The 56,139-nt window shown below is 38.4% G+C and overlaps 5 protein-coding genes across 5 annotated transcripts; 4 read left to right on the forward strand and 1 right to left on the reverse strand.

Moving 5' to 3' along the window:
• The first annotated feature begins 18,014 nt into the window (after positions 1-18,014).
• On the forward strand, positions 18,015-18,494 carry LOC112184949. The gene has a single exon (XM_024323171.1). It carries the CDS (start codon positions 18,015-18,017, stop codon positions 18,492-18,494), a length of 480 nt encoding a protein of 159 aa, XP_024178939.1.
• A 17,848-nt stretch (positions 18,495-36,342) lies between these two features.
• Positions 36,343-39,966, forward strand: LOC112186068 (long chain acyl-CoA synthetase 8). Its single transcript, XM_024324426.2, has 11 exons — positions 36,343-36,923; positions 37,005-37,085; positions 37,215-37,484; positions 37,627-37,758; positions 37,840-38,013; positions 38,126-38,355; positions 38,600-38,717; positions 38,932-39,063; positions 39,137-39,271; positions 39,378-39,584; positions 39,670-39,966. Exons 1-11 carry the CDS (start codon positions 36,387-36,389, stop codon positions 39,832-39,834), a joined length of 2,181 nt encoding a protein of 726 aa, XP_024180194.1. The 5' UTR covers positions 36,343-36,386; the 3' UTR covers positions 39,835-39,966.
• Positions 39,967-40,032: 66 nt separating this feature from the next.
• On the reverse strand, positions 40,033-42,755 carry LOC112186071. Its single transcript, XM_024324429.2, has 6 exons — positions 42,327-42,755; positions 41,585-41,730; positions 41,201-41,369; positions 40,815-40,913; positions 40,594-40,676; positions 40,033-40,504 (listed from the first exon to the last, which is right to left on the reverse strand). The coding sequence occupies exons 1-6, from the start codon at positions 42,714-42,716 to the stop codon at positions 40,378-40,380; spliced, it is 1,014 nt and encodes a 337-aa protein (XP_024180197.1). The 5' UTR covers positions 42,717-42,755; the 3' UTR covers positions 40,033-40,377.
• Positions 42,756-43,324: 569 nt separating this feature from the next.
• On the forward strand, positions 43,325-47,398 carry LOC112186069 (ribulose-1,5 bisphosphate carboxylase/oxygenase large subunit N-methyltransferase, chloroplastic). Its single transcript, XM_024324427.2, has 12 exons — positions 43,325-43,730; positions 43,838-44,001; positions 44,101-44,184; positions 44,302-44,359; positions 44,679-44,732; positions 45,338-45,409; positions 45,511-45,591; positions 45,744-45,916; positions 46,178-46,280; positions 46,352-46,483; positions 46,607-46,729; positions 46,940-47,398. The coding sequence occupies exons 1-12, from the start codon at positions 43,368-43,370 to the stop codon at positions 47,024-47,026; spliced, it is 1,494 nt and encodes a 497-aa protein (XP_024180195.1). The 5' UTR covers positions 43,325-43,367; the 3' UTR covers positions 47,027-47,398.
• Positions 47,399-48,205: 807 nt separating this feature from the next.
• Positions 48,206-51,051, forward strand: LOC112186070 (indole-3-glycerol phosphate synthase, chloroplastic). The gene is made up of 8 exons (XM_024324428.2): positions 48,206-48,451; positions 48,543-48,782; positions 49,041-49,217; positions 49,351-49,425; positions 49,517-49,561; positions 49,653-49,817; positions 50,303-50,381; positions 50,650-51,051. Exons 1-8 carry the CDS (start codon positions 48,329-48,331, stop codon positions 50,883-50,885), a joined length of 1,140 nt encoding a protein of 379 aa, XP_024180196.1. The 5' UTR covers positions 48,206-48,328; the 3' UTR covers positions 50,886-51,051.
• The last annotated feature ends 5,088 nt before the right edge of the window (positions 51,052-56,139 follow it).

Here is a 56,139-nt window from a genome sequence, read left to right on the forward strand (position 1 = left end):
GAATTACTTGGTGAAGAATCTTCTGAAGAAGAAGAAGAAGAAACTAGTGAAGATGAAGAAGCTAGTTTCATCCACGAGCATAACCTCAAGCACTTTCAGAATAAGCTTGAGTCTCAGAAAATTCCCACTCTTGAAAAAATCAAGAAACTACTCGAGCAAAATATCGATGTAGACCCTCAGAAGTTTTGGGAAAAAGACCCAGTGGTTTGTGAATTAAGATTACATGACATTAATGCCATCTGTCATGTCAAAGCCATTCCTCATTATAAAGAGGAAGATCAGAAAGAATTCAGAAAAGATATTGAAGATCTCCTGAACAAGAGATTAATTCAACCTTCCACTAGCCCTCATCATGCTCCAGCATTCTACGTGAGAAATCATGCAGAAAACCTCAGAGGAAAAGCTAGAATGGTGATTGACTACAGAGATGTCAACAAGAAGACTGTCAAAGACGGTTATCAAATTGCTCAAGTAAGAGTACTAATTAACCAGCTCAAAGGAGCTAAAGTCTTTTCAAAATTTGATGCAAAGTCGGGTTTTTGGCAAGTCAAGATGCATCCTGAGAGTGTACCTCTCACTGCATTTGGAACACCACAAGGTCATTACGAATGGCTGGTAATGCCTTTTGGTCTCAAGCAAGCTCCCTCAATCTTCCAAACAAAGATGGACAACATCTTCAAGCACGTTGCGGAGTTCTGCGTCGTCTACATAGATGACATTCTAGTCTTCTCCAAAAACAGAGAAGAACACATGAAACACCTCCATGAGGTTGTAAAGCTGATAGTTCAGCATGGAATTATCCTAGGTGAAAAGAAAATCTTCTTTATCCTCGATGAAGTTGATTTCCTAGGAATAAACATCAAGAATGGAGTGATAAAACTCCAACCTCATATTCTTGAGAAGATCTGGAAATTCCCATATAGAATTCCTGATGCTAAGAGTCTAAAGAGATTCCTTGGTGTCATAAATTATGGGAGAGATTTCATTCCTAAAATATCAGGGTTAACAGCAATGTTATCTCTAAAGACAAGTTCCAAAAGAAAATGGAACTTCACAGAAGATTATGAAAGAATTGTGAAGCAGATAAAAAATCTCTGCAAAAACCTCCCTCCTCTTCAACAACCAGAAGAGAATGATGAAATTATCCTCCAAACAGATGCGAGTGATAATTATTGGTCCGGTGTAGTTCTGGCAAAAACGTCTGGAACTAACATTGAAAAAATCTGCAAATTTTGTAGTGGCAAGTTCAGCCCTACAGAACTAAATTATCCCACAGGGGAAAAAGAAATTTTGGCTGTCAAGAAAACAATTTTAAATTCTCCAGCTTTTCTTGGAAAACCATTTACTGTCCTCACCGATTGTGCTAGAGTAAAGAATTTCAAAAATATCAAACTTGACAAAGCTGCTGATAGAGGAAGATTAGCAAATTGGCAATTATTCCTTAACCAATATGATTATAATGTTGAATTAATTGCAGGAAACAAGAATTATCTTCCAGACGCATTGACGAGAGAAATGGCAATGTTCAGCCAAACAGATGATGACGAAGGTGGTAATCCCAGAAGCAGAAGAACTGAGAAAGAACATGAGCCTAAAAAAGATCTCAAAGAAACCAAAGAAACAATTCTCAAAAGGTTTCTGCTAAGTCCAAAAGGACTAGCCACAACTGATCAATTCCAGGGTAAAGGATTGGCTAGCCCGTCTCAAACGGCAGACGGTAAAGGCTCATCAAGACCGTTGACTGCTACTGCTTTGCCAAAAAGCATACCAACTCCAACTAGAGTTATAAATGTTTTTAATTATGAATTAAGAACCTTTGATGCTCCTGTGTTCATAACTGGTAGGAGACTAGCTTATCACTAGAAGGCAATCTTAGATAACATTTTATTTGCCTTTCAAGAAAGAAGCAGTGGTCTGATGTTCCCAGCTCTCTTTGCACTAGCTGAAGAACTCTATAAAATGCTAGGCCACAGTTTGAAGAACTTCATACACAGCAGAGTGCTATAAGAAAAGAAAAAATTCACTTCCTTGAAAGTCCAGAAAGTGCTAGGGTCCCGATCATGGCACTCAATGAATCAGACTGGCATGAATTCCATAGTCTGATAGGAAGTCATAATTCTGAAGACCGAGTTCCACCAACTCTTTTTATCATTGCAGGACCTTATGTTGGGAGATACTTAGACAATGTTCAGAGTGAACATCCTCAGGAACACAAGCTCTGGCTTGTTGAAAATGGTTTTGTCCATAATCTGTGGACCAAAACAAATGATGATCTGAAATGTTTGCCGCCTATCATTGTTAACACAGTCAAAAACATTAGAAAAAATGACTGTATGCTTCGTCTGAAGTTCAGATCCACTCCTCCAGAATGGATCCAGAAGGCAAACGGTGAGGTTGAGTATATTTCTCCATATCACTATGTGAGAATTATTCAAAGGAAATATCTGCAGCCCGCCTGTGTTGGGTATAATGGCCAGCCAAACTCAAGCATCCCCTGGATGAAGGCCATGACCCTGGAATACATCAAGAAGATCATCTCTGAAAACATCAACAATACCTTTCGGGCAGCAGGAGAAAAAACTATTATCACTGCTTACGATCATCCTGACGTAGTCAGCAGTGACCTATTCTTATCTCTTACCAGAAAAGAGATAGATTCGACATTGGCATGCTTACAGTGGGTGGAAAAACTTGAAACAGACAACCACTACAAGATGTATGTTGATACAGATGTCGAAGACAACGCAACAACTGCTAGAATGGCCCAGGCAGACAACGACTCGTTTGTCCTCGGTCACAATTCAGAAACAGACGAGAACATGTGAAGCAGCAGGTGTAGAAAGCACTGAAAGTGCTTTTGGATTTTTCCCAAAACTTGCTTTTGCTTTTCAAAAAGATAGGTGAAAAACATTTCATCTAAGGAATCTGCTTTTCCCCCGTCCGACCTCCACCAGCAGGAGCACTCAGGAAAGCAGGAAATCACGGAGTCATCCTGTACATTTTGTTGTTTTCAATTGTAATTTGAGTTCCGCTCCCTATATAAGGAGTTTTAGCTTCTCTTAGAAGGCATTCGAAGAGAAAGAGATCAGTTAGAAATATTCGATATTAAGAAAATTGAGCAGAAGAGTCTTCTCTCAAGTAGTAGTAGCAGTGTGCTTCCCTTCCTGTCTAAGTGTGAAGTAGTGTGCTTTCATTATAAGTAAGTATCTGTTCTCGTTCTTATGGAGAGTTAAACAGCCTTTTGCTGTTTACTTGAGAATGAGGCTCTGAATACCTCTTTAGTCTGTAATTATGTTTAAATAAATAAATCCAGATTGCTCATCCACCTTGTCTTTATATTTTTAATGTTTGATGTTTAAAATGTGTATATTTGTCTCTGCCTTGACTCCTATACTATTTTTAAGGTCAAAATTTTTGGTTTTTCCCAAAGAAAAATTGCCTCAGCTTAAGATAGAAACAAACAGCAGTGATTCCGCCTATTAAAGTAACTGCTAGGTAAAAAACTTGGGCATGTTGAAGGCTAGATTTGTTTTTGTTAAGAGCTTGAACAAGATTTCCTAAGAAAAAGCAAAGGTTGGACCTAAAAGTCAGCATAGGACATATTAGGCACTAGTTTAGAAAAGACTACCTTTATAGGTCTTTTCCCCAAAAGAGTTGTGTAATTGGGCACAATACAAATTTGTTGGTGCAGGTGGGCAAAAAACTTGTGAATTCTGGGTAAACAGGAATTAACCTTTTTTTTTTGATCGAAATAAGTCAGCCCTTTCATTAAGTTCAGCAAGCAGTATAAAAACGAACACCCCTATCACTCTATGGGGTCGACAGAAAGAATCATTCCTCAGAACCCCCACCTTTTAGAAAATCTACGCATCTTTATTCTAACAAAAACCATGAAACCTCGAAGCAGACATAAAATGGAACCAACTAAGGCTCTAGTTTTTGCGACCCAGACAAAAATTAAACAACACTATGGGCCTTAAGGACCCAAACCATCCAGCCCCATAACACAAGGGTAACTAGAGTAGTGAAACCAGAGATATGGCCCACAAGCCAATACAAGGCCCAAACGGCCCAACTACTCCAAGCTTCGACCTGAGTAGGGAAAAAAACTTCCTTGCCGCCGCCGCACTAGCCATGAACGCCGCCACCAAAGCCACTGCATTCACCCCAAATGCCCTTTATACTGCTGCATTTAGGACAACCAGCGTTCTAGCAGCCAGTACCATTCATTCCAAAGTAAGACAAGATCGGTTGCAATTCCGGCCATGATAGACGAACTCCACCACCATCGTCAAAGTCATCCCATTCCACCTTCAATAACTGCCGCCACCGAAGAAAAGAGCATCCAAAGATTGGGTACCCGATACCCATCGGTCCGAGCCTTCAACGGAAGAAATCCTAACACTGCCGCCTTATCTCCAACCCGCACAGCCTGGGAATCAGCAAGCACCGATCGACATCCGTCAGGCTCCCATGATCGAAAGCCATCAATCTCCCTATCCCAGATACAATCCGAGCCTCCTCTCACACCTGCAGAACGAACAAAATCCACCCCCATAACCTCTCCATCAACAAAGACCAAGAAGAAGGTGACAAGAAGCAAAGCCAGTCGGACTGACTTCAAAGCAGCCATCAGATGACGACCAGGTATAGTAGAAAGGTCAACCCGTCTACCAAACCCTAGCAGAGCACGCTAGGTCAATATACCAAAATTTTGAAGTTTTTGTTCTAAAGATGTTTGCGTCCACTTATATCATATTGGTATATTATTGCTTTTTTACTTATTTTTAAAACTCATATCACTGTTGTTTTTTATGCATGTATATTTTGGTCTAATTTTTGGTATAGTTTGTGGTGTTTTCAATTTTCACATATGGGCAAGAAAATAAAAATGGAAGAGAGAGAAGCCTAAGTTTGAGAGAGGGGACGGAGAATGGATAGGAAGGTGTCAATTTCTTGTCTTCCAAGGTTGACTGAAGCTTGAAGGGCATGTTACTAGTTTTTATGTTGATTTATGTTCTTAGGTTTAAAACTCATATGAGTTTGTGGGTTTAAATTTTCTTGTTCGTAGAATTTAGACTAATTTGTGGAAGAGAAGAATAAGAAGAAAGTTTCTAGTTTTAATTCATATTGTTTGTAACTAATTGATAATACTAATTAGTAAGAGTACAAATTATGCAAAAGAACTAGCAAACTAAATTAGATACTCTCTGACCTAGCAGAGCGCTCTGCTAGGGTTTGTGGTGCGGCGACTCTCTTGTTCGTCGTGTCCTATACCTACTCCATCCATGGAAAAAATTTCCGTCTTTGGCCTCTTCCTCGTCTTCGTTGTCTTTGAAGGCAGTGCCTTTTTGGAGGGGAGTTTGGGCGATGCTCAGGCTGTGTTGAGTTCGGGGTTTGCAGGCGATGTTGTTTCTGTATCTGTGTTTGATAGTGATGTGCCAGATGCTGCCTTGAGGCTGGGGTTGGCATCTCGATGGCAATGGAGCAGCGATTGGGTCTTGGTTTGGTCAAGATCAGATCGGAAAGGTCGTTTCCAATTGAGCCAACGGGACGTTAGTGTACCTGTTACAGGGACTACTGCCACTGCTGGTGGTGGTGCTCATGGCCGGTATATCAGCTGCAAGGATGGAAGCAAGAGCCGCTGTCAAATCAAATCGCGGCTTCAGGCGATGTGGGCGGATCTGTTGTTCTCCGACCCAGATAGCTCGTTGGCGGGGCTGTTGGCGTGGCTTTGCTCATCGAAGAAGATTACCTCTGGGGATACTGACTGGTGCAGCAATGGGATCTACCACGTCGGCGATGGTGGAGGCTTGCTGGTTGACGGCGAAGGTGTACGTGCTGGTCCTGTGGGGTGGATCTTGTGGGGTGCCCTTAGCATTTTCTGCTTGGGCCCTCTGGGTGTCAATCTGCTCTGTGGGCTTTACACACTGCTGGACTTGGGTGGGCTGGACCTTCAGCTTTAGGTTTTGGGCTGCCTTGGTAAAGGGAGTGGATGGTGATCTGTCACCTTCCGCTCTTATTATTGCTTAGTTTTGTTTGGGTCGCAAAAACTAGTGCCTTAGTTGTTTACTTTTATGTCTTATTTAGAGGTTTATTGGTTTTTGTTAGAATAAAGGCGCATGAATTTACCAAAAGGTGGGTGTACTCGGGATTTTGTGGGAGTTTATTCTTCTAGAATAGGGGTTCATGAGATTCTAAGAGACGATTCTTTCTGACGACCCCATAGGGGTGTTTCGTTCTTGTACTGCTTACTGAATTATAATGAAAGGGCTGACCTATTTCTGTCAAAAAAAAAAATGCGAAAGAACTAGCTACAAATGTTTTTTTTTTTTTTTTATAAAATGAGCCTTCATTAGTTTGGAAATGTCTATACATGTCTATACTGCAATTGAACGAAAAACAGTACCACAAAATTTTTTCCCATAAAATAAACAATTCTACAGAGAACAATAAAAAGTTGGCAAAAATGAAATCATTAAGAAGAAAAAGGGAAAAAGAACACGAGAATCTAAACCTGCATAGAAGGAAATCACACATCGATTCACAACCAACCCTCTCTCTCTCTCTCTCTCTCCAATAGGTTTTTGATTTCCAGTTTCTCAATCAATTTATTTATACTTAATTGTTGTTATAGTTCATAAAACATTCATTAAATTAATGTTAGATTGCGTGCGGCTGAAGGTATTATCAGGAGGAGCACGTACTATCTTCTAATTGTTATGAGCATGTATCAGCACGTACCGGAACAGTACCGGAAACTTTAAAAGGTGCCGGCGGATAGCCCAGTAGAGTAGCAACCTGGAGAAGTGGAGAATCATCCATCAGATAATTCCCTACTTGCCAGCTGCGACCTACTACCTAGTACGCAACTTCATAATTAGTCAAATGTTGCATGCGATATTTAATTACTTTGTGGGCTACTTAATTAAATTACATGGTCCTGTCCTTGGTGATCATAGTCCTAGAATTGATTGGCTTTGAACCAAGAGGTATCTCAGTATTTGTGAAACACGGTTTCTTTGTTTTGATATAAAAGTTGATGATCGATCAGTTTTTTTTTGTTGATTGATAGATTACTTCTCAATCTTTGATATATATATATATATATAGTTAATTTTGAGTGATGGCTGATTCTATAGAAGTAGTGACGACTATTGCAATTCACACACGTACTTGACTATTGAAGTTTCTTAGGCAATGGTGAAGGTTTTCAGAAGCACTTACTGGGGGCATTAATATTGCTTGAATGCTGGGTACTTTAAGAATCAAGAAAAGCCTAATGAGGTTTACAAGATGGTGAGTTCTATAACTAGCTAGCCTGTATATGTCATCAGCAAATATATCACACAAAATCAAAATAACATATACAGACTAGCTAGTTAGAAAACTCATCTTGTAAACCTCATTGATCAGTCTTTTCTTGATTCTTAAAGTACCCAGCAGTCCGCCAATTACAATCTCCCCGCGAGGAATCGACTCGTTAGATGTCAAGTATCTATCTTCTTTCCAAGGAAACAAACTGCATTTTCAAATAAAAATACAATAATATTCTTCAGACAGATCAAAATCTGTGAAATTCTACATGCATGGTACATCTCAGATATATAGCACCATGAGTCCCTCATACCTTGACATAAGGGTAAATAGAAAATCTCAGATGTATATCAGAACAACCAAGAGGAATGCTATATACCTTTTATTTTTTGTGAGTTTTACCATTGGATGATTCTAGTTGGATTTCTAAATTTGTCATTTGGACATTCTATACTTAGTACACTTCTAATTTACTTTTTAGAATACGTAGGAAAGCTAAGTAGACATTCTTATCTTTACCAAAACACCCTTTAACATGTGATATATACAATAATCTGTCACTCTACTTTTTATCTGTATCTTCAACTACGAGAAGAAGAATGAATCAAAATCACGTGATATTGCTCTCTTATGAGTAGGTCTCTCCTCCACCAAAATTAATCAAAGAGTTGGTTCTCGATCTTGATATGTTGTTGGAATCTCTTTGAATTTGCTAAAAGAAGGATTTGAAGGGGTTTTGAGTTGGAAGATCGAGTAGTAATAACCATATCATAATATTCAACGAATTTAGTTTAAGGAAATTCTAAATCAGATTGTTTTGAATTTACTTTTGTATTAAATGATGGGTCATCTATAAAAATTATTATTTTTACTTAATTATTTTAGGTAAATTATAAAACTATATAGGCAATAGGAAATTAATTTAATTGAATGTTGTTTAAGGAAAACTTAAATTGGGAGAGAATTGAGTCTTACTTTTATTGATAATGGGGCCTATTTATATAGATGATTACAAGACATAGAATCAGAGTTGTACAAGGAAATATAATCGTACAATTAATCGGATATCTATGAATATCTCCGAGAATATTTCTAATTCAAAATCCTATTACAATTAGGTCAAGTAACCTAGAGTTTGGGCCAGACACTTATTCTAGATTTACTTGAACACTCCCCCTTCTGTTGCCCAAACGTGGTGCTCCTCTTGTTGCCTCATTAAAAACCTTGCCGAGTAACAAAAATCCTGTGAGACAAAAATAACCTCTGTCGAAAGGGAAAAAGAGCACAACACACCCTTCACGTTTTGAGACCATACATGTAGACATCTCCCCCTGATGACTATGGTCATAGGAGTTCAGATAACTTTCGCAAACGATGCTACCAACATATTTCTCGAAAGTGGAATTTAGGTAATGACTTAGTGAGCAAGTCTGCCACACTATCCTCAGATCGAACCTAGTTCACTTTGATCATGAGGAGAGTCTGTTGTTGCTGATTATGCTTGTTGTCGTCGCTTTTGATGTAGCCTTACTTCATTCGTTCAAAACAAGCAGAATTATCCTAAATGGTCGTAGGCTCATTTGTGGTAGATTTCAAACCACAATTGTTCAAACATGCATAATTATGGATCCAATCCATACACATTTACAAATCGCTTCGTGAAGAGTAATAATCTATGCATGGTTCGAAGAAGTAGCGACTAGGGTCTGTCTTGTAGACCTCCAAGATATCACGGTCTTTACCCATGGTGAACACTTAACCATTTTGGGAATGACCTTTGTGTGGGTTAGAGAGATACCCAGTATCAGCATAACCTTCCAAAACACTAATGTTGTATTGGGATGGGGATAGAGGACGTAGGCCAGTGTTGGCGGCGTTCCTGGTGTATGATAGGTCCGAATCCATCGTCTATCTGTAGTGATAGAACAAACTCATATCAATCGTATATCTCAAGTACTGAAATATATCTTTTACACCAATCTAATGGAGTAGCATCTTTTACACCAATCTAATGGAGTAGCGTTGGCGCAAAGCTATATCTAGCTAACATGTTCACTGCAAATGAGATGTCCGATCTTCCGCATTGAGCTAAGTACAATAATGCGCATATTGTACTTAAGCATGAAACTTTTTCCTTTAGCATGTCGTCGTCATCATCCTTTGGACGAAGAGGATCAGTTTCAGGATCAAGACTACGAACGATCAAGGAGGTGCTTGAAGGCTTAACCTTGTCAAAATGCCTAAGTATCTATCAACACGATGCTCAAGTTCTAAACTGAGACATAATCGTGTTCTCCCAAAATCCTTCATCTCAAAATCGGATTTCAAGTGTTCAGCGGTTTCCCTTAACTCTTTAAGGGCTTCTAATGAAGATCATGTCCAACATGAACCGCGATAGAATCCGAAACTTGTTATGAAAACTCGTGGGCATATCCCTTCCCAATCAAGTAGTCACTTTAGTGAGCATTTCAACCTTATTATAAACGCGCTCCGTGGTCTAGAGCCACTTGACTTGGATAAATGAAGTTTACCATGAACCTTCATGTATATTCTGTATCTAAATCCCCATAGATACGTAGTGACCACATTTGTAAGCTGCATATTCAGTTATTTGGAAACTACCAAACTAATAAGGTAATGGAGTGCAATGACATCTATTCAAGAGAATATGTCTCATCATAGTCGATTCCAGGGCCTTTTGGGAGAAGCCTTGCCCCATAAGGTGAGATTACTATATCTTTTTCTCATCACGCTTTCTAACGAAGATTCATTAGTCAACAAGTTTTATGTCAGGAGGTGTTGGCATCATTGGCTCGAAAACTCGGCATGGGACACTTCAGATTGGGTACGGGGGGAGTCCGCTGACATTCATCCGTCGGACCATGATCACTCTCGCCACTACCAGAACACGTAGCTCCAGTCTGAACAGCGACAAACCCGCCCACTGACACAGGCTGCTGGCTCGACGTGTTGGCAGATCAGGACGCTTTGACCCAGTCAATGGCACCTTTCTGGTTAAACAGCTCTAGGTTAGCGACGGCACCAGCCTTCGCCGCCTCCATCAACTCTCGCTTATACTCCGCAGACTGCATGAATGCCTCTACGGCGTCAGTCTCAATGCAGCCCCCCTCAGCTTCCAGCCGGGCAACCTCGCCCTCCAGATTTGGCTGCAGAATCCCGCTGAAGGATCTCGACTTTCTTAGCCTTTGCCGCCAGTTGATCCTTCAGCAGGGCTATATCTTGCTTCAGCTGGGATACGTGGTCATTCCGCTCGAAGTCCGGCTCGATGGTGACATTCAACTTACAACGGGCGTCCATCGCGTAGCATTCCGCCTTGGTTAGACGCTGCTCAACATCCGCCAGCTTGTCCTTAGCCTCCCCCAGCTCCCTCTGGAAACCTTGGATCTCCTCCCTCAGTTGTCGCTCAACTTGAGGCTGGTGTGACGCGGCGAGTAATAGCTCGTGTAGCCCGACGGACAGATGTCCAAATGTCGAGCAAAATGGCGATTGTTGAACGGTAGTCGGACGAACTGTCCCATCCAAACCGCCAAACCCGAGCCTCTCACAGAGGTAGAATAGGAACTCCCGCTCGGGGTTGGTCAGGAATTCAGCATACACGCCAAAGGAATATAGACTGCTCACCAGCACCTCACCGACAACGACCACAGCCACCTTCGGCGGGGCCTGTTTTGGCCGCTTCTGCTGGCGGGCCGCAATGGTCTCAGCGTCGTCTCCCTCCTCTGATTATTCTGCATCATTCTGCCGCCGCTTCCTTTGGAGAACCGCCCGTGTAGCACCAGCGGCGGTAGGCCTTGCTCTGCCCTGCGGTTCCAACCCTGCAATGAAGGCAGGTTCCTTCGAGAGGCAGTAGTCGCCCACCAGGCCGCTGGGAAAAAGGTACAAGTCAGTCGAAGTTACTTACCAAGGGCACGAGTCAACTGAAGGTCGACCAACAGCTCCCTACCGGTGAGAAAGCCCGCTGCACAGAGAAGCAATAATTAGAAACAAGATAACAGGCATAAAATACAAACATTCTCTGCCAAACTTTGGTCGATGGAGACTAGCGACAACCTCGGATTAGTTGAAATTCCGACTTAATCCTAAACGTTGGCACCCCATCGTTCGCTCCGGCGTCATACTCCCACCCTGAGGTTGCGACACAAAAGGTCGACCGCCACTGGGACATCGAATCCTTCGTGTTCTCAATCAGCTTGGATGCCCCCTGGCGGTGCGTAAGGTTCACCTGACCGCTGCATCCTTGGCGCCTCACGTAGACCAGCTCATAAAAGTGAAGTACCTACACTATGGTTGGCCCTTCACAGCCAGACAAGCGCTATAACGAGTTGAGCGCCATCATCAACCACCACATATTAGGACAAATTTGCCCAAAGGCTAGGTCAAACTCGCACACCAAGATCTGAAGGTTGGGCAGTAGCGGAAGCGTTATCCCTTGGCCGAAGATGGCCTTATGCACGACAGCGTACCCTGCTGGCAGAATGGAGGCCTTTTCATTAGCACTTGGCGGACGCAGCTTCACCACACCAGGGAGGCGGAACACTCGCTTGAGATGAGTTACGGCGACCGCTGACATCAGTCATCCTGGTTCATCGACTGCAGTACCGTCACGAAGGACCCATGCCGATTCTACCTCTTCTCTGCCAGCCTCTCCCCGATCGGCGGAACCACTAGCGGCGCTATTGCTCGCTAGCCTCTCCTCACGCCTATTGCGAGCTGCCATGTCTTCCGTTGCTCTAGAACTCTTTGGACGCCCAACACAACCCATTGCTACTTCCCAAGGTATGGTCTGTAGTGACTCGATATCTAGCAAATCGGACAGTGAGGTTCCTGCAGGGGTAGACAGACGCAACGTGTCAATATATATCCTATCCGCCACGCTGAGCGACACGTCAAACCCGGAATCCTCACTGCTCGAAATCTCTATGACGCTAGCCATCACAAACCTTAAAATCCAAACCAGTCAGTTGACACAAGATCTAAACTATCCCTATGACAGATTTCAGCCAAGAACATCAAGAACAACCAAACCCAGAAAACTCAGAAAATGCCAAAACAAGAACACAACGTATACACACTCAACCCAGATTTGACCATCTAACAAATTCCTAAACCTCAACTCTATGACAAACGCCAAAACCCATCCCCAAAACCCACTTTAGACCCTCAGAACACACCAGGGAATGGCAGAAATTACTTTCAATACCAAAAGCAGAAATTGACAGAAACAATGAAACAATGACGAGGCTCAGATTACTAACCTGAAATAGCAGAACCTTCGAGGAGCCTGGAGGTGATTATCTTCCCGACGACAGTTCTCTTTCTGCAAACAAGAACACTCGATTTGCACAACACAATCATCGGTTCCCAGAAGGCGAAAGCTTGAAGACGAGTTGCGTTTGAATTGAAGAAGATGTCAAAACCACTGGTTTCCATCTCTTTTATGTCAACATCAAAGAAATCTAAACCATCAGCTGAAAACGACATCGCACGACAGCCGTACACGTGCCCCACGATCGCACTTACTCTTCGGATTAACCGCTCGCCTAGGTTACAAAATCCATAATTACTCGTATTAATGGCGAGGAGACGGGCGTGCTGAGGAGAAATTATCCCACACGCTAACCCAATGCTTGACGGGCACGTGTTGGACACCATTAGACAGAGCGTCTAGCCAAAGTAACTGTCAAGAGGCACCAAAAGGCGAGACAGTCTCCGCTACGCGCAACACCGCTAGCTGAACTTCTTCCTTTTCATCTTGCAAGCGAGATAGTCTCCGTTACGCCCAACACCGCTAGCAGAACTTCTCCCTCTTCATCTTTCAAGCGACAATCTCCACTACGCGCAACACTGCTAGCAGAACTTCTCCCTCTTCATCTTGCAAGCGAGACAATCTCCTCTATGAGCAACACCGATAGCGGAACTTCTCCCTCTTCATCTTACAAGCGAGACAGTCTCCGCTACGTGCAACATAGCTAGCAGAACTTCTCCATTTTCTTCTTGCAAGCTAGACAGTCTGCGCTATGTGCAACACCGCTAGCGGAACTTCTCCCTTTTCATCTTGCAAGCAAGATAGTCTCCACTAAGGGCAACACCGCTTGTGGAACTTCTCCCTTTTCATCTTACAAGCGAGGCAATCTCCGCTACGCTATGCGCAATCGCGCTAGCAGAACTCCCTTTTTGCGGGTATCATCTACCCCCGTGGCACTTCTTGCCACTTTACTTTCATCGAGACACTTCTGCCAAAGGCGATCCCCGAGGTAACGCCTCATTCTAACAATGACCGCCACGCGGCGTTGCAGTCAAGATATGCTTCTCTCGGACACGTAAGGGGACTCGTCAAAAGTCTTCGATGGCCCTGATCAGGCACGTTGACCCCTGACACTTGGGTACCAAAGATTGGGCTCCCAACCCAACACCCTCTGCTCCGTGCAGCTTCCCTCAACAAAAAATACACCGACCAAACGGAAGTCTATCTTAGCCGGGGAGTGGGGGCTCTCTGGGGCCTAGCAGGGACCCACCCAAAAGGGCATAAAGTGTTTGCTCAGTAAGTCCATGGTTGACAACGCACTAACGCTAATTATGCTTTTGCAAGTCTAGCGGAGGCAACGCTTCAAGCCGCTAGGCAACTCCCCAACCAAGATTGTCCTCCTTGAATAGGGACTTAGGGGACTTGTACTTACATGAGCATTGCCAAACATAATTAGCTATAATGAGCCACCCTCATGCTACTACCAGCGGTACCGAATACCACCAAAGGTGTGACCTACGGAAACACAGCCAAGCAGGCTACTGCCTGAGCCCTGACTCACCCCCAGATCACCTCTGATGCTCCACCACGCGCCTCGCCAAGATAACATCAGAAGCTCCAGAAGCTGGGAACTGAAGCATATCAGTCCCACATCAAAAGCATGGAAGAGGTCAGCCTCTTCCTCACCTATAAAAGGTTCTTTCATCTCTCTTAATTAATTACGCATTTACTACTTACCTACTGTTATTCTGTCAACACAAATACATTGAATAACTTAGGCATCGGAGAAGAGAAGACCGCCAACGCGGTCTCCCTCTGACGCTCTTTGTACCGATTAAATCACAAGTAGCGGTCCTCCCATCGGACCAGTGTTAACCAAGATTTAGCCACCGCTAGATCTTAGACATTAACACCTCCATTACCTCCACCACCAAATTCATCATTCCATCTACCCATTCCATTTCATATACATAAAGCTTCCCTACTCCACCATTTCACCACTAGATCATCTCTATATCTCATACTCGATCAACAAACTCTGAAGAAGAAGGAGAGGAGTCTAGCATCACTTGAGGAATCATTATCACCATTAGCATCATGTCAAGCTCTCATGAGTTCATCTATACCATCCTCAAGTTGATCATCACTAGTCACTACTTTTTAGTTTGATGTTCATACACATGTTGAAGCTTATGTATTTGATTATGAGTGAATAGTTAGTTTGTTGGGGCTAGGGTTGAAAGCCTTAGCCAATCTTGTATGACTTTGATGCAAATTTTATGTTTGATGCACTTTTCATTAACACCTTAATATGCTAGTTCAAGAGTTGAATGTTTATGCATAGACTTAATCAATTTGGGTATGAATATTTTCCATGACATGGGAAACAATTAGGGCTTGATTAACCTTGATTGTTTGAAGCACGATGACATATCATATGTGCATGTTAGGGTTGTGAACTATAATCACTCAGAGATAAGCATGGTTAGTTTGCATCCTCTCTTCATCTCCAAGCTTTATGCACTTAGATAAATGCATCAGATACTTTCCGGATTGAAATACATGACTTAAGTAGTTAAGTACTACACCCGAGAGGGGTTGCTTGATATCATCAAAGGAGCATGTCCCTTGTCATACCCGAGAGGGATGCAAGGAGATAAATTGGCTAATTAAAATGACATCATTCACTATAGAAACATCATTGTTTGCAAGAGTGGTTAGAGGTGAAAACCTTAAGTCCTAACCCCATCCATTTCATTACATTTATTTAGCTTAGCCTAGTTTATATTTCAAGTATTCATTTAGTTATTTCCGAATTAAATCATCTCTAAAACCAAAATCAAACCCCTACTCCACCTTGCATATAATCACCATGAACTTTGGTTCACTTGTGAGCTTTTGTTTGTGATTTGTACATTTACATATTCATCTAGCATCCTCTAGGTTTTCCCTAACTAGAGAGGGTTTTCCAATCTCTTGGGTACGATATCCCCTACTCACAATTCCTACACTATAACTTGGACCTTATACTTAAGGTTGGCTATTTGGCTAACAAGTTTTTGACTCCGTTGCCAGGGATTGAAGTAAAATCTGATTTCTAGCTCGGTTTACCTTCGGGGAAGCTAGAAACTTTACTTTTTCTTTGAAATTTTGTTGTTGTTGAAATTTCCCAGAAAACGATCGATCTCAGCTTTGAAACGATTGATCGCTTCTAGGGTTAGAAAGGAAAGGTACCAAAAACACGATATCGTCTGTATGTTTCAATTTTTTTGAAAAATGATCGATCTCAAGGGTTTCAACGATCGATCGTTTGCCCTGTTTCAGAATTTTTTGTCTTCTTTTGTGTTTCAACTTGTGTCTTACCTTTGCTTTGAATGCTTATATGTGTGTATGAATCTTGTTGCTCAATCAAGTGAAGATTATCCTTCTCCTCAAGCACACCAAGAGACGATCAAGATCATATATATCATTCAAGAGGATAGTGGTGAAGAAGAACCTCGTCCCATCAGTCTACTCACTCTACTTCAATATGTTGATAGAAGAGCAAATAGGTTGCTAAGGCAACTAAGGGAGGAGTGTCCTAAAGCAAAGATGGGTGTTGCACCAAGGCCATTAAAGGACTACACCGTTCCTACTTTCACAAATCATCCAAGTTACATTGTTTTGCCACCATGTGCTCATGCCTTTTCCATTATGCCAAGTACCTTGCAACTTCTATCGGCTTTTGATGGTGGCTTCACCGGTTATCCATTTAGGCACATCAAGCTATTCAATGAGGTTTTCTCAACGGTCCAACTCAATGGTATTGATGAAGACAACCTTAGGCTAGAGCTTTTTCCCTTCTCAGTGAAGGATAAGGCCAAAGATTGGTTGTGCAAGATTCTGGCTGCAAGTATCAACTCATGGGATGACATGAAAGCCGCATTCCTCAAGAAGTACTTTCCACCATCAAAGAGCAATGCATTAGGGAATTCACTCATGACTTTTCAAAAGTTCTCATTGAAGTTGTTCCATAAGTCTTGAGAGAGATTCATAGATATGGAGCAAAATTGTCCTAATCATGGTGTCAAGAAGTGGTTTCTATTGATCACTTTCTACAATGGGTCAAGCCAAGATAGCAAGAGAAGAATTGACAATGCTTGTCAAGGGAGCTTCATGGAGAAGAATGTGATTGAAGCAAAAAGTGTTCTTGACTCATTAGCCGAGTCATCCCAACTCTATGATAATCAAAGTGATAGAAGACCGGTGAAAGAAGCCAATGTCATTTTGAAGGATCAACAAAGAAGAGGAGGTATGTATGAGATAGATCTACCAAATATTCAAATGCAAATAGAGTTGAAGAGGATTGAGGCCAACATGAACAAGAAGTTAGACTTGATTCTTAATGCTCAAGGAAACCGGGAGCAACTCCAACCTATGTCAAGCAAGATGGTTGAGCAAGTGTGCTTAATTTGTGAGAGTGATAAACATGAGACAATGCTTTATTCAAGAGGAGTTGCACTTCAAGTTGATATGGATCAATCCAACCAAGGCCAAGAAATGATCTATATAGTAACACCTACAATCCCGGATGGAGAAACCACCCTAACTTTGGGTGAGGAGACAATTAAAACCGAGATCAAGGGTTTGGAAATCATGATCAAGGCCAAGGTTTTCAAAGGCCTAGTGGTGGCTATCAAGGTGCAAGCTCCTCCAACTACAACAATCAAGGAGCTAACAATCAATACCAAAGGGAACCTTATCAACCTCTACCTCAAGCACAATCTATTGTACCACCTCAAGAGTCATTAAAAAATCCTAGTGTTGAAGACATGTTGATGAGTTTCTTTGTGGAGAATAAGGGTAATCAAGCAAAGCAAGATGAGAAGATCAATGTCCTTCACCAAAGCATGAGCAAGCTTGAGATACAAATGGGGCAACTAGCCCATGAGTTGAGCCAAAGGAAGCAAGGAGTGTTTCCAAGCCAAGTGGTCAACAATCCAAGGCATGAAGCCAAGGCCATCACTATTTTGAGAAGTGGAAGGCAAGTTAAGAATAATGTTTTTTTTGAGAAGAAGTTAAGAATAATGTGTACATGCCCACTAATGAAGAAGTTGTAACTCCAAGGGAGCCACCGGATTTTGAAAGGAGATCAAAGCATGAGCAAGTTGTCTTGGACTACAATGAAGGACAAGATGAGGTCTTGAAGAACAACTCAAATTCCAAGGCCAACCATGAAAAAGAAGTGTCCAATAATCATCCAATCGAGAGACCATTCCAAAGAGATATCAATTTTAATCCTCTTTTGAAGATTGTGCAAGAAGAAGAAGTGTCTCTCTCTTACCCTCAAACTCTATGGCAACAAGAGAAAAAAAATCAAGAAAGACAGCCAATTGAGGGAAATGATTGATTTGTTCAAGAATGTCCATATAACATTCCACTCCTTGAAGCCATGAAGACAATCCCATCTTCTGTTAAGTTCTTGAAGGAGATGTGCATGAAGAAGAAGAAGTTCAAAGAACATGAGCAAATGGCTCTTTGTGAAGAAGTGAGTGCTATCATTCAAAGAAAGCTTCCACCAAAGCTCAAAGTTCTGGGAAGCTTCACTATTCCAAGCAAGATTGGAGAAACTACTTTTAACAAGTGCTTGATGGATCTTAGGGCAAGTATCAATTTAATGCCCTACTCGGCATTGAAGAAGCTTAGTCTTGAAGGAGCTTTGAAACCAACTTCAATCACTCTCCAATTGGTGGATAGAAACGTGAGGTATCCTAGAGGAATCTTGGAGAGTGTGCTTATCAATGTCGCAATGTTTGTTATACTGGCGGATTTTATAGTTTTAGACATGGAGGAAGCCCCATGGTTGGCAATGAGCTTCTTATCATATTCAGGAGAGCTTTCATGGCCACCGCCGGTATCAAGATTAATGTGAAGAAAGGCACCATTAGCATGAAGGTACTTGGAGACAAAATCAAATTCTAAATCTTTCCTCCCCTTCAAATTCTGGATGACATGAATGAATGCTACTTTTTGGGTTATTATGAAGAGGCAAGAGTAAGGGGAGATGAGAAAAGTAAGAAAGAAGCTTGGGCACCTCTTCCTGTCTTACCATGTTCACAAGGCTTTGATTCACTCCTCACCCCCATCAAGAAGAAGAAACTAATTGGAGGATTGCTCAAATGAGCACTTGTTGACATGAGAGCTTGCTTTGGAAGTTCAAAGAAGGTGAACAAGGGAGATGGTTGTCTCAAGAAGCCCCCTTGAGTGAATCAAGGGTCAACCGACTGGAAAAATGTCCTTAAAGCAAAGCCCTACTTGGAAGTAGCCATGCCCTTGGTGCAAGATGAAGGGGAAAGAGAACTCTTGGAATAACACCAAAGATGACAAGCTTGATGGCAAGGCTTCGGTATTGTTTGTTGGTGATTAGAGGTGTTTATAATGAAGTTCATGGTCTTCAAGGGGAAGTTTCTCTTAATTCTTTACTTGCATCTTTCATTTTCATGTTTACTGTGTTGTTTGTTATGTTAAAAGTTTAAGTTTGGTGAGTGGATTAGAAAAAACAGAGCAAATGATCGATCACTTGTTTGAGACGATCGATCGTTTTGAGTGACAGAGAGTAATTTAGTTCTAAATGTTCGATCTTTCAATCGAAACGATCGATCTCAAGCCCTCCCAAAAAAAAAGTTTTTAAAAAAATGATCAATCTCTTTTTGCAGACGATTGATCACAAAAAAAAAAAAAGGTTATGTTTTATTTTGTAACTCCAATGTTTTAGGGGGAGACTTCATTGTAGTTTTACCTTCATGATGCTTTTAGCCATTCTTTTTGTAACTTTTTATGGCTAAACATGCGTTAACGCATGCCTTGTTAGTTATTGTTGTTTACTTAGTTTTTGTTTTTTAAATAACTTGTTTCTTTCTTTCATACTTGAACTTTTCATTGAAATTGCTTTCAAGAAAATACTTTGTAACATTGGGGACAATGTTAAGTTCAAGTGTGGGGGGAGTTATGTTAGTGTTTAGTATTAAATTGAAAAAAAAATTTTAGTTTATGGGGTAAATACTGGTTACTACCCTGTGGTTTAGGTCCAAAATCAATTCAGTCTCTGGACTTCTAATTTCATCAAAAACACCACTGCACTTTCAATTTTGATCTAATAGGTCCAATTCGTTAATATTCTATTATGGGTTCAAGTTATAGTTGGATTATTTGTTGAAAAACTATTTATTTTTAATAGTTGGACTCACTCCTAAATTGACTATGCATGCCATCTCGACACCACATCATAAAATATAGGCTATATGTGAGCCACGTTAACAAATTAAATAACTCAATTGTCAGAAAACTAACAAATTAGACATATTAGATCAAAATTGAAAGTGTAGGGTTGTTTTTGATGAAATTAGAAATTGAGGGACTTAATTGATTTTGGACCCAAAATATAAGGTAGTAATCAGTATTTAGCCCTTAATTAGTTTATTCTTTTCTAGTAATTTTTGTATTGACAAAATATTGTTTAGCCCCTAAACTTTTGCTGAAAAAACACTTCAGTCCCTTGCCTTTTAATTTGACACGTTTACTCCTTGTTCTTTCAAATTTACACCCAATAGGTCCATTCCGTTACACTTCGTTAAATTGTGCCGTTAACTTCCTATTTTAAGAATAAAATTACTATCATAGCCCTGACTTTCTCTTTCTTTAATTTTTTTAATTGTTTTTATTCTTCTCTTTTATTTTTTCTTTCTTTAATTTTTTAATTGTTTTATTCTTCTCTTTTATTTTTTTCTTCTGATTCATACCAATTAATTTTTTTAATTGTTTTTAGTCTTCTCTTTAATTTTTTTAATTTTTTTTATTCTTCTCTTTTATTTTCTTCTCTTTTAAGGATAAAAATTACTATTACAGTTTCTTCCTTGTTTCTTGTGTTATGACCAATTTTATTGGGTGTTTGGGTGAGTCGGAGAAGAGATTAATTTGTTACTTGAGGCCAATAAAATTAGTCATAACTTTTAATACGACTTTTTAATTTTTTAAATTGTTTTTATTCTTCTCTTATTTTTTCTTCTGATTCGTATTAATAAAATTACTAATTTTTTATATTATTTTTATTCTTCTCTTTTATTGGTGCCAATCAGAAGAAAAAATTAAAGAGAAGAATAAAAATAATTAAAAAAATTTGTAATTTTATTGGTGCTAATCAGAAGAAAAAATAAAAAAGAAGAATAAAAAAAATTAATAAAAGTCTTATTAAAAGTTATGACTAATTTTATTGGCCTCAAGCAGCATATTAATTTCTTCTGCGGCTCACCCGAACACCCCATAAAATTAGTCATAATAGAAGAAATAAGGAGTAAACGTGTCAAATTAAAGAGAAGAATAAAAAAATTAAAAAAATAGTAATTTTATTGGTATGAATCAGAAGAAAAAAATAAAAGAGAAGAATAAAAACAATTAAAAAAATTAAAGAAAGAGAAAGTCAGGGCTATGATAGTAATTTTATCCTTAAAATAGGAAGTTAACGGCACAATTTAATAGAGTGTAACAGAATGGACCTATTGCGTGTAAAACTGAAAGAATAAGGAGTAAACGTGTCAAATTAAAAGGCGAGGGACTGAAGTGTTTTTTCAACAAAAGTTCAGGGACTAAACAGTATTTAGCCATTTTTGTATTTATTTTAGGTTCCTTCCAACACCAATGATGAACATGAGCTTAATATAAACATAGTTACAAGCACTAATTTCTTCATGAGTGAACATCTCATTTGCTTTGCATCTCTAAAATTTGCTTCATATCTTTCGAAACTTTTTGTCTCAATTTTACATCTTGAAAATGATTTAGGCAACTAGGAATCCACCATGGCCAAATGAGTATATCCCAAAAAGATTGAATATCCTTAGATTGCCATTTTGAGCCTTTATGTTAGCCTTTCAATTCTTCACACCATAAATGTACACCCTTAACTTAAACACTTGCCTTACCCTTACAAGTTTTCTACTTTTCTTAATGAGCAATATGAGATTATTTATGTATGATGCTAAAAGAAACAAGTGTAGGGGTACTCAGAAAAGAATAAGTGTAGGGGTGTTCTTCGTTTTGCAATTTTACTTAATGAAAAAAAAAACAAATGTCAAGTGTCAATAAAAAAAAAAAAAAGGAAAAAAAAGTGAAACAAAAGAAAATCCCAAAAGAATGTTATTTCAATTCAATAATGAGTTTTTGTTTAAGTTTTGGGGAGTGGTGAGGAAATAGAAATTTTGAGCATCTTTAGTTCTTAAGTTCTTAATCTTAAAAGGATTGTTGCTTATGAAAATTGTTTTTCCATTCCATTTCATTTCCATAACCCATCACCCTAAACCTAATTACATCCAATAAAAGTCATTTTTCATCCAAAATGTGATTTTGTTGATAAGTGGAGATAAGATTGAAGAGCACGTACATGGTGGTATTGCATGAGATTGTTTTGAGTGTAGAATAGTTAACCCGTAAACACTTGTGTGAAAAATAAAGTGAATATCTTGTGAGTTTAAGGTTAAGATGGTTTGACATGCATTCTCAATTTTGGTACATTAAAATGATAAATAAGAGACATGTTACACATTTCAAAACGCAAACATTTGATCCATGATCCATGAAGTTTTAAGACCTAACTTGATTTCCATGCCCTATCTATATTGTGTTCTTTAAGGAAAATGTTGGAAGGATTAGTGATGCGCTTTTGGGAAGCGCATAATTTAACCCTGAAAATATCGTTAGTAGTATAAGCAAATAGGGATCGTTCTATCCGGGGATTGAGGGTACACTTGTAATTGTGAAACAAATAAAGAAAAGTATTATTTACAAAAATAAAATAAAGAATATAAATATATACAATTGTATAAACAAATAAAGAATTAAAATAATAAAGTATTATTTACAAAAATAAAATAAAGAATAAATATATACAAGTGAACAAAAATAAGGGGGATTTTGTTTTTGGATTTTCGAAAATAAAACTAAGTTAACAAAATAATTAAAATGCAAAAACATAAAAATAAAATAGAGTGAGAGAACAAAGATCAAAAACCGAAACATATGATTAAAATTGATTCAAACCCTAATATTGTTCATCTAAGTCATGAGAGAGGAGTTGATCATGTGAAACATTCGAAAGCAAATGATTTCCCATATTTTACTTTTCAATGCTAATTAACCTAAGCGAAAGCACCTAGATTAATCCTATCAAACATGCAATCAAGCCCTAGAAAGCTAGTCAATCATGACATGTTTAATGCATTAGACATAGAGAAAGGCTATCAACTCAAGTGTACAACTTAGTTATGGAAAAGTCCACCTAATTGCAATCCTCTTCAATTAAATTCGATTCTTGTCCAGAACCTTTACTACTTTTGATTCAAGTTACACAAAACGAAAAGTCGATTTCATGTTCTTAAACCTAGCACCAATTACATGCAAATCCTATAAGTGTCGACCCAAATAAGATAAACATATAAAAGTTTTCTGTAAAGCAAATTTAATCGAACAAACTCACATAAGCAACTTAGAATCACAATTATATGAATCTGAAAATTCTCAATTAATCATAAAATTCCAGAAATTAATATTCATTCAAACACATATGTCAACTAGAACAAAACCAACGAAATCAAAGCAAAGGTTACAAAGGAGAATCGGATTACACCGTGAGATGGAGATGAGATGAACGAATTGAGGATGTGGTCTCTTGAATCTCGAAAGCAAGCTTCAAGGATGGTGATGGAGGATGATGCTCACGGCAATTCTTCTTCTCCCTTGGCCTTGCTTGAAATGTTGAATGCACTAGAGGATGGAGAGAAAATGGAAAGGAATTGGAGAGACAAAGAAGATGGAATGGATGAAGGAATTGGTGACTAAGGAAAATGGAGAGGAAATGGTGAGACAAGGAGATGAAATGGATGAAGGAATGTGTTTTAGAATGAGAGGAGAAGGTGTTTATATAGGGAAGAAAAAGAAGAGTGAAATGATGAGATGAAGAAAAATAATGAAAGTGGAGTATGAGAGTGGTTTGTAAAATATGTAAAAGATGAGGTAATGATGAAAGCAAAGCATGAAGGTGAAGAAATGTGGAAGTGATGATGATCTTTAGGGTAGAAAAATTGTATCCAAGGAAAAAGAAATGCTTTCTTCATATGGGTGGGAAACATGAATATGTGGTGTTGAGCTGTTTTCAGGTCAGTTTCTTCCCCTTTATTCCTTCAATTATTTCTCCATCAAAACTTCAGAATGAGCCTTCGACTTCTTCATAAAAAATGTTCCACTATGAGTGTATATCATCCTCACAAATTTTCAGAGCTTTATTCCATGTGGTTGGGCCGGAAATGCTGCTGGACCTCTTACAGGTCCAGTTTTCCGGTTTTGCTTCTGTAGAAAATTGGGCTGATTGTTTGAAGGCCTTCCACTCATATTTTTCTCTGGCACTCTTCATAAGAAATGATCTTTTGGGTGTCTAGAGTGGATCTGGAAGGTTTCAGCTCATTTGAAGTTCATTTGGTCAGGCGGCCGCTCCTTCTTCTTTGCTTGGCTTGGTTTCTCCTAGCCGGAGTAGGAATATGTGTAAAATTGATCTTTTAGTACATTTCCATTTTTCTACTCCAATGTACCTTCATCTTTGCTCCCCTTGGTGTTCGCAAGCTCCTCTTTCCATTTATGAGTTCATTTCCATATTTAGCTCGGAGGTCCTGAAAATAGAAACTAATAAGAAAAATAGAAACTTTCCTAAACTGAAAAATAGAAACTACCGAAAATGGAAACTTACTAAAAATGATAAATAGAAACTATAAAAATAGAAACTTTCTACAAATAGGAACTTTCCCAATCAAAGAATGAAAACTTTCCTAAACAGGGTTTTAATAAGGAAATAACGCAAGAAATGTAGGGAAAAGCAAGTAAAACGTCGCATTAAAATGCTCCTATCAAATTCCCCCACACTTAGCTTTTGCTAGTCCCTTAGCAAAATCACACTAAGACACACACTAAGACTCAACGAAAATTAAAGACTCTACAAAAACAATGACTCTATTGCCCTTCAACTTTTTGTCTCAGAAATCTCCTACTTTCACAACATCAAGATTAGCACTCAACCAAGAATCAATATGTAGATATTCAAGAGTTAATTAAAACATATAATCCACACATACACAAGTAGGACTTGGTTGTGACAATGGTGATGGTTTCTGTTAAGCATGCTTCGAACAAGTATGATTCATATCCTCACAAGGTATATCCACTCTTTCTTCTCTCAGAATTCAAGACAATGCTTAAAAGCTTATAATCACTCAATTATATGTGAGAGAAAATATTTTGAGGCAATCAAATAGCTCACATATATAAGAAACGAAAAGCACTTTGTGAATATAATTTTTTTTTTTGAAAAGATCTCATGAAGGATATCAACTACTTGCACGGATGGACCCAAGCCATAGGTTCAACTCTTGTAACTCATCTCCACAAATCAAAGGCTGTCCCATCTTAAGGATCAAGAAGGTCTTATTTAGGGTTGTAATGGGGCCAAGGCTCAAGGTTTTAAGAAATGAAGGGTAAAGATTTATCAAACTGTCCTAAAAACCTAGCAGAGCACATGTAGATGTAGAGACCTCAAGAAATCCACCAAGATATATCAAAACGTCACATCCCATAGAGGTTTTATGAAAGGGCCAAATGTCTTCATGTTAGGCCCAATCTTCACTCTAAACTTCCCTCGAACTAGTGAATTGGACAAAGACCAAATTTTCCAATAGTGGGTCTTCAATTCAAAACAAACTCCAAACTCACCAAGTATGGAGGACTAAAATCCATAAACATTTTTCTTTCTTTTCTTTTCTAGCCGTACACAATTTTTTTTTTCTTTTCCATTTCTTTTTCACGGCTTTCACATAATTTTTTTTTCTCATGGACAAGTCTACCCCCACACTTGAACTTTCACCTCTTCTCAATCTTCTTTCTCAATGCCAAATCCTCAAGTAAAGTCCCAAAATATAGCTCCACTAAGTTTTTAGAACAAAGGGTAGGAGTGTAGCTATACTAAGGTTTAGGGTTAAGGATTTAAGGGTGATGAAAGAAAAGGCTTAATGTAAGCTCAAAGGGGTTTATCTAAGGGAGTCCCATGACGGGCACAAATAGGGACACATGCTTATTTGGCAATGGTGAAAATTCCTAGGTTGCCTCTATCCCTTCCAGAATCAGGGCCATGTATTGACAAACGTCTCAACAAGCACAAGAGCGAATTCTAGCATTCTCTAGTCCATCAAACTTAATCTATGGCAAGCAATCAATCAAATGAAAGAGTAATGAGATCATCAAAACATCGCCAAGAAATTAAGAATATATTTTTCAATTATCACTCCAAGAAAAAGGGACATGGCTCAAATATCTCACATGGGCTTTTATGAATCAAAACTCATCCTAACATGCTCATATTCTGTACCAAGGTTACGAAATCCATATCCACTACACATGCATGCATTTTTCATATATCTCAATTAACCAAAGAATACCATTTTAAAAATCATCTCAATTTTGTGATCCTCTTTTAATCATGATTTCAGAGATATAGAATCATCTTAGACAGTTGAAAGGGCATCCTAAGACTCAAAAACAAAAACAAAAGTAACCAATTTTTTTTTTTTTTTTTTTTTACAATTCAATTTAATTTCAACACTTAGGTACGGGAACAGGGAGTCTCGATGTGCAATGGGACTGAAACAGCTACCCTTTTTCAAGACTATGTTTAATCCAATATACCTTAGTGTATCACAACATCAACTAAAAACACAATAAAAACACAATCCAACATCAACTATTTTTCATTTTTTTTTTTATATACTAACTACTAAAAACACAATAAAGCAATAATCATTCCCCCATACTTAATTCATGCATTGTCCTCAATGTATAACAAATATAAAGCATGCAAAGCATAAATCAAGCATAGAAGAGAAAGTTAACACAACGAAACCTAAAACAACTTAAAATTCATGAAAATAAAATAGAAGGAAGAGTTCAAGAAAGCAAATCTGCGTTTGATGGCTCCTCCACAGATACGGTTGAAATGGGTTGCCTCCCATGCAGCGCTTAATGTTTAAAGTCTTTCAGCCTAGACTTGTACCTCCATTTACTCATTTGGAGGAGCTATATGCGGGCGAGTGGCAGCCCTTTTGCTGGTTTCAGCCTCCGGAGGAGAGTTCTCATGGTGTGATGCAGTAGCGTCCTTGCGAGGAAACCCAGGAGGATAACTCTGCAAGTTATTGACTTCCTGAGCAAGCTTGTTTATTGCAGTGTGACAGCGGATCAAAGAGCAGTTCATCTCAGAGATGTAATCGATCATGCAATTGACTCTCCAATCTGTCACCATAATACCATCGCGGAGAGAGGAACGCAAATCATCAATCAAATCCGACAAGCTTTCCAGGGTGGCCATAGGCCGAGGAGCACGAGCAGCTGGTGAGGAAGAAGACTCTCCGGGATGCAGTCTGGGAGAGCGACGAGGCAGAGGAGGGGGACTGCGGGTACGCTCACGGATAGGACGATGGTCCCATGGACGAGTAAGCCCAGCTCTAGTGGCCGCTTGACGACCTTCTTCTTCCAAAGAGAGAACACGGCGTTGATTGACGCCCCTGCGAGGAGTAACCTTTGTTCGAGCCATGAGGAAGTAGAAGGAATTTGACTCTGCACGCTTAGACAAACCTTAGTAAAATCTGGAGGAGACAAAAAAAATGTATATATGAAGCACAAAATAGGTTTAGAAATCTCAACAAGCATACGGTTTTAACAAAGCTTCTCCGGGAAGGAGAAGAGTTATGATAGTTCACGGCCCAAGAAACTCCCCCACGTGTAAATATTCCTTTCTTTTCCTGGATTTATGGCATGCTTTCGGCTATAGCTTGTCTGTCACGGATCCTCGAGATTCGTTTGATTCCCCCACGCGTCCTTTCTTTTCCTTGATTCACGGCAATTAAACCTGCTTTCGGCTGTAGCTTATCTGTCACAGCTCCTCGAGATCAGTTTGGTTCCCCCACGTGTCCTTCACGAGCCAACAGCTTTTCCGTGTTTTCGGGTGACTTTAATCCAACGCGTAGATTTAATCTCAGAGATCGTCGATCCAACGGTGGTGATCTGCTCACTCGTTCTATAAATAGGTGCATTCTGAGCGACTGTTCACTCCAAAAGAAAATTCTTCCGAGTTCCAGTCTTTCTCTCTCAACCCTTCAGCCTTTCTTTCGAAACTCAAATCCTTTCTTCATCAACATGGAACCACAAACTCTGCAACTAATGGAGCAACAGACCCAGCAACAAATCGAGGATGGAGGAAACAACCAAGCAGCCGGGACTAATAACCGGTGGGCTCCCACACCGCCTCAACTAAGAATCCTCAAGGGCCTTTACTATGATAAGGGTTTTAAGTACCCAACTCCAGAGCAGATTCAAGAGATCTGCCTCCATCTGAAACAGTATGGGCAGATCGAGGACAAAAACGTCTTCTTTTGGTTCCAGAACCTCAAGGCTCGTGAGAGGCAGAAGTTGAAGGAATTTCGGAACGTTCCGGTTGGTGGATCTCTCGATCTCAATTTTGGATCCACTGGTTCTACTAGTACTGACAGATCCATTGATCTAAACTTTGGGTCACGTGTCGGCTATGGTGCTGATGGATCGATCATGGAACAACGAGGAGAATATCACCAGGAGATTGAAACCCTTCCACTATTCCCCATGCATGGTGAGGACATCTTGGGCAACATGAAGACTACTTCCGAGGGAGGTGGCGGTTATGGCGGTGGCTCTCACATTTCCCTTGAGCTCAGTCTCAACTCCTACAGAGATGCAGACATGGCTTAGTATTATTATTATTATTATATTTTTTTTTTTTTAAATTTTTTTTTTTTTTTTTTTTGTAAATAGCTGAATTTAATAAGACTGAATGAATGCAATTTTTTTTTTTTTTTTTTATAATACATAGGACTCAAAAATAAAAGACAAAGATATATATAGGACTTAAAATGAAAGACAAAAATATAAATCCCTTCCCCCACACTTAAATATTGCATTATCTTCAATGTAATCAATTAAAAGCATGCAATGAAATAAGTAAGCATATAGGGATGAAATTTACGAAAATAACAACTAAAACAAATAAGCAAAAACGAAAAATAAAATATAAGGATAAAGAAAGCAAATCTGATTTGCATGGGTTGCCTCCCAAGTAGCGCTTGTATTTTACGTCTTGCAGCCAGACGGTACCTACATTAAATAAAGTTAGTAACTATAATTAAAAAAGAAAAACAAAATAAAAACAAGTATAACTATTAATTACAAACTACAAGTAAAATTAACAAGTATATTGTACAAAAGACACAAGTTAAGTACAAGTGAGTATAAAACGTGAAGAGTATTTTTACAAGTTTAAAGTGTGAAACAACAAAATAATTTACACGTATAGAGTATTCACAAGTATTTCTTTTATTATAAACATTATTGATATCGAATCAAATTCCAAGCGGTAAATCAAGTGAACGTGCGGCCCAAGTATAGTCGCCTAGACACAAACTCCCTTTCAAATCGTTTGGGCAACCTTACTGAAATGGCCAGGTGGGGAGGGCGAACACGAGAGGAAAAATCCATTTTGGCATGAGCTACTCCCACATTGTGGTTTATGCCCATTTGCAAGCACTTCTGGATTCAAAAACCCGTCATGAACGTTGTCCCCTTCCTAGACACCATTTCACATAGGCTTTCTTACTAAGATGAAAAAGTTCATAAGTGTGAAGACAGTTCAACAAGTGTTAATAAAGGCCGCCCTCAACCTTAAGGGACCTGAGCTAGGTACCAATAAGGGGTTTAGGCCAATATTAACAAAAGAGACTTCACCTATTCCTCTCAATTTACAACCTACAATTAAAATTCGTGTTCAATAATATAAATAATAATTTAAACTAAGTTTTAAACAATTTATATACAACAAATATATACAATAAATGACACAATTTAGCAAGTGATTTTTCAATCCCCGGCAACGGCGCCAAAAATTGATGCGCTTTTGGGAAGCGCATAATTTAACCCTGAAAATATCGTTAGTAGTATAAGCAAATAGGGATCGTTCTATCCGGGGATTGAGGGTACACTTGTAATTGTGAAACAAATAAAGAAAAGTATTATTTACAAAAATAAAATAAAGAATATAAATATATACAATTGTATAAACAAATAAAGAATTAAAATAATAAAGTATTATTTACAAAAATAAAATAAAGAATAAATATATACAAGTGAACAAAAATAAGGGGGATTTTGTTTTTGGATTTTCGAAAATAAAACTAAGTTAACAAAATAATTAAAATGCAAAAACATAAAAATAAAATAGAGTGAGAGAACAAAGATCAAAAACCGAAACATATGATTAAAATTGATTCAAACCCTAATATTGTTCATCTAAGTCATGAGAGAGGAGTTGATCATGTGAAACATTCGAAAGCAAATGATTTCCCATATTTTACTTTTCAATGCTAATTAACCTAAGCGAAAGCACCTAGATTAATCCTATCAAACATGCAATCAAGCCCTAGAAAGCTAGTCAATCATGACATGTTTAATGCATTAGACATAGAGAAAGGCTATCAACTCAAGTGTACAACTTAGTTATGGAAAAGTCCACCTAATTGCAATCCTCTTCAATTAAATTCGATTCTTGTCCAGAACCTTTACTACTTTTGATTCAAGTTACACAAAACGAAAAGTCGATTTCATGTTCTTAAACCTAGCACCAATTACATGCAAATCCTATAAGTGTCGACCCAAATAAGATAAACATATAAAAGTTTTCTGTAAAGCAAATTTAATCGAACAAACTCACATAAGCAACTTAGAATCACAATTATAGAATTCGAAAACTTTATTTAAACATAGAAATTGGGCTTAAACTTTGCCCTAAACATTATTGTTAACTAGAAACAAATCTGAAAATTCTCAATTAATCATAAAATTCCAGAAATTAATATTCATTCAAACACATATGTCAACTAGAACAAAACCAACGAAATCAAAGCAAAGGTTACAAAGGAGAATCGGATTACACCGTGAGATGGAGATGAGATGAACGAATTGAGGATGTGGTCTCTTGAATCTCGAAAGCAAGCTTCAAGGATGGTGATGGAGGATGATGCTCACGGCAATTCTTCTTCTCCCTTGGCCTTGCTTGAAATGTTGAATGCACTAGAGGATGGAGAGAAAATGGAAAGGAATTGGAGAGACAAAGAAGATGGAATGGATGAAGGAATTGGTGACTAAGGAAAATGGAGAGGAAATGGTGAGACAAGGAGATGAAATGGATGAAGGAATGTGTTTTAGAATGAGAGGAGAAGGTGTTTATATAGGGAAGAAAAAGAAGAGTGAAATGATGAGATGAAGAAAAATAATGAAAGTGGAGTATGAGAGTGGTTTGTAAAATATGTAAAAGATGAGGTAATGATGAAAGCAAAGCATGAAGGTGAAGAAATGTGGAAGTGATGATGATCTTTTAGGGTAGAAAAATTGTATCCAAGGAAAAAGAAATGCTTTCTTCATATGGGTGGGAAACATGAATATGTGGTGTTGAGCTGTTTTCAGGTCAGTTTCTTCCCCTTTATTCCTTCAATTATTTCTCCATCAAAACTTCAGAATGAGCCTTCGACTTCTTCATAAAAAATGTTCCACTATGAGTGTATATCATCCTCACAAATTTTCAGAGCTTTATTCCATGTGGTTGGGCCGGAAATGCTGCTGGACCTCTTACAGGTCCAGTTTTCCGGTTTTGCTTCTGTAGAAAATTGGGCTGATTGTTTGAAGGCCTTCCACTCATATTTTTCTCTGGCACTCTTCATAAGAAATGATCTTTTGGGTGTCTAGAGTGGATCTGGAAGGTTTCAGCTCATTTGAAGTTCATTTGGTCAGGCGGCCGCTCCTTCTTCTTTGCTTGGCTTGGTTTCTCCTAGCCGGAGTAGGAATATGTGTAAAATTGATCTTTTAGTACATTTCCATTTTTCTACTCCAATGTACCTTCATCTTTGCTCCCCTTGGTGTTCGCAAGCTCCTCTTTCCATTTATGAGTTCATTTCCATATTTAGCTCGGAGGTCCTGAAAATAGAAACTAATAAGAAAAATAGAAACTTTCCTAAACTGAAAAATAGAAACTACCGAAAATGGAAACTTACTAAAAATGATAAATAGAAACTATAAAAATAGAAACTTTCTACAAATAGGAACTTTCCCAATCAAAGAATGAAAACTTTCCTAAACAGGGTTTTAATAAGGAAATAACGCAAGAAATGTAGGGAAAAGCAAGTAAAACGTCGCATTAAAATGCTCCTATCAATTAGCTAGTTGTTATGGTGTCGGATTTAGTTTAGTTTGCTTGAGGACAAGCAAAATTTAAGTTTGGGGGTATTTGTTGGATCATAATTCATATATATATTTGTGCCATAAAACATGGAAATTACTTGTTCTAAAGTCCAATTTAATGTTAACTAATCTAATTCCACGTTTTGTAGAAAATCTTGACAAGAGGAGAAAAAAGTGAAATTTCGGCAAATTTTCCATGCACCACCACTTTTGGCTCCACAAGTAGTGGCGCACCACCACTCACAGTGGTGCCATGTATTTTTCGGCCATATTCATTGAGGAGCAAGGTTGATGAGTACCATACCATCTATTCCATTACATCCATTCACCATATTTCTATCTCAACCAAATTCCAAACCTTTTGGTTCAATTTCAACCAAACACTCTTTATTACCCAAAAGTTCACCACCATCATCACTTCAATATCTATCATGTTTTAGGCTTAATCATCATCCTTCACTCATCATTTCCTACTCTAACCTACACCATCACCGACATACTCTTTTCCTTTATTTTTGGGATCTATTACTACTCTCATACTCCATCTCTTTGCTCAATTCAAAAACCTAGCTGCTATCTTGACTTCATAACACCATTTTCACACCCCTCTCCATCTATTTAAGCACCCATTCTTCACAAGCCACACTTAGCCATTACATCTTCTTCCCTCTCTATTCTCTACATAATCCACTAGCATATCCTCCACAAACCTCCATCACCACCATCTTCAATCCATAACCTCCATTACCTCTACCACCAAATTCATCATTCCATCTACCCATTCCATTTCATATACATAAAACTTCACCACTCCTCCATTTCACCACTAGATCATCTCTATATCTCATACTCCATCATCAAGCTTTGAAGAAGAAGGAGAAGAGTCTAAATCACTTGAGAAATCATCATCACCATTAGCATCATATCAATGCTCTCATGAGTTCATCTACACCATCCTCAAGTTGATCATCACTAGTCACTTCTCTATCCCTACTTTTTAGTTTGATGTTCATAAACATGTTGAAGCTTATGTATTTGATTATGAGTGAGTAGTTAGTTTGTTGGGGCTAGGGTTGAAAGCCCTAGCCAATCTTGTACGAATTTGATGTAAATATTATGTTTGATGCACTTTTCATTAATACCTTAACATGCTAGTTCAAGAGTTGAATGTTTATGCATAAACTTAATCAATTTGGGTATGCATATTTGCCATGACATGAGAAACAATTAGGCTTGATTAACCTTGGTTGTTTGAAGCATGATAGCATATTATATGTGCATGTTAGGGTTGTGAACTACAATCACTTAGAGATAAGCATGGTTGGTTTGCATAATCTCTTCATCTCCAAGCTTTATGTACTTAGGTTAATGCATTAGATCGATACTTTCTGGATTGAAATGCATGACTTAAGTAGTTAAGTACTACACCCGAGAGATGTTGCTTGATATCATCAAAGGAGCATGTCCCTTGTCATACCCGAGAGGGATGCAAGGAGAGAAATTGGTTAATTAAAATGACATCATTCACTATAGAAGCATTATTGTTTGCAAGAGAGGTTAGAGGTGAAAACATTAAGTCCTAACCCCCATCCATTTCATTACATCTATTTAGCTTAGCCTAATTTACATTTCAAGTATTCATTTAGTTATTTCCGAATTAAATCATCTCTAAAACCAAAATCAAACCCCTACTCCACCTTGCATATAATAACCATGAACTTTGGTTCACTTGTGAGCCTTTGTTTGTGATTTGTACATTTGCATATTTATCTAGCATCCTCTAGGTTTTCCCTAACTAGAGTGAGTTTTCCAATCTCTTGGGTATGATATCCCCTACTCACAATCTCTACACTATAACTTGACCCATATACTTGAGGGTGGCTATTTGGCTAACAATAACCTATAAGAATATTTAATTAAAATTTTGATATAGAAAACATTTAATTCTTATTTTATATTTGTAGAATCTTCTTTATTTTTACTTTTGTTTATTTATTAGGGAAAATGTCTATTTACCCAAATTTGAGCTACACTAACCCCATGTATTTACACGAGCATTTGCAAATTAGCTATATATAATGAGCCACGCTCATGCTACCGCCAGCGATACCCACTCCCACCAACGGAGTGACCTACGGAAACACAGCCAAGCAGGCTACCACCTAAGCTCCGGCTCACCCCCATATCACCGCTGATGCGCCTCCACACGACGCTCCAAGATAGCATCAGAAGCTCCAGAAGCTGGGAACTGAAGCATATCAGTCCCACATCGAAAACATGGAAGAGGTCAGCCTCTTCCCCACCTATAAAAGATTCTCTCCTCTCTCCTGATTAATTACGCATTTACTACTTATCTACTGTTATTCTGTCAACACAAATACATTGACTAACTTAGGCATCGGAGAAGAGAAGACCGCCCAACGCGGTCTCCCTCTGACGCCATTTGTATTTTACTTGACAGGTAACGGAAGTACCGATTACATCACAAGTAGCGGTCCACCCATCGGAGACATGAACACCCCATTTACCTAAACATCTTATAAGATTGCCCACTTACCCAACAAATAACATATTTTTTGCCATAATACCCAATTAAGTTATTTATTTATATTTATTTTTATTTATTTTTGGGACCATTTTGCCCTTTCTCCCTTTGTCGCTTAGAGAGAGAGACTTCACGGGACTCCGATCGCCGGAATCTGGTGATTGGCAGCCTGAAGCCAGACTCCAGTCACTGGCAGCAGGAATCCGGTGACCGGCTGCAGGAATCCAGGGACCGGTGTCCTATTTTATTGCCCCCCAATAAACTGTTTATTACCCCCAATAATACCCAATAAACTTTTTATTGCCTCCTAATAAACTTTATATTGGGGGTTAATAAAAGTCTCTGGCGACCTCTTGCGAACTTCCGACAACCTCCGAACCGGTAAATGGAGTCCGGCGTCCTATTTTATTACCCCCCAATAAACTTTTTATTGCCCCCAATAATACCCAATAAACATTTTATTGCCCCCTAATAAACTTTATAAAAATGTATTTTTTTTTTGAAAAGTAGGTTTATTGAAACAATTAACGAGTACACTCGTTTAGAATGGCATCCCTTATATATTCGGGAGCAGTACCAAACCAAGTTTGGTCAACACTATTACAAAGAGCTTTATTGGCTAGGATATGAGCTACTTTATTGGCTTCACGGGGAGCATAAACCACCTTGAAATCAACAGAGCTATGAACATGATCCTTTAAATCTTCAAGAACAAAGCTGAGCAGGGAAAGATCATGTTCATTCTGGTTCACTGCTGCTGCCAAGATGGCGCAATCTGTTTCAAATATGACCTTCTCCAGATTCATTCGTTCAGCTAATGTGACCCCTTCCATTAAGGCTGCTAACTCGGCATGGGATTGGGGGATAATAAAAGTCTCCGGCGAGGATTTCAATGATTTTATTTATTTAAAGGGCAAACTTGTCTTTTTACATTTAAATTGGGTAAGTGGTCACACAAATATTTTGGTAGAGTAAGTGGACATTTATTGAGCCCAAATTGAGGATGGGTATAGATGGAAGTTTGATGACAAAAAAAATATAAGGGGTGTGCATTAAGTAATTAGAGGTGTGTATATAAAACTTTTATGTAGAAAATTTTGAAAATATGGAGAAAAAAAGGGGTAAATAACGCCAAATGATATATTTATTTTTAAGACATTAAATAGCTGACTTTTAAGTGTTAGTGAAAGCCACATGACATTAGCTGAGTGAGGACTGTCCAACGGAAATGTGAATTAGAGAAGGCGGTTATTTTGGGGCAGGCCGAAGTTGATTCGTAACCCAAGCGGCCAATCACAATACAACAGGGCCGGATTAGTATTGGTGAAGTCTGTGTGCCTTGTTTGGTCTTCGGTTTTCTGAAGTGCTTTTGCTACTAGCGATTTTGTCAAATGCTCATGAGTTTTGATAACAAGAATTTCAAATGTTTTGCTTCTGTAAGAAGAACCGTGATCTAGCATTCCTTAACAAACAGATACACATGTACGCATCAAAAACAAAAACAACGTGTCAACGTCAGTGATAGAAGTAAAAACCATATCCAATTAATATATTACATGTAGGAGCTACTCCCATTTCATTGTTGGCGCCAATAGGTTTGACAGTTCAGAGTCATATCTATTACATTGAATTAATGTTAGATTGCCTGCGGCTCAAGTTATCGGCCCCTAAATGTACAGTGACATGCTCGTACTACGTACTGTGGAACGGAGACTCCAAAGGTGCCCCAGTAGAGTAGAGTAGCAACGTGGAGAATGATCCATCACAAACCCACGCTTAATTGATTTTCATAGGCATAATTAAAATTTAATTCCGCCCGACCTTTTGTGCCAAACCCTTGGTTCTATATTTGAACCGAGAGCTATTTGGCTGTGATATATGGAGGGTTTTGAGGGGCTCGTTGTGAACTCGCCAACGCAACATAAATCGGGTGCTAGAGATCTGTTCTCAATTCTGACAGGCTTTGTTGTGAGCGCTGTTGTGATTGGCGTTGTTGTGCCTCGCTTCCTGCCCAGTATGCCGTTCTTGGGAAAGAAAAGCAAGCAAAGAGGAGTTCCTGTGGAAGTTGGTGGGGAGGAAGGTTACGCAATACGCAATGCTCAAGCATCTGAGTTAATCGAGTCTCCTCATAGAGATGCCACAACCGTCGCAGCCTTGTTTGAGCAAACTTGTAACAAGCATTCGCAGAATCGATTTCTTGGAACTAGGAAGTTTATTGGAAGGGAGTTTGTCAAAGCTGGTGATGGCAGCAAATTAGAGAAACTTCACTTGGGAGATTATGAATGGCAGACTTATGGACAAGCCTTTGTTCGTGCTTGCAACTTTGCATCGGGGCTTATCAAACTAGGTCATGAGGTGGATACCCGTGCTGCAATTTTTGGTGACACCCGGGCGGAGTGGTTTATAGCCTTTCAGGTAGTGTTCAACAACTTAATGTACATGCCCCTGATTCGGGTTTGTGTTGTTGTTACTGACATAGTTGGTTTTCTATTACAGGGATGCTTCCGCCAGAATATTACTGTTGTTACTATTTATTCTTCCCTAGGTGAGGATGCCCTGATTCACTCGCTTAATGAGGTGGGTTGCAAAAACACTGCTTCTCCATACTTCAATATATGAATGATTTATTCAAACAAAATGATCCAACGTAACTATAATGGTCAAACGCAGAGAACATGTTCATTTTAAGCTTTTATATTTTGACAGACTGAAGTATCAACATTGATCTGTGATTCCAAGCAGCTGACAAAGATGACTTCCATAAGCTCAAGCCTAAATACCATTAAAAATGTTATTTATTTTGAAGATGAAGGAATTTCAGATGCTAATGAATGTGGAAGTTACAGCAATTGGACAGTTACATCCTTTTCTGAAGTTGAGAAGCTTGGACAAAAAAACCCTGCTCATCCAAGATTACCTTCTAAGAATGACATTGCTGCTATCATGTACACGAGTGGCAGTACAGGTCTACCAAAGGTTTTCTTCGTAACTGAATATATATTTTGTTTATGAGCAGTAACGCTATTTAACTATTAGTTTAGTAATGTACAGGACTAATTATTTCCTAATACCGAATGTTGCTTAATTTTCCTTTAACGAAATGAAGTGTCTGATATAGGGAGTCGTTATAACTCATGGCAATGTCGTAGCCTCTACTGCAGCTATTACGATAGTGCTTCCAAGACTGTACAGCACTGATGTATACATTGCATACTTGCCCTTAGCTCATGTTTTCGAACTGGTCGCTGAGGTACCTTGGTTGTGGATTTGTTTTACTAACTACTATATATTAATTTGTTGTTGAAATGTTAATTATATTTTGGTTTTCCAGTCTGTGGTGATGGCTGCAGGTTGTCAAATTGGTTATGGTTCAGCATTGACTTTAACAGACACTTCAAGTAAAATTAAGAAAGGAACCAAGGGAGATGTTTCTGTGTTAAAACCGACTCTCATGGCAACAGTTCCTGCTATTATAGATCGTATTCGAGATGCAGTTCATAATAAGGTGTGAAGTGGATAATGTTCAGCTTGCCTTTGATTCTATTATAGCCTCTCTTATTTGCTCATATGTATAGGTTGAGGATTATTTCCAGACTAATCGCTATGATGTATCGTAGGTTGAGGAGAAAGGGGGCATAGCAAAGAATCTTTTCAATATTGGGTTTAAACGGCGACTGGCTGCTGTAGAAGGAAGCTGGTTTGGTGCTTGGGGTCTGGAAAGAATGTTTTGGGATAATATTGTTTTCAAAAACATACGTCAAGTATTCGGAGGGCGCATTCGGTACAGCATCTGTAGTGGAGCTCCTCTATCAACTGATTCACAACGATTCATCAATATCTGCATGGGGTAATTACTTTCTAGTCTGTGTATGAATATGGTTATGCATTTTTTTGGTGGTGGCCGCTTATAATTAATTACATTTTGATAGCAAAACATATACCATAGCAAGATTGGCTTTTCGATCCACTCAAAAGCAGCCGAATCAAATCCTATAAGTTTATTATCGTATAGTTCATACTTTCAGAAAATGGTGTTGATCCTAAACAGGCTTACATTGTTGTTAACTTTGCATGCCATCTCCTTTAAATAGTGCTCCAGTCGGCCAAGCATATGGCATTACAGAAACATTTGCTGCAGTTACAGTGTCCGAGAAAGATGACACTACAGTGGGACGTGTTGGCCCGCCCCTGCAATCTTGCTACATTAAGGTATCTTATATTCCAGAAGAAAATCAGTGGAGATTCATGATCAGTATGAGATGCTCTACGACAATATAATGCTATGTCTCGACTTTAACATTAAGTTTTGCAAGTTTCACTGACCAAGAAAAGAAAACATGACGACACATATACCTGAGATGTATGCCATGTAGGATTTTGAAGAGTTCAATATGAAGAATGTGTTTTTTATTTGATGATGCAGCTTGTTTCTTGGAAAGATGGTGGATACTTGACATCTGACAAGCCAATGCCTCGCGGCGAGATTGTAGTTGGCGGACCCTCTGTAACTGCTGGCTACTTTAAAAATCAAGAGAAGACTGATGAGGTTTACAAGGTGATGGAGTTTTCTAACAAGCCTGTAAATGTCATTTTGGTTTTCTGCGATATGTGCTGATGACTCACCACAGGTAGACGAAAAAGGCATGCGTTGGTTTTATACTGGTGACATTGGAAGGTTTCATCCTGATGGATGCCTTGAAATTATAGATAGGAAGAAGGATATTGTTAAACTCCAGCATGGAGAGTACATCTCCCTCGGAAAGGTGTGTGTAAGATATAATGTGCCATTTCTGATAAACTATTTGCAGGACAGAACTAGCTGTAGTTTTTTTCAGAGATTTTAACGTTATTGGTCACGCCTGGATGCAGATTGAGGCAGCATTGATAAGCAGTAATTATGTGGAAAAAATTATGGCATTTGCAGATCCCTACCACAGTTACTGCATAGCTCTAGTTGTCCCTCTGCGTCAAGAACTCGAGAAGTGGGCTCAGGAAGCTGGAATAAATTACAATGATTTTTCAGAGCTGTGTGGAAAAAATGAAGCAGTTAGTGAGGTTCAGCAATCCCTCTACAAGGTAAAATACATCCTTCTTCATGCATGAGATGATTTCCGGCAGTTGAGAGCTTTCCCCCCTGCAAATTAAATTTTTTCTCGTGCAGGTGGCGAAAGCAGAAAAATTGGACAAGTATGAAATTCCTAGAAAGATTTATTTGGCACCTGATCCATGGACACCCGAATCCGGATTGGTTACTGCTGCTCTCAAGATCAGGAGGGAACAGATCAAGTCCAAGTTCAAAAGTGAGATCGAGAAGTTGTATGCGTGAGAGATTAGCTCGTGGCTTTTCCTACTTCTGCTGTTATGAACGTGATATTAAGTTATCTGTTAGTTTAATTTCTTTCCCACTAAAGGTGCATGCAAAAGGGTGCATGTTGAGATTATCTATGTGAATAGTACAAAAGCATTGTTGATGCCTTCAAATTCTTCACGACATTGCTAACTGTAATTACCCAAGAGGTTAAGAGTAAGCATAATGACATTCATTATCAAAAACAAATAAGCATAGATGTTCACATGTGTAACCATTGCTGTTTAACAGTAAGTTACAACATGCAGCTTGTGTTGAAATCCTAATTTTTGGTCTTCTTGGCTACATCAAGCTTTCAAAGGGTTTGAGTTGTATAAGAAGGTAATGACAGTGTGTATTTTGTCATTTAAGCACACCCACAAGGATGCTAGCTGGGATAAGAAATCTCAAGCATCTTTCAATGACTGGGATCGCCACATCTCCATGATGATTTACATTCTATTCCACCCTATCTGTAATGTAATCTCTATGCAGATGATACTGACACAAAGATCTTAATTACTATTCTGGCTCAGCAGGGCTCAGTGAACTAGGTTCAGTAGACAGTGATGGTCGTAAGACGAGGTACAAAGCAGGGCCTAGAAGCGGCACCAGTGACAAAAGCAGAAGCCAAGAGCCTTTGGCAAACCTGCCAAAATATAAGTGTGTGAGTATTTAAGGATTTAGACCTTGATTTCAACACACACACACACATATATATAACAACACCCGGATTACCATTTTCGTGAAGTCATATCGTTGTAAACCCAAAATGGAGCAAATGCAGATAGTAGAGTGAAATCAAGGCTCATGACATGGATCTGCATCATTAAGGTTCCAAATGTGTTATGTTTAGTGAAATTCCTCAATTATATCTATCAACAATAGCCATACTCCTAAAAAATGTAGGAAACTACGACAATATCTAAGAAATATTTGTTAATGGTTGAGTGACTTACAAATTTACTTTCATTGAAGTACTGGTAATATTCCTTCCAGTCAGCACCACTCGCTAGACCTGCATAAATGACTATGCCCAGCCCTGCAGCAAGTGTAATCTGATGTGTAATGGAGTTACTTGCATTTTCAAAAATAAATAAAAAGATGCTATGCTATTTTAACTATCACTGATACAGATGTTAATCAAGTCAATTATGCTTATGAATTTCAGTTTCATGAAGATTTTATTACAGATCAGATGTAAGACTGGCTGAAGAGAGTATATAAGAGCTATGGTTTGCCTCGTTAGGTAGTTCACAGTTTCTGGTTAGCTATGGAGTAACACTACAGTTTTCCATGTTTTAACCAACACATTGTTTAACTTAAAAGCTGCATCATTTCTTACCCCAGCAGTTAATTTAGATTCTAGAAAGTTGAGAGGCCATCTTCTGAGCTCACTTTCATCAACAGTAGGTGGTGGTGGTTTCCAAAGTACAAAGTATGGAAGAAGGGCATATGCTCCACCGAAGAATGAAAGTATTAAGAAAGGCCAGACAGGAATGCTGCTTTTTGAGCTGCACATAAAAGAATGGATACTCAGATCTAACTGCGAAACATTGATGATCAAGTCCAGTTCCCAGAGATTTTGTAGTCTATTAAGGGTGAGAAAAACCACGACTCATCTAAGATACACTACATAATCCTAATCACGAAAGAAAAAGAAGGGGAGAGAAGAGGTGCATAAGATTATCAAAAATTGTTATATAAAATTCAAACAAAATAACAATACCTTCTCCCTGTTGGAAGCTGCAGCATACTATACACCAAAGGCCACAAACCCATTATGTACCAGACAGACACAAGCACTTCATTCATTCTAAAACCATCATCTCCCTTCAAATTCAAGAGTTTCTTTAAGAAATACATGTCCCTTGACTGAAAAAATGAAAAGCCCATATGTTAAATATTTGAAATGTGGGATGATCGAAAAGCATATTTAACTGCCAATGCAAAGATTAATTGAACAACAGGGAATTCACATGCCATTAGACTTGCTCTCATTGTCACTTGTTTAACAAATAGTTCAATAAAATGGTTTATCTATGTTCATGATGCACAATGAGGCATCACTATGATTCAGTTTACGTATGCAACTCAACCAAGAAATCCTCAAAAAAATTTCAGACAAGAATTATTCCTCCAATCCCAAAGAAGCAACCTTTAAATATTTTCACTTGTTTCTTTTAATAGCGCCTTTGAGTCTTTGACATAAGTAAGTAAGTAACAATTTCAGCTTGAAACATTATTTTAAACCTCCCACAACGAAAGTAATCTAAACCTTCCAAAGGCATATTAGTCAACAAAATAAGAGTAAAAGATTAACAATAGCATACATTCATGTCTTTACTCCTACTCTTAGTAAGCAATACAACTAGTTCAACAAAAACATACCAGATTCTGCCTGATCATATCAAACATTATTACATTAACACCTAAACCACTAAATTTAAAAAATCTTGGTTCTACATTACCGGGGTCTGATTTGGAGAAAGATTGAACACATAGTACATGAGTGCCCCCCACAACAGAAATAGCAAAATTGAGGTTGTCCAGTTCCTTTCATCACCACCATTTTCACTGTTCAAGGATTCACCTTCATTCAGAACTGGGTCTTCTGGTTTCTGGCTATTCAAGGTACTGTGACAAATTTGAAGCTGGCCCTTGTGGAATGTAAAGATTGAAGCTTTACCATTGTGGGGTCCAAAAAAGGTTGAAACTTTTGAGGCCGTTTTGGAGTGTGAAATTCTGGGCTTGAGGATTTGGGTTTGGAGTGAAGTTTTGGAGTTTTGGGTTTTGGGTGGAAGGGATGACGGGAAGGTTGAGAAGTTGCAGGAGATGAGGTTGGCATTAGCCAACAACATGTTGGAGGAGTTTGGGATTTTGGATATTCCTATTTCAGCTCTGTTTTTAACGGTAAGCTACTAAAGTACTAAGCTTAGCTTATAGTCCATACGCTGCCGTTTTGGAGCAAACTCATTTTTCGAAAAAAACCAGGGTCCAAACTTTAATTTGCATATATTTAGCGGTGTAAACCCTTGATCTAGCTGTATAAAAGAGTAAAAGTAAAATTCATTTTCAAAATTTTTATTTAATCAATATAAATAAAAATCGTTTATTGATGTAATTACATCAAACAAACGTAGCGTTGATCATGAAAATGTTGACTCTCATTAGAACTATTCATTCATTTGATACAATTTGGCAATTGAACCAAGTTTAGTTTGCATTGATTTTTCATAAAAATAATAGTTAAAAGTTGTTTAACTCTGTTTAGAATATGTGCTGAGTGGTGTACTCTATGTAACGAACTCTTCTTGACAATTTTTGGTTATGGACAGTTGAACAGTAGCAAGTAAAGGGTGTTAAAACCGAGTGCCCAAACTAATTATTTCACACCAGACGACAAAAGAAGTTTACAACCGCGCGTTTCATAACTGCAAAAATGACCACATCCCAAACCATATAAACATCTCAGATAAGGTTCCTTCTTTACTTGGTGTCATTGGATAGCCATGGCTGAAGTTTCAAGAATCTTGCAAAGCAGCTTGATCCCCAGTTTCCATTCACACCCCAAAAGCCATACATTTCAGTCACACCCACCAAGTTTCCGAAGACACCCAATTCAGTGCTCAATCTCCACAACTGAAAGCACCAAAGCCAGAGTGGCCCAGAAGATCCCTTGGGGCTGTGACATTGATTCCTTGGAAAACGCTTCAGCTCTGCAGAAATGGCTGACTGATTCAGGCCTCCCACCTCAGAAAATGGGCATTCAAAGAGTTGAGGTGGGGGAGAGAGGCCTTGTTGCTTTGAAGAATATAAGAAAGGGAGAGAAGCTGCTGTTTGTGCCTCCCTCTTTGTTCATCACTGCAGACTCGGTAAGATTTTCGCAAACAAAACTACGCGAAAGTTAATATCTTTAGTGTCATTTTGACTGCAAAGTAATCTTGGATGATGTTTGTGCTTGTGGATTATTAAATGCTAGGAATGGACAAATAGGGAGGCTGGTAAGGTGTTGAAGCAAAATTCTGTACCAGACTGGCCATTACTAGCAACCTATCTGATTAGTGAAGCGAGTTACTTGAAATCTTCGAGATGGAACAACTATATATCTGCCTTACCAAGGCAGCCTTATTCACTTCTGTATTGGTAAGTTGACGTTTTCTAGTGATTGTTCCACTGGTGGAGCTTTAGTGATCGAGTCTACTCTCAGATTTTGCTTTCTACAGCCTCTATATATCATTTCAGGACTCGCGAAGAGCTTGATCGATACTTGGAGGCATCACAGATTAGGCAGAGGGCAATTGAAAGAGTTACTAATGTTGTTGGAACGTAAGGCGTTGCATTTGCTATTAAATCTTTGTTCTGAACTAATTTGTTCATTTGCTCTCAACTTGATGAGTGGTTATATATTTGTAATTACTGCATTGACTGCTATCTCTTGTGCAGATACAATGACCTAAGGCTTAGGATATTCTCAAAGCACCCTGATTTATTTCCGGAAGAGGTATTAAACTTATGTCACAATTGAGGCCTGTTTTGTATGTATGCTAGTCGTGTCTGCTTGTAAGTTCCCACTCTTCCTTGATGCTGTCGAAAAGCTTTTAACGCTATTTTCAGAGAGCCAGGTCAATTGTCAATCAACAATTTGCATACCCGTTTTACAATCTTAAGTATACTCATCCTTTTATATCTCCAAGACTCAAATAACATGAATCTCAAAACTATCCTTATCTCCGATCCATGTGTTTTCACTGTCAAAATACAATCACAACTTGTTTGATTTTGATCTGTGTATTATTGTCCATCCTCGTTGTATTTTACAGGTATTCAACATAGAAACCTTCAAATGGTCATTTGGAATTCTTTTCTCACGCTTGGTAAGTAACTACTTGGATGATAATTCCATAGTAAAATTTGCTTCTGCTTATGCTTCTACATAATTGGTGTCAAATTGTTCTAGGAGTCTGTGTTTGACATCCATGTGCGAATTAATATTTTGTTAATAGCAACAGAAAACACAATTTTATAATTTATTAAGATGTTATCATCAATATCAGGTCCAGAAAGGAAGAAATGACCTGAAAAACCTCTGTTCATTGTTTCTCTATCTCATCTATCTCTGCTCATGCATGTACTCTGGCCCTTGAAAATTACTTGAGCACTTTAACATGTTTAAAATGTTGAAGGATCTACATTCTTTCTATGTTTGACTTCCTGTGTTGTCTAAGCACCAAAGGTCAGAAAATATGACATCCTTCAACTGGATGACGTTATATGCATCTGTATCCTTCAACTCATAAGAAAAACAGACACATTTTTACCATACAACTGGATCTGTATCTCTGGTAATTAAATAATATGTTGTTTGGATTCTTATTGGATATTTCCTACATGATGTTGAAAATAATCCATATTAATGTTGAAAGACATTATTCATTGCAGCAACTTATGACATAAAAGTCCTTGTTTCTCCTAATCACAGGTTCGATTACCCTCAATGGATGGGAAGGTTGCCTTGGTTCCTTGGGCAGATATGCTGAATCATAGTTGTGAGGTTTGTGGATGAGACTTTTTTTTTATACAAATGATCAAAAGTATTATCTGTTTATCTTCATGAACTTACCCACTATGTGCATCTTAATTTGACTGGTGTAGGTGGATACGTTTTTGGATTATGATAAATCATCCCAGGGAGTTGTTTTTACAACAGATAGGCCATATCAGCCAGGTGAGCAGGTAACTATTGAATCTTGTTCTCAACTGTAAATGTAAATCAAGTAGAGGTTCATAGACAATACTGTAAAAAAGATAATTGATAGCATGAATTTAAGGTTTCGTTCAAATGCATATATGGGCTAACTGTGTTCATTGCTTCTTATGACCTTCAGGTCTTTATTTCCTATGGGAAGAAGTCCAATGGAGAGCTGTTGCTATCATATGGGTTTGTCCCAAGCAAGGGCACCAACCCTAGTGATTCCGTTGAGTTGTCAGTTTCACTTCCAAAATCTGACAAATGTTATAAGGAGAAGTTGGAAGCTCTGAGAAAGTATGGACTATCAGCGTGAGTATCTAAAATCTCGGTCTTTTGCACCTCAGAACGCCAAAAGCAATAGCCAAGTTTTGGGTGACTAGTGTGAAGCATACTTATTAGTCATTTTCGATCTCCTATTAACTCAGAAGAAGACGTCAACAGATTATCTTCACTTCATTTTTTTATTCCATCATTCAATTGACTCCTTGCAGATGATTTCAAAATTTACTCTTTCCTCCGTTATGGAGTACTTTTAGTTCTAACACCAAATTGTGTGTTTCTTTTAAGCAGTACAGAGTGTTTTCCTGTACGAATCACTGGCTGGCCATCGGAGCTAATGGCATTTGCTTATTTAGCTGTCAGCCCTCCCAGTCTGAACAAACAATTTGAAGAGGTGAAATAGTTTTAGCATCTTTGTTGATCAATGTATATTGTAGTACGTATCTGAAATATCTTTGTTTGTAGATGGCTGCCGCAGCATCGAACAAATCTACCACCAGGAAGGATTTAAAATATCCTGAAATAGAAGAAGAAGTACTACAGTTCATATTGGATAGTTGTGAAGTTAGCATATCAAAGTATAACAAATTCTTACAGGTGAGGGCATAATTTGTATGAAAACTTATACTTCTGTTGATAAGAACACAATGGTATCACCTGTGGGTAGGATGGAGGTAAGAGTTTCAAGCAGTTAAATTCACAGTTGATATGTGCTCACAGGCAAGTGGTTCAATGGATTTGGACGTGACATCTCCAAAGCAGCTAAACCGAAGGTTGTTTCTGAAACAGCTAGCGGTGGACTTGTCTACTAGTGAGCAGAGAATCCTATTCCGTGCTCAATATGTAAGAACAATACGTCTTTTGCATCTACAAGATTGATCATTCTAACTAGTTTGTGATCAGAAAATTGTGGAGGACTTGATTTCATGAAACTGTGAAATTAAGAATAAATTCTCCAAAGTTTATTACATGTATTCGGTTTGCGTTATGCATTGCTATCATGTTTCGGATTATATCTGTCTTATTTATTTTGCTGATGCTGCATGGTTTCAGATACTGAGAAGGCAACTGAGGGATATACGAAAGGGTGAACTGAGAGCTCTGACGATCTTCAATGGGTTCAGGAAGTTTTTTAAGTGAGAAAAGTCTCAACTGTGATTGCTCCTGGGTCTGCAGCTGTAAGCCATTTTCTGATGAACTCTAGCTCAGTTTACATCCAGTGAAATTTAATTATGAGTTTATCAGAACAGCCACCATCATCTGGAAGAAATACATGGTCAAAAGGATGCAATGCTACTTCACATGCAAATACCAAATTGGAAAACAAAGCTATACTATAACATCGTATTTTGTAGTTGATTGTACTTATTATAGAACTACCGTGGACTCTTTTATTCTGTTCCAAGTTCCAACATTCACATTCTTGTGCTGTTCAATGAGTTCTGGGTAATAGATTGACTAGAGTCCATCCAAGATAGTACATTAATATAATTCAGGGTTAATTTTATTTTACAAGATATTCTTTATCAAATCAATGAAGTAAACTTAGAAAAGTTGAAGGTACAATTTATGATTAAGGGGTATTTCACAAACATGAAAAAATTTAAGGGGCAATTAGGCTATTTTTCCCTTAAAAATGGGGGAGTGAAATTTATACTATTTTATTTTACACAATCGACACTCTCTGGTTTTATTTTTAGAATCATAAGTTTTGTGTTTTGTAGTGTGAATCGTAAAACATGTATGTTAAGATACTAAAAAAAAATATTAAAAAATGAAACATGGAGTGTGAATTTCACTTTAGTAAAATATGCTGGAACACAAACAAAGTCTAAAAGAAGAGGAAGTCTTGATTCAGGTGATCTGACTATTGGATTGGTCCCGTCGTCCAATTAAAATTGATATTATATATAAGAAAAAAATTCCATAGTCAAATATTCTCGTTTTGCCTTCCAAACATACTTACACTCACTAGCATTACATAGAAATAAATCACAATGAACAAGTATTTTCAACATGTAATTAGATTTCCTTCTGTTTGTAATTGTATCATGGTAAATTGAGGAAGATGATACAAATTTCTTTTTCTCTTCAACAAATCCAATAAGCTAAAATAATAACGAATGGCTAGTGCGGGACTGCGGGTGCTCTCAAGTTACCGTCAACTATTCACGCTTGGATTCCCACCTACTTATCCTCGTGAATGTTAATTTTTTTGATCATATCGTGAATGTTAATTCCAATTCAAGAAAAAAAGGCCAAAAGCGATCAAGTACAAAGTATAACGCATCTCTATCCCAAAATGAAAAAAAAGTACAACGCATCCTTATTACCGGGAATTAAAATCAGAGTCCACTGTCCGCTGCCACAGCGCCAAAGCGGCACATACCCAAGTAGCGGAGCCCCTCCTCCTCTCAAAATCTCAACCCCTTCAATCAAGTAATGGAGGGTTTAGCTTCCTTCAGGTCCCTCCCTTGTTTCACTTGCAGACCCAAACGCTCCATCTCCGCCACCAGACCCAACTCCCTCTCTCTTCCTTCCTCCACCATTGTTCGCGCTCAACAGGTTTTTTTTTTTTTTGGTTCTCCAATTTCTCTGTCAATTTATTTCTACCGTTACGTCAAGTTTCGAATGAGTCACGTTGATTTGATGTTAGGTTGCAATGGGCAGCGAATCGGAGCCGGTGAAAGACGAGCTGAAAATCAAGGAGTGGGAGGTGGGTATGTTTCACAACGAAGTTGCTGCGGCGCAGGGTATCAAGATCAGGAGGAGGCCGCCGACTGGGCCGCCCAAGCACTATGTTGGGCCTTTTGAGTTTCGATTGGAGAATGAGGGCAATACTCCCAGGAATATCTTGGAGGAGATCATATGGCACAAGGACACAGAAGTCGCCAGGGTATGTGTTTCCAACTTCTTTACTGTTTTTTGGTGTTGAAGTTGGGGGTTTTGAAAGACCCAATTGGAGAAAGCCGAGTAATTTGATCATATAATGTGTTGTTGAGTTCATTTTGTTTTTTCGTTGTGCTTATAATGTTGGTGATTTTGACTGCTGATTTTCGAAATGTGGTTTAAAAGACGAGTGATTTGATCGAATGTGGTTTAATTGTTGAGTTTTGAGTTAATGGTGTTGGTGATTATGACTATGGATTTTCAGTGGAGAGAGAAGAAGCCTCTGCATTCGTTATTGAAAGACCTGCAGAAGGCTCCTCCTGTTAGGGATTTTGTTGGAGCTCTCAGGGCGGCCAATGAAAGAACTGGACTGCCTGGGTTGATAGCTGAAGTGAAGAAAGCTTCTCCGAGTAGAGGAGTTTTGAGAGAGGATTTTGATCCGGTAAAAGTCTGCATCTTTCTGTCCCAATTCCTGAGTTTTAAGACTTGAAAGGAATTACACATTTATGTCTTAAAGTTTTTGATCTGCTTGTTTGTAAAATTAGATCTTATTGTTCTAAACTTTCTTATGATAGGTTGAAATTGCCCAAGCTTATGAAAGTGGGGGAGCTGCTTGTCTTAGTGTTTTGGCAGATGAAAAGTATTTTCAGGTGAACAATTTAGTTTGATAATCTGTTGATATTCCAACAATGCTACAATCTATGAGTTTTACCTGACTTTCTTTTGGCTTAATCAATATAGGGAAGTTATGAAAACATGGCAGCAATAAGAAATGCTGGAGTTCAGGTTTGTTCCATAAATCGATGTTGTCTTCGGACATGCAAGCTAGCATGTAGTATTTGTATAAGTTTGTATTTTAACAGAGAAAATTTTGCAGTGTCCTCTGTTGTGCAAAGAATTTATTGTTGATGCTTGGCAAATTTACTATGCTCGATCCAAAGGTGCAGATGCTATTCTTTTGATTGCTGCTGTTTTGCCTGACCTTGATATTGGTTACATGATTAAGATATGCAAGAAGCTTAAAATGGCAACCCTTGTTGAGGTTTGAGTTCTACTTCATTCTTCTTCAAATACTTAATTTTTGCAAGTGGATTTATAGGTGGTGAGGTTAAACAGTGTAGAAACATATTGTTATTTGAGTTGCACATGGGTCACTATTCTTACATATCTGGCATTATTATGAGCTGCTTATATAAAGAGTTGATGCATCTGTTGCAGCAAGTTTTTTCACATCCCAGTATCTAGTGTCTGCATATCGTGTGCTAGTTTGCAATTTGTAATTTAGTGTTTGAATTAGTGAACTCTTACTGAGCATCATCATCAACTCCAATGCTAGTAATGATTTCTGGATAATTTCAGCTGTTTCCTTGTTTTCTGGTGTATTGAATAAAATCTATGAGATTCTTTTTTCCTTCCAATATGAGTTGGATGTCATTGTTTTTGCTCTTAGCTCTCTTCCTTTTGATCAAATTGAAGTGGCTCAGAGAATTTACTTTAATTTGGACTCTCCTGTTATACATTTTGTAGGTGCACGATGAGAAGGAAATGGACCGGGTTCTTGGAATCGAGGGGGTTGAGTTTATTGGCATCAACAACCGCAATCTTGGTAAAATTTTCAAGTTTTGTGAATTAGCTTATGCTTGCTGTTTCATGTTATGTTACAGTATCAATGTTTGCTAACAAAATCATTGTTTATGTATTGTCGTGGATGGCCAACATCAGTAATAAAATTATATAACTCTTAGTTTGAATTGCATGGTTCACAACTTCACTTAAAAGATTGTTATTTTCTCATAATCTTGGCTATGTATGCAAGGGGATTAAGCCTTAAAATCTATTTGCAACATGATAAGCTTACTATTGCTTGCATGCAGAAACATTCGAGGTTGATACTAGCAACACAAAAAAGCTTCTTGAAGGAAAGCGTGGCGAAGTGATCCGTGAAAGAGACATAATTGTGGTAGGAGAATCTGGGTTGTTTAATCCTGATGACATAGCTTATGTGCAAAAAGCTGGCGTTAAAGCAATTTTAGTTGGAGAGTCTATTGTGAAACAGAGTGACCCCAAGAAAGGAATAGCTCAACTGTTTGGTAGAAACATTTCCGTGTGACATATGAGTGAGTCAGATTAGGGAGATACACAGCCTTACTTGTTCAAAGGCTTAAAGCCTCAAAGACTGAATGGTGGTTAAACTGCAAAATATCTTGTAACTTTGTCTTGTCCTCAATGAAGAGATGGTCGAATAATTTGTCTGCGTTATATGGTTGAGATTGCAATACCTACTACTCAGATTACTCATCTCTCTTTTACCCTTATTTTGGCACAAGATCGATCATAGTCATCGTCCAAATATTTATTTTAAAAATCCACGTATAAACGAAGGGTCGTCTAATAAAATAAACTAGGACAGCTCCCATAAACTATGTATGAGAATTATTCATCTTTTTAATAGAATCTCTGTAGGAATAATAGGATTGAAACTAGCCTAGGTTATCCGCTTACATATTGCTTCCAGATCAGAAGGCAAAGCACCACCACATCACTATGGCAACGAACAGAGAGATATTAAACATCTCACTCTGTCTACCCTGCACAGCTCCAAGAGAACGAATGAACGATCATCATGAATCACATAAATTCTCCTTGGCAGATAATCTATCGTTCAAGTCCGGTACCCTATCAAAGTTCATCCCATGTCGTGATCGAGCAGCCTGATCATCCTTACAAGAACCCTCCGAATGAGTACTATTTTGATTTCGTAGGTTCTTGTGATGGTTTAGTATGTGTATAAGTCCATGATAGTGATGATTCTGATGCTAATATCCATTCCATCTTCTTGTGGAGTCCATGTACAAGAGAGTTCAAAATATTACCTAGTGATCCTAAAGTACATGGGAAGAAAGTAGAGAAGGGTAGTGAGGTATGAATTTGATTATGACTACGATGGCGACGAGTACAAGGTGGCAATTACATTGGTTGATGACGATGGTGTTTATGATTTCATGATCTACACGTTACGAAAAAATTCTTGGAGAAGGATTGAAAACTATTCTCATCAATTCTAAACTCTTACAAGGTCCGTCTATATTTGTAAGTGGAGCTCTACCCTGGATGGAAGGACCATTTGATAATAGGGTTATTATTTGTCTGGATTAAACAAGTGTGACATACAAGGAACTACCACAACCTAGTCATGCAGGTCTTCGTCCATTAGTAGCTAGGGGCTTTATATGTAGATGGGGCTGTGTCCTTAATTGTTCACAACCGTGCTGATGATCAGTGTGATTTCTGGGTCCTGAAGGAATATATGGTGCGAGAACCTTGGACCAGAACAATCCCAGTCCCACTTAATCAGAATTTTCATAATCCAATCACATGGGATCCAATTACTGAATTACATATCTCCCAACTGATCATGAGTGTTTGCTTCGTCTCCCTGGTAATGTCTACGTAGAGAGCCTTATCTCGCCCAAAGCTTACAGAAAGTTTATAGAATTGGAGGCAAATGCCTATAGTTTGAATCCACTATCTACAGTTTGAGAACAAATGTTTGGAGAAGGATTGATCAGAAGTACCCTCCTGATGATCTTTCCTAGAGATGCATTTGGGGCCCTTTTTCAAAATCTATAAATGGAGCTCTACATTGGGTCGAAGAATCTAATGATGTTTGTTTCCTTTATGATAGTGCCGCGCTACCTGACTTAGGGACAAAGTTTTATCTCCAATATCAATTGGGGTTTTCAAGAGGTTGTTTGTGCTTACTCGTACTTCCTCCTACCAATCGGTATGCATATGCTTTATGGCTGATGAAAGAATATGGTGTTCGAGAATCCTGGACAAAATTGTTCATATATAAATCCTTGTTTATAGACCACTGGATGTCTTCTTTTAGTAGAACCAGTGACATAGTTTTCAGGTAATGGTAAAATTCTACTGATACTAGCTAGTTGCAAAACTTGCTTCTTGCAGTACAAAGAAAACTTTATTACATTTCTCATAGATAATGACTTTAGTATTCTCTCTCTCATCCATGTAGAGAGCCTTGTGACGCCCAATACTAACTAGCATTAGGCCATATCTGTCAATGCAACTGCAACAGGAAGAGCATAGATGATGGATCATGAATGCATGTATGGCGCAAAAGGTTCAAGTAGTGGGTGATTCCCGAAACAAATAGGAAAGACATAAGAGGAAAAAAAATATCGTTAATTCTTTGTCTAATTTGCTTTTTCTTGAGTTATTTGGCCGTTATTCTAGTGAATTATTTTATATGGATCAAGAAAATGAGGTCAGCGTGATATAAAAAGCTATTTATAGCAAAGGGCTCATTAACACATTAAACCTTATACTTTATAAATGCTAATACTTGGAATTGAGAAATTCATGAATAAGATACAATCATTCAGGGTAAATGAACTAGTCTTGGAATTAATCATTTTTTATTATGCTGTTTATTAACCGTAAAAGATATTGTTTACGATTTAACTTGAATCGGAATCAAAACTAGTATGATTACTGAAACACCCCTACTTTATAAGTGGGTGAAACTTATTTTACAAAATACCAAAGCTTGAAAAAGTTCTGTAAGAATTACTTTTATATGATGATCGATCATAGTAGATCGATCTAGTCACGTCATATATATATATGAAAGTTTTGTGCTTATACGGTATATATGATGGCATGTTAAGGAAAAAACAAATAATAATAAGAGAAAGAAAAAAATCTATGTAAATAGAGGTAATGAAAATCTATGTTCATGAAAATACGTAAATGATATTTTTTGGTAGAAATATTTTATTTCAGTGGATTCATTCCTAATATACCTACTCAGGAATTGAATCCTGATATTGACGTTTAACCCATGCTCATTCTCATACCTGTATATATTAGTAAATATAGGAGAGCGCAGCTATAGGAATCTATTCCTCCATATATCCCCATATTCATTCTAAGTAAGTAAATGTGTTATAAATCTCTAAGGAAATGTGAGAATCATACCTTGGACAAGGGATGTGATAAAAAATAAACTCTAGAAGTACCAACGTCATCTGAACCAAGCATACTTTTCATATTAATATATATATATATATATATATATATATATGTATATATATAGTTTTTTCATGTATTGCATTTTTATTGAAAGACTTGTAGTTAGTACCCATGGATTGTGGTCACTAACCTAAACAATTAGGTCTTGACTTATGAGGTTTCTCATGATTTTCTCAATAAATCTCTATTTTTCTTTCTTTTTTTTACCCAAAGTAGTTTTTTTTTTCTTTTTTCCCAATGTTTTTGGTAATTTTTTTTACTATTTTATCCTCACCCCCTTTGTGAGAGATAGTGGAGTCGCCAGAGGTTGCCGGAGATCTCTTCCACAAGCTTGGACAACCCTTACGACTCTCACCCCACGGTGCTGGCACGTTGCGCATCTACAAAAAGTGATTGTTTGCATTGCCTTCTTGGGAGAGCCAAAAACCAATGCTGCTCAAAATTGGTAACACTGCGACTCTTATTCTAAAATCTTTATTCTTTTGTTTAGGGGATTGCAGTACACCTTCAATCCTAATCCAAAATAGAGTTAAGGATTAAGACCCTTCAATCCTTACTCCTTAATCCTTTTCAAAATAGAAAATTAAAATTCTTATATCGCATATCAATTCTTGCTCCTCGATGAACATAGATTTCTTATTAAAAAGCCTCATCATATAGGTAAGATCGAATTAAGGAAGAAGCAAAACAACCTCATGAGAGGAATTAAATTGCACACTTGCTCTTGATATCACAACCTCTCGATCTCTTATAGTCTCTTTAATGTTAGGCTATATATGTACGTAATCTAAATTTTTAGTCTTATCTTTAGTCTTTTTATGGTTAAGAGGCACAGCTAAATGAAAAAAATTTTGTGCTACAGTCAAGCTTAAAGGCCCTTATCAGGTTAACTACAATAATGTATTGTTTGGTTTACGGAAAGAAAGAAAAAAAATTTCTTTTACTTATAGAAAAGTAGAAAATTAAAATTTCCATGAATCCTCTATTACGGTGTTTGGAAACACTTTTTTTTTTTGTTGAACAAACCCAAATAGGGCTACTATCATTCATCGAAAGCCAGAAAGGGCCATTACATATCCTCCCTCTACCTTCAGGGGTAGATAAAGAGTTTGTGGTAGTAGCACAGTGATACATAGATTAGGTCCAATCATTTGACAGTTCCATGCTCCGAAAGGAAGCCTATAGACTATTAACTACTACATAGTAAATAGGCCGAGTAAACAAGACTCGATGACACTCACTAAAAAACTTGAAGCATAGCTCCCTAACAAAGTAGGGAATTATTTTAATCAAAATGACTAAATAAGAGGGCCAAAAACAAAAGATGGGCCTAGGGCAAACATCCTAGCCCAGATAAAGAGCAACCCGAAGAGAAAAGGTCCAGCTCAAGGCCCAGCAGCAAAGGGATGACCTGAGTCCGCCACCATCCCCACCTCCAGCCGCCTACCACACCGCCCGTCCTTCAACCGCTGCGACCTCCCTATGGAACTTGACAGAAAAACCACTCAGCTATGCCGCCATCACGATCCGAAACAGATTCACCATAGCCACGTTGCTCCAGCTATCATCCCAAACCACCAACGCCCCGCCGCCACACCAATCTGTCAAAAACCGCCATAGCCACGCCGCCACTGGTCTTGGAAATACCCTGCCAAAGATGCCCACCGCCATAGATCATGGACTCCCGTCGACCACCACCATACCTGCACAATCCGATTGACCCAGGCATCACCCAATCCGCGCAGCACCTTGAGCCACATCCCACTCATGAAACTACAGGCATAGCTTTCAAGTACCCGTCCGGCAGCCGCCCAATACTGGCGTGGAAAAACCAACGCCGATCTCGAGCGCCACGGGACGAGAAGAAAATAGAAAAACCTAGGGGCAGCGGCCGAGGTTTTGGAGAGAGAGTTGAAAACCTATATTTGGTGTTTGGAAACACTTGGAAAAGGAAATTTGTAATTAATACAATAAAATAATAAAAATTGAGGAAAATTAATCCCTTACCAAGCAGTTAATCATTCCATTTCCTCCATTTCCTCTAAGAAACTTTCTGCATATCCTTATGCATACCAAACACAAGAAATGAAAGAGTTTCATTTTTTACGCTCTCAAATCCACGAACTTAACCAGCTTAAATTGAGAAATGAAGGAGTGGAATTGCAACATTTTCTTGGTGATTAGTTTATTTATTTATTTATTTATTTTGGAGAAAAGATTGTCTCTTATCACTTAAGACTTTAATATAACTTTTTTTTTTATATATTTAAAAATCTCTGAAAGGGACGCATCAAATTTTATTCAAATGA

The sequence above is a fragment of the Rosa chinensis genome, chromosome 2 (assembly GCF_002994745.2).
Source record: "Rosa chinensis cultivar Old Blush chromosome 2, RchiOBHm-V2, whole genome shotgun sequence".
In the NCBI taxonomy this organism is placed as follows: Eukaryota; Viridiplantae; Streptophyta; class Magnoliopsida; order Rosales; family Rosaceae; genus Rosa; species Rosa chinensis.

What these genes read in the sequence shown, in the direction of transcription:
- LOC112184949 (XM_024323171.1), top strand. Translation starts at nt 18,015, where the DNA reads ATGAAGACAATCCCATCTTCTGTTAAGTTCTTGAAGGAGATGTGCATG.
- LOC112186068 (XM_024324426.2), top strand. Translation starts at nt 36,387, where the DNA reads ATGGAGGGTTTTGAGGGGCTCGTTGTGAACTCGCCAACGCAACATAAA. An exon ending in GCAGTACAGGTCTACCAAAG is followed by an intron (nt 37,485 to 37,626) that starts GTTTTCTTCGTA and finishes TGTCTGATATAG; the next exon opens with GGAGTCGTTATAACTCATGG. An exon ending in AGTACATCTCCCTCGGAAAG is followed by an intron (nt 39,272 to 39,377) that starts GTGTGTGTAAGA and finishes GCCTGGATGCAG; the next exon opens with ATTGAGGCAGCATTGATAAG.
- LOC112186071 (XM_024324429.2), bottom strand. Translation starts at nt 42,716, where the DNA reads ATGTTGTTGGCTAATGCCAACCTCATCTCCTGCAACTTCTCAACCTTC. An exon ending in CAGCTTCCAACAGGGAGAAG is followed by an intron (nt 41,370 to 41,584) that starts GTATTGTTATTT and finishes TTTTATGTGCAG; the next exon opens with CTCAAAAAGCAGCATTCCTG. An exon ending in GATATGACTTCACGAAAATG is followed by an intron (nt 40,505 to 40,593) that starts GTAATCCGGGTG and finishes ATATTTTGGCAG; the next exon opens with GTTTGCCAAAGGCTCTTGGC.
- LOC112186069 (XM_024324427.2), top strand. Translation starts at nt 43,368, where the DNA reads ATGGCTGAAGTTTCAAGAATCTTGCAAAGCAGCTTGATCCCCAGTTTC. An exon ending in CATATCAGCCAGGTGAGCAG is followed by an intron (nt 45,592 to 45,743) that starts GTAACTATTGAA and finishes TATGACCTTCAG; the next exon opens with GTCTTTATTTCCTATGGGAA. An exon ending in AGTATAACAAATTCTTACAG is followed by an intron (nt 46,484 to 46,606) that starts GTGAGGGCATAA and finishes ATGTGCTCACAG; the next exon opens with GCAAGTGGTTCAATGGATTT.
- LOC112186070 (XM_024324428.2), top strand. Translation starts at nt 48,329, where the DNA reads ATGGAGGGTTTAGCTTCCTTCAGGTCCCTCCCTTGTTTCACTTGCAGA. An exon ending in CAGATGAAAAGTATTTTCAG is followed by an intron (nt 49,426 to 49,516) that starts GTGAACAATTTA and finishes TAATCAATATAG; the next exon opens with GGAAGTTATGAAAACATGGC. An exon ending in CATCAACAACCGCAATCTTG is followed by an intron (nt 50,382 to 50,649) that starts GTAAAATTTTCA and finishes GCTTGCATGCAG; the next exon opens with AAACATTCGAGGTTGATACT.